Here is a 72,089-nt window from a genome sequence, read left to right on the forward strand (position 1 = left end):
AGCCCTCCATTCTAGGAGAACAGCAGTAACAGGAAAATCCTCCAACAGACAAAGAAACCTTTGATGAACAAGAGAGAGTGGACGGGCTGCAGGCTGAGGTTGAGGCGCTAGAAAAACAGCTACAGGAGGAGTCACAGGAAGCAGAGGAAATATAGTCTCTAAAGCAATAGGTACAAGAAAAGGAAGCCCAACTAGCCTACATGGCCAGCTGGGCAGTAGAGGCCTTGCAGTGTAGGCAACCTGCCAAGTCATATGCCTTATACCTTAAAGATCAATGGTTGCAGTTCCAGATTAACACCTTGGCCCAAAGGGGCACCATTCCATTTCAAAATTACCATCAATTCATGACTTTGTGTGACAGTAGCTCAGCAGAAGATAAGGCGAAGTTATCCGAATTCTATTTACACAACTTGGCTCTTCCAAACATGACTCTTTGCAATGCCAATGCTACATTGGGAGATGTGCAACTTATGGCCATGGCCTCTTGGTTAAATCATGAGGAAGAGAGGGCAGCAGAGATTCAGGATATTATGAACATGGAGCTAAGTGAACCACTCATGATCAGGGCAGAACCAAAGGATACGTCAGCTTTAATATATGACCATCATCACCTAGCCAACAACCCTCAGGTTTTACCAGATTACATTGAACGAAAATCTCAAGCCATTGCTCACTTTGAGGACATGGAAAGACTGTTGGGGGATAACTGCATTCATGCTTGCACAAGGAGGTGGAACACACTACCCGACAATTTGAAAATAACAGAATACCACTCCCCAACCAGGATGAGGGAGGCCTTGGCAAGGGTACCCCTCTATAAACAGTCAATGCAAAATCTGCAGGCCAACTTGATCGGCCTAAAGTTCAGTCCTCCCTTGCTTTTAGGATTGCTGGAAGGAGTCAAAGAAGAAGAAGAACACAGGCAGTGGGAGGATGTAGAAAGAAAAGCAGGATTTCATGACCGAGAACAAGACATCACCTCAGAGGCCTGGGATGTGAGAAAGGCAATCAAAGCAATCAAAGATGATGAGCTGGATTAGATGCTCAGAGGATGAGCAACCCATTTAGCAGGGGGGTGAGGATGAGGCCCAAAAATGGGTAACTTATTGGGCTCATTTTGCCTATTGTTCTCCATTAATCCACCATTCTTCATAGTTTATGTATGCTTTTGAAGTATGTTTATGTTAATTGAATGAATGAGAATAGTCACTTGACCATGAAGGCTAATACGTGTTTGTTGCAGATTTTTGGGCAACTTTTGGACGAAGGTCAAGCATTTATTGGCCATTTGATAGCCAAATATGAGGGGACAAGGCTGAGGATATGTAGGAAGCATGTCTCCTGCACTAAATGGCCCCTTCCTCGATTTCTCCACCATCAGCTCAGAGTTCAACATCCCACCAAAGTTGATTTCGAAGGGCAGCCAAGCAGCTTTTGTAAAGTGGCTGAGTACTTGCAGTTTTGAGCAGCCAAGCCCCTTGAATTAAGGAGGACTGTTGGAGGTCCTCGTAGTGCATAAGTAGGAAGGCTTCCAGCCTTCGTAGTTTACTTGTTGAACATTTTTGTTTCGCACTATAGTGTTGCTTTGTTTCTCAACCCATTTTGGAGCTTCTGTTGTAACACATTTTCGACATGGTTGTTTTTTGAGTAATGGAAACCAGTTTCATGTTGCATCAGTTCTGAGCTTCTTTTTAGGAGAATGTAGCTCTTGGGGTTGGGCCCAACCCAAGCGTCAGGGCCTCCTCTGTGTACTGTTATATGTTTTTTGTTGTCTTCATAAAATAATTTCTGCTAGTAGATTAGAATCTTGCTTGGTTATCTAGGTCATTTTTGATGATTGAAAGAGCTTTTTGTGGTTCAGAGTGATTTGATAGGTTGACAACAGAAAATATCTTCGAAAAAGGCCATCAAGCAACCCTGGATCTCACCTCTCCCTCCTCGAGATCATGAGCTGAGACCCAAGTGCCCTTGCTGCCACAAAAACACTATTTTTGCTTCTTCATGCAATTGCTAATGTTAGTTTCTCAATTGAAAAATTGGATACCATATGTGATTACATGCTTAGATTCATTCTTGCATGGTTTTCATAAGTCATTTTACATAATTTTCTACCAGTGAATTTATGTTCATCATGGGTGCTGCTTCCTAGGTCAAATTAAGTTAAAATAGCTAGATATTTGGTTTGCATGGTCTTTGTTTGGTCAGTTTCAAGAAGTAGGTGAAGAACACCTGTGATACCTCCCTGCCTACCCTTCCGCCATCAGTGCAACCTGTTCCATCCCCTAACTCAGATTCTTGCCCTTCGTTTGCCACATTTTCTCACTTTGACCTAATTTCCATATTTTTGTGCAACATTGCTCTATCCATCCTTGAACAAATCCAACCATCCTTATCACTTCTCAACATCATTTTCCAGGTTCTAAACCTCTTCACACCCTCATCCAACCTCCATATCCACTTCTCCACCTTTCTTCCACCTTCAACCCTCCAAAATCTCCTTTCAGAACATCCTGTAGAACCCCTGCAGACTTCCTGTAGAAGATCACGAGAGCGGTTTTTCGAGATCCGATCACGGTGAAATTCTTTGGAAGGGTGTTAGGTACCCTTAGGCCCTCTTCTCACATTCCCAACCTTCTACAAGTGCCCTCACCATTTCCTTCCATCAATCAACCTCTGCACAGTCAAAACAGTTAAGCACATGCATAATAATTCTACAAGATTACTCAAAAATACAAAAATACATTCCTTTTCAGATTTCGCTACAAGAGTAGCTTAGTCACATGCATTCTACAAGTCAATGGCATCCATTTCCATTGCTTTCATCTCTTTTCTTGCACTGATAGGGTTAGTCTGTAAAACTAGGGTTTGCATTCCTTTTCCACTTTCAGCTTATTTCTGCAAGTAGACTAGCTTCCTTTGAGTTAGCTTTCATCCATCACCATTAAAAGCTTCTTCTAAGAGCTCATAGAAGTTGGCTTAAGCTCGTAGCGGACTTGTGCCAGCTGATCCAGTGACAGCCTGCAGCAAGAGCTAGTACTTGTGCATATAGCACATTCGCTTCCAAGTTTGTTACGAACTACCGAGTTGATAAAAGTAAAGAAGGGAGTCCCAAGAGTTGCAACATTATTGCTGCAATACTGGAGCCCACCACTACCTACGACATAATGTAATAAATGTAGTCTTCTTCTTCTAAATTTCCCAGAACCAGGAATCCATTCAAAATATTGATTACCAGCCTCTAAATTAGAGAATTAGGCCTTATTTCCAAACTCTCGAGATTCAAGGTGTTGGATCTCCTTTCTGATCTCCGGAGGAATCGAATCAAACAAGGTTACCACTAAATTCCATCCAAATAGACATATGGTTTGAGAAATAGATCTACTGCTGTTGCCTCCCCTATGACTTGCCATTCTATGAGGACATGGCATAGTCACTCAGAGGTGCACAAGAACGGGACTAGGTTGACTGATGCCAACACTAACCCCAAGACTTAAAAACAGACTCAGAGAGAGATAATTTGGTGAGCTCCCAAATAGGACTATGTTATCCCCAAAACCCACAAAGCAAAGTACTAGAAAACACCCAAACCAGTTGAATCCATTATAATACGCAAACCAAAATGAAGTTTTAATTGCATGTGATAGGAAAGAAATGCGAGTAATGACAATGGACTTTAAATTATATAATCTGAGAACCTTTTTGAGCCAATATTATTTAACCCTGTAAAGGAAATTTGAGACAACAAGGGAACCCACACAATAAAATAACTGAGCATCCTTACTAACATACCAAATTTTGTTAACAAACTGAATGAAAATAAATTGATGGTGAAAATATGACACAAACAAATAAGCCAAATAACACAAAAGCAAATAATTATCCACTATAGACCAAAATTTGCCACTGGGCACCAACACTAAAACATGTGGCCCAAAATTAAGCACATTGAGCCATAAATTACCCCATTGCACCATCAAAAATCCATGGTAGAGAATACTATTAAAACCAAATTGAAAAATTCCCTAGATACCAAACCCCATATACCAAAACTAGACAGTTGAAAGAGATACCTAGAAAGTCTGTGCCTTGCAACCTCGATGAAGGAAGCACAACAACAAACTCGAAGGTAGGCCCTAAGGTTGTGCTATGCAAAAAGAGGGTGAAAAATATTGACCTCTTTTAAAAATTCTAAAGCCTTTAAAACAGTAATAACTTAAGATCATGATTCCCTACTTTGGCTACGTGTAGCACAATTTACTAAAAGATGGCTTCCAAAGCACCCAACACATAGTGTTGAACATCATATGATAAAGAAAAGAACAAAGACCATAAAACCTTTTAACATCTCTGAAGAATGCAATATATGCTCACCTACCTACAATAAATCAGACCCATTTATAATGACCATAGGAGGAGAAATTCCATGAGGTTAAGATACTGTTAGTCTTCTAATGAAGGAAAAATATAGGACAAGTGTTAACTGTGGCACACTTGTTAAGGAAGACATTCCTTCTGTGTTGCAGCGAACCATAAATGAGTTCAGATCGTGCATCCTTCTCTCCCATGGTTAAGCACATCAAAGTCATTATGCCAACCCAGTCTGATACTGTATGAAATACATTAGAGATGGTGAACAAAAGAAAGAACTTATAATGTCCATCTCATATTACCCTTGCGTATTGATGATAAAAAGTCAATGATTATTGATGTTCCATCCTCATAATACTATGCTTCCACATATGGAGCTCATGCTAACACATGTCAGCACCATCACACATTCCAACTGGCATTGATTATGGACTCGTTCCCACCCACATAGGGGATCTTCCTCCATAGAGATTTTTGTCCTTCTCAAGTAGTACCATTATTCCTTGGTTCTCCTCATCCCAATCAGAAATTGGCCATGAAATGTCCATACCCAATCCTGCAAAACAACAACCCATGTTTGCTAGGTAGTCTGCCACTCCATTTCTTTCTCATTTTGTGTGTTTGACTAGGGTATACTCAAATCTCTTCAACAACTCTGCAATATTGGCCACTACATCTTCTAATCTCCAGCTGTGGATTATTTTGGAGGCTTGTTGGCCATTTAATAGTCGACAAATGCATTGAATTCCTAGTAGTGAGTCCCAATGCACTTGGATTAACTTAAAACCTTGATGGGTTGTAATATTGAATCCTCTCTCTCTGTAAATAAGAATTTGGCTAAGTTGTTGGTTGCAATCCCACAATCTATAGCAAAATTTTTAAAGGGGCTAACTTATTATCTAAAAAATTCACCCCAAAGCCTGTGGGTCCCAAGTTCTCCTTGGATGCACCATCAAAACTTAATTTTATAAAATTTATTGGGGGAATCCAATAAAAATGATCCATTTCTAAGGAATGATCGAAATTTTCGCAAGGGGGAGATGGAATCATCTTACTATCCCAATTGAAGTTCCAAAGGATTATTTTTTACTATTTCATCATCATCCCAATCCATTGATGGCCATGTGGCTGATAATATAGTCTCCCGTAAATTGGAAAAAATAATTTCTCTCATCAAACCTGAATTTTTCTCCTTATGTCTATAAACTCAATTATTTCGTTCATTCCATAAGTTCCATAAGATGAGTTCGAAAATTAAATTCCAAGCTCTATTAATAATTGTGTATAGGACCATTGATTGAATCCAGAATTCATATCCTGAAAATGTGAGACAGGACGAGCAAAAATCTTTATTAAAAGTTCCCATACTTGTATTGCAAAATTACATGAAAAAAATATATGCTTCACCGATTCCTTTACTCCATGATAAAGAAAACAAAGGCAAGTCCCTTAAAATCCTCTCCTAAAATTTGTATCCTAAGTTAAGAGACGCTTCCAGGCTATTAAGCATAAAAAGGAAGAAATTTATGGCCACCAAAAACTTGACCATATCCACTTCCATATATGCTTTTTCTCAAAATATTGATGTCCTACTTCAATTTGATACACTTTTCTAATTGTGAGATGACCGTTTTGACCTGTCCCTCGACAAAGTACATCTACTCCATTTAAGTAATTAATCTTTCTTTCACAAACCTCTTGATCAAGCTTGTCGCATGGGAGTATGTGAGAGGATGGAGGCCAGTTAGTCTATTGTTTCCATACCCTCCAAAATGGTGCTTCACTCTGTCACTTCAAATAATCCTTTACTTTAGTCATGCCTAGGTTTTCAAAATAGGTTTTGATCCCATGCAATTCATTTTTTCCATCTAGTCTTGGCATATGTTGCTAGGCTTTGTCCTAAAAATTGGTGTTCTCACAAGATTTCACATCCCAGAAACGAAATATTTGCATCATTTCTTTACTCTCCTTAGTCTAATTCCATATGCTTCATCCAGTAATAGACCTAATATTCTGCAATTTGTCCTCTAGAGTAGAGAAGTGGGCATATTTACAATGCTATACTTGTATCCATAATTGATCTCCTCCTTTAACCCATGACGACCATAATTTTGCTCCAAAAACAATGCTCATAATATTTGGATCTCTAAGACCTAAACCACCTGAAGATATCAATAAAATGAGTTTCTCCCAGCCAAATAGTGTCCATCTCTTTGCTCTATCAGAACCTTTCAAGAAAAATTCTCACAAACCTATTCTTACCTTGCCTCTTATAGATTTAGGTAGTGGAATAGTTGTGATATGATACACTGGAATATCGTGTAGTACTGATTTAGTCAAGCCCAACCTACCTGCAAAATTTACTACTCGAAAAGTCCAGTTTTAAATTTTGTTCGACAATTTAGCTAGTACCTCCTTCAAACAAGAAATTCGTCTTAGCTATAGGACTAATGGTACTCTCAGATATGTGACTAGGAGGTGGCCCCTTTTAAATTCAAATACACTAGTCAAATGATAAAACCATTTGGACCGAGGTATCTCATTTCCCATAAAACACAAGCATTCTTGATAAAAGTTAGAGGTAAAACCATCCAGAACCAATGCTTTGTTTTTTGGCAAAACCATGACTATCATTTCCACTTCGTCGAAAGAAATCAGTTGTATCAAAGCTATATTCTGCTCCTTAGAGATAATTCGTAGTATCCCTGTTAGTAATTGATCTACTTGGGCCTGTCTTTGAAAGGAAGTTCTTGATAATATATTCCATTTATATTGTACTAATTTTGCCTCTATCTCTAAGTGTAGTATTTTTCAATCACCATCTCTACCTAAGATGGATAGAATTATATTATTATTCCTTTCTTGAAACATTGATTTATGGAAAAACTTATTGTTTCAATCTCCCACATTTAGTTGTTATACCCTAGATTTTTTTTGCCATAATAATTATTCTTGGTTGTGTCGATGTTCAAGTTGATGTAGTGTAGGTCCTTCCTCCAAAACCAGGTCCATATTTCACCCCTCTATGATCATTGTTGTTGTAGTTCATGCATCTTTTATTCCAGCCTCAGTTTCTCTTCAAAAATACTTCTTAAATGTCATTTATTCCAAATTTTAATTTTAATTTTTAATGCTTGCAGCCTTAGTTGAAAATAATACATTCTATTATGACCCTTCATCAAACCTTTCTTCCACCAAACTTTAACTTTCTTTATGAAATCTCGATTCTAGAACCAAAAAAGTTCTAGGCGAAATGGTTAATTTTTTCGAGTTTCTTTTAAATATATTTCTAGCCTGAGAGGCCAATGGTCTGACCCTAGACAAGGGAAAATAGTGGTCTGACATTCAAAATTATTGTATTGAATGTATGTCAGGTTCCTTCAAGGATTGTTTGTGTTTTTGGTTTTCTGGCCAAACAAAGCCTTCACATAATGTTCATGTTTCTCCTCCGACAGTTTCGCCATATCTCTCTCCACCCATTCATTGAGAAGGTTCACTAGAATGCTTTCTTCCTTGGACAAAGAATCATAATTTTGTCTTGTCAACTAAGCAACCTCTTGAATGTTTGGTAGGTCGATAACATTGATTTTCTCACTAACCCCCTCTGCATCCTATGGAGTCTCCCTCTTCGTAGGTTACTTGACTTTCTTCACATACTAGGTTTGTCCCATCATTTATGCATCATTTTGTGTTTCCTCTTTTTGATACTCTTTCGCCATTGCTAGGGCTTTGAAAGCATTTTTCCTAGGGAGTATTTGTTGATTTGCGGTAGTGTGTGGCTTGGAGTTTCTTTTGTGGGAGATTACTTTAGTGAAACCTTCATTCCCCATTGATCCCACGCTATTTGGTTCCTTATTCTAACTTGGGTAGTCTCTAAAAAGGTCACCATGTTCGTGGTAGAGATGACACCGAAAAGGAACATGCTCATAATCAATTGGTTGGGACTAGATTTCTCCTTGGTAATTCAGATTGATCAAGTCTAACAAGGGTTGAGAAATATTCATATATATGCATAGATGAGCATATGACATATTATATCCCTGTTTAGTTACTTTTGAGACTTTTACAAAATGACTTAGTACATTGCCAATCCCCTCTAGTATTTCTGGGATCCAGAATTCAATTGGTAGGGAGTACAATCTTATCCAAAGAAGTGAAAACATGAATTCTTCTTTATCAGGGTGAAGCATTCTTCTGAGTGCCAAATATACAAGCCCACATTATTGTAGAAATAAGCCTCCCCTTCAAAAATTCAAGCTTTGCCTTCCAAGTTGAAAAAAATTACTGTGTGAAAAAACGTTTGGGTCCTAATATGATATCAATTTCACCCATGGATTGTCATTTCTTTAGTATCCAACACTCCATTTTTCTTTATGTAGGCCAACCTCCTATAAATTTACAAATAAATGCATTTTTCTTTATAAATAAATGCATTTTTCTTTATGTAGGCCAACCTCCTATAAATTTACAAATAAATGCATGATCTTTCAGTGTTTTACCACCATCCTCCAGGCATTGAGGTGGGATTACAAAAGTCGGGTTTTGAAGAGCTTTTGTAACTAGCCATTTTGCTCTTAAAATCAACATTTCTAAAAAAAAAAATGGTTGTCTTCTCTCCCTTAGCCAATCTCGTCGTAGATCCATATACAATATTCTTGAAAAAAAGGGAGGGGAACTAATCCCCTTTTCGAAAACTCATAGCAGATGAGAGACGCTGTAAAACACTAGATACCAGAAAAATAGTGTTGCAGATTGGAGCACATTCCAATCATGCCATAGAAACTTCAAGTCCGATATTCGTGTTCTTCTACAAATAATGTCAGACTTAAAAAACAACCACATACCAAAACCCTTCACGAAATAAAATGGTAAAACTATCATTCTAGAAGTTTAGAGAAAACGGTCGATAAATGACATCCAAATATCTTCTTATCTATTCAGAGTGCATGAATTCCCTTTTCTCTTTTTTAATTATTGCATTCTCGAGGGCTCGATTTATTTTTCCACGTATTGCTTTGTTGAGTATTAGGGCGTCCAGACACTCAAAAGTGTGGATTAAAACCAGTCATTAACATGTTAGGTTAATCTATTTCTCCTGCACTACAACTAAGTAAATACACTGCCAAAAAATTAATGTTCGTGATAGGACAATTCTACGGATCTTGAAGGTTGTGCGGCCATATGCTAGAGAAGCCACTTCGGCCAAACTCGAGCTCCCATCTTGGCAGGATCTCGGATTTCTATAGCGAATTTCCCCCCCTGTACAGCCTGCCCTTCTGATCTGCTTCATCTCTCCATTCTCCTTCCCATGTGACTGTGGCTTTACCACCTCAAACTCATCTGCTCTTCTTAGAACTTTGCATACAGAAAGAGAAGAAGACGAAAAATTGTCTTGCACTTGTGTGAATTTATTCCCATTGACTTCTGATGTTGATCCGCTGATGTTATTTTGGCATAGGGCCTGGTGGTGGTGGTAATGGCAGCAGTGTCCCCGGAGCAGGTTTGTGGGGGAGAAGGAAAACGATGGCGATGAGGATGGGTTTGCTTCTGCGTGATCCACCAATAGGTCGTCAAATCCATACTCCACTTCCGGCAAATGAGGGCAAATCAACTTCAACATATTCAAGTTGTTGCTCATTCTCGTGCTTACACATCCTGCAACATTAATCGTGGGCTCGCGCCAATCAAAAGTTCCTGCAGCATTAATCCTAGGCTCGCACCAATCACAATAGCGTTCAGATTCAGATCCAGATCCAGAATGACTATTTTCCATTGGCAGGCATGTGGTGGTGGGCGAAGAAGAGGCTCTAACATAATTTATATAAAAATTTCATTTGCGACAAGTCCAGTCCAATTTGGCAATTTCCATTAAAAATTCTCCCATACATCTTCCGTTATTATATACATAATAAAATATGCATTCTCTAGTCAAACTGTTGTCACTCTCACATCATCAGCATCTCCACGTAGTCATTAGCCATTGCCATTTTAATGCAAGATGCATTTTAATTACATGACTATGACGCGGGCAAGTCAGAGGTTGCATTCTTAATCTTAAAGAGGGTGTTTTAACGCGGTCTAGTTAATTAGGAAAATTTTAAAAATTATAAAATGGGTTGACTACCATCATCCAATTTTATTTTGTTGAATGAATAATTATTTAAATAACAATTTTTACTGTTTAAGTTATAATTTTTATTATTTAAATAGATTTATTTTCATTCAATTTTTGATAGACATTGGAATTTAGTGTTTCTATAAACTTTGTTTCCCACAATTTGAATACCACTTATTTCACACTATTATAAATGTGAATACTATTTAGGTTATAATTTTTAGTATTTAAATCATTTTTATTTTGACCTAATTTTGTATTAAAAGAATATTGTAGATTTTGTGTTAAATCATTTGAATATTATTTATTTCATAGAATCAATTTAAATTTATTTCAACTTTAGATCTATTAAGTATAAAGAGGGATCAAATTTCTTTCTATTTTAAAAGAGGTTTCTATATTCAGAGTTGAGATGAATCTAGGTTGGTTTAATTTTTCTTTTAAATAGGCTATATTCCACATGAATACCATGGGCCATTTTTTATTTATTTTTATTTTGTTATTTTTATTTTTATTTGTATTTTTTATTTTATTTTGACAGGGTTAAAATGTTTACATTATATTAATTTTTTATTTAATTTATTAATTTATTTTTTATTTTTTATTTTATCTAATTTGACTTAGTCAAAATGCTAAACATTACATTACAATATCTCTACCACACTAACTTGGAGACACAATAATTTTTAAAAAATTATGTTCATGTTTATTTTGGAATAGAGCTTCTAAATTGTACTAGCGTGACTAACCATAAGTCTAACCCCAAGACTTAAAAACATACTCAAAGAACGATAAGTTGGAGAGCTCCCAAATAGGACTATGTCATCTTCAAAACCCATAGAAAAAAGTATTGGAAAACACCCAAACTAGTTGAATCTGTTGCAATACGAAAATCCAAACGATGTTAATTATTCCTCAAAATATGAAGAGAAATCAACTTTGAACTGCAATGGCCATTGATAGGCTTCAATTGCATGTGATAGGAAAGAGGTGTGGCTAAAGACAATGGACTTTAAAGTGTATAATCCTAGGACCTTTTTGAGCCATTATTTTTTAACCCCATAAAGATAATTTGAGACAACAAGATTACCCACGCAATACAATTACTAAGCATCCTTACTTATAGGTCAAATTTTATTACCGAACTAAATGAAAAGAAATTGGTGGCGATAATACGACACAAACAGATGATCCACATAACACAAAGGAAGAGAATTATCAACTACATATTAGACTTTGCTACTAGGCACCAACATTAAAACATGTGGCCCAAAATTAAGCACATTAAGTCATAAAACACCCATTTGCACCATTAGAAAGCCATGGTAGAGAATACTATTAAAACTAGACTGAAAAATTCCCTGGATACCAAACCCCATATACCAAAACCGGACAGTTGAAAGAGACACCTGGAAAGTCCAACACCGAAGAAGGAAGCACAATTAGCAACTCGAAGACAAACCGTGAGGCTGCGCTATGTAGGAAGATGATGAAAAACATTGACCTCTTTCAAAACTTTGAAAGGTTTTTAAACAATAATACCTTAAAACCCTGATTCCCTCCTTTGGGTAAGTGTAACTGACTTTACTAAGAGATGGCTTCCAAAGTACCCAACACACAATATTGAACATCACTTGATAAACTAAATCACAATGACCATAAAACCTTTAAACATCTTTAAATAATGCAATGTACGCTCACCTACCTATAAATGATCCAACCCATTTATAACGAATACAAGAGGAGAAATGTCATGAGGTCAAGATAGTGTTAATCTTCTAGTGAAGGACAAAAATAGGATAGGTGTTAATTGTGGCACACTTGTTAAGGAATACATTTATTATGTGTTGTGGCAAGCCATAAATGAGCTGAGAGCATGCATCCTTGTCTCCCATGGTTAAGTTCATCAGGGTCATTATGCCAACCCCACCTAATATTGTATGAAACACACCAAAGATGAAGAACGAAAGAAACAACTTGTAATTCCCCTATCCTAATATCCTCGTGTATTGATGAGAAAGCATAGCCGATTGTTGATATTTCATCCTCATAATAATACGCTTTCACGTATGGAGCTCATGATGACATATGTCAACACTATCACACATTCTAACTGGCATTGATTATGGACTTGTTCCCACCCCCATTGGGGATCTTCCTCCATAGAGTTTTTTTCCCTTCTCAAGTAGTATCATTAGTGCTTGGTTCTCCTCATCCCATTTGGAAATTGGCCACGACCTAACCATATCCAATCCTACAAAATGATAACCCATGTTTGCTAAGTAGTCTTCCACTCCATTTCCTGCTTGTTTTGTGTGTTCGACCAAGATATACTCAAATCTCTTCAAAAACTCTACAATATTGGCCACTACATCTTCTAACCTCCAACTGTGGATTATATTGGAGGTTGGTTGGTCATTTAATAGTCTATGAATGCATTGAATTTCTAGTAGTGAGACCCCATGTACTTGGATTAACTTAAAATCTTGAGGGGTGGAAATCTATAGTCCTCTCTCTGTAGCTAAGAATTCAGCTAGGTTATTGGTTGCAATGCCGCAATATACAAAAAAATAATAAAGGTGCTAATTTATTATCTCTAAAAATCTCCCCAAAGCCCACAAGTCCCAGGTTCTTCTTGGATGCATTATTAAAACTTAATTTATAAAAGTTATTGGGGGAATCCAATAATAATGATCCATCGCTAAGGAATGGTCTAAATTGGCCTGAGTAGGGGACAAAATCATCTTACCATCCAAATTCAAATTCCAGAGGATGATTGTTTCTATTTCATCAACTTCCCAATCCATTGATGACCATGTAGATGATAATGTAATCTCCTGTAATTTGGAAAAAATAATTTCTCTCATCAAAACTTATTTTTTCTCCTTTTCTCTAAACATTCAATTATTTCGTTCCTTCCATAAGTTTCGTAAGATGAATCTGAAAATTAAATTCCAAGATCTATTAACAATTGTGTTCTTGAACTATGTAGTGGATCATTGATTCACTACAGAATTCACACCCTGAAAATGTGAGACAGGACGAGCAAAAAACCTTATTAAAAGTTGTCATACCTGTACTGAAAAATTACATGAAAAAATGATATGTTCCACTGATTCCTCTACTTCGTGACAAAAGAAAAAGGGAATTCCCTTAAAATCCTCTCTTACAAATATTATCCCAAGTTAAGAGACTCTTCCAGGCTATTGAGCATAAGAAAGAAGAAAACTTCAACCACCAAAAACTCAACCATATCCACTTCCATATATTCTCTTTCTGCAAAGATTGATGTCTTACTGTACTTCGATACACTTCACTAACTGTGAAGCGACCATGTTATCATTTCCCCCAACGTAGTACATCTACTCCATTTGAGTAATGAATCCTTCTTTCACAAACCTCTTTATCAGGATTGTCCCATGGGAGTGTGTGAGGGGATGGAAGCTAGTCAATCTGTTATTTCCATACCCTCCAAAATGGCACTTCACTATGTTGATTCCAATAATCCTTTACTTTAGTCATACCTAGGTTTCCAAATAGGTTTTGATCCCATGCAATTCATTTTTTCCATATAGTCTTGGCATTTGTTGCCAAGATTCGTCCCAAAATTTGACATTCTCACCAAATTTCACATCCCAAAAAGTAAATGTTTGCACTATTTCTCTACTCTCCTTAGTCCAATTTCATAGGCTTGATCAAGTAATATACCTAATATTCTATAGTTTGTCGTCCTACAGAGACAATTGGGCATATTTACGATGCTAGATTTCTATCCATAACTGTTGAACAACTAATATTTTGGATTAGAAATCCTATGTAAATATTGTAATAGCTAAATAAACAAAATTGGAAGACATAGTGATAATGGGAGATGAAACCCAATAGTCTCTCTCTCCATGTACATATCTATGTTCTATCTTAATGCAATAACAACAAAATCATTTCGAGTTACTCCTGGCCTGGCATGGTATTAAATTCAGCTCCCATATTAGCTTTTCCTCCCTTGTAACTCCATTCTACCATTTCTACAGTCTACCAAATTCCTTCCATCCTCATCCTTGAAGTAATTCTCTCTCCCTGGTGAGTATGAACATCAACTCTGCATTTTTTTGTGTTACTGTGTTTGAATACCGAGATTGAAGTTGGAGATATGTTCGACTCACAATACTCTTACCACAATTTGTAGTCATTGGCATCTCTAACCCATCCACACACAGGTCCATGACCTAGAATGCAGTGATCTAAGAGAACACACCTGTAATCTCCCTCTGGTTTAATAGGAATGAAACAGTGTGGAATTTTCTAGGAGATGATTTGGTTGGTGTGACCAGTTTCAGCACCGCCTCAATATTACCTCGACAGAACGATTTCAACTATTTGTATGTGAATGTCCTGGTATATGTGTTGTGCCTGAATGGATTTTAAAACACTATGAATGTTTTTGACAAGTCTTTGAAGGTTGTATTTCATGTTGCATTATTGTTTTATATACGGAAGTTTTTTTACATGACAACATATATTATGGTGGTCGAATTTCTTAATGCCTTTATAATACCTCCATTGAAGTTTTTATAACACTGGAATATATAAAATACATATGGTATAAAGTCACATGGTAATATGAAGTGTGTATGGTGTAATGGGAAGTGAGTAAGTTGAGTCAATTATGATGACCTTTTATTCATAACTCTTTATATTATGGGCCCAAAATATTTACGAAGTGATTGTAGTGTGGGATGTATCATTCGATCCCCTTTATATGGTAATGAAACTATATGGAGGTATATTTGAGAGCCTATATTTTTAATTGATAATTTTGAAGTCATGACAAGTGATCTTTATTGCAAAGGCCTCAAGTTTTTGTTGCAACTATTGTAACTATCTTGGGCACATATTATATTATATGATGCATTCACTCATTTCTATTTTGGGAGTAGTTCTCTCTGGAAAAGAGAACTAGCATGAGTGGTCCCGGAAGATAAAACACACCTTGATCTTTAATGAGATGTGGAAAGGGGTTTTTGAAGGAGAAGGAGACAATGCAATAGGAAAACCAACTTTAGATAAGGAGCTTTCCATTTGGAGAAATAAGAACAACAAGGCCTATGCCTTGATTGCAACATTCGTAAATGAAGAGGTGACTCACCATATTTCTCCATTATCAAATTCTTTGAAAGCCTTAAATAAGATGAAGGAATTTTATGACTCACACTCTGAAGTTGAAGTTGTTCAATTGATGGTTAAATTGTTAAATCTTGAGTTAAAAAATGATGACCCTCTTACCTTAGAATTAGAATTAATATCCATTATGCATGACATAAAAGCCACTAGTGTTGAAATAGATATTGTTCTCATATTGCTGTCTAGGAAATCCTCTCTTCGGACAGAGACGATCCATCTAGCCCAATGAGTGGGACTAGCAACCTACGTGACAATATACTAGACACTTTCATAAGTTACAATCGAAATAGGAGAAGAGGAAGATGGCCTACCTCTTTCTAATGCTATAATGTCCTCCTTTGTTGAAGACCTCAAATCACTTGCACCATGGGCTCGGTACTACTGCTCACAGCGTTTAAATGCTAGCACAAGAGATCAAGACACAACAAAGCATACAAATACAAATAGCATAATCGAAAGTAACCTACTTAACACATCAAGGAGCATTAAGATAAATGATGCATTAACATACACATTTATGGAAAATGAACCATCATTTGTATATATTAATAGAATAAAGGAGGAAGCATACAACCAAGCCTCGATGTCAAAAAGCTCTCCTTGAGTGAATTTCCAAGTCTAAGCTCAATCTCTCCAAGCACTCCTTCTCCAAGCCAAATGAGTAGCATGTAGGCACAATCTCAGCATAAGGGTGCAAATAGCCAAAGACCAACCATTTGCGAATGGGAGAGGATGAATATATAGGCAAGGAAAGGGAGTTAGGATCTCTCCAAAGATAGGAGAAGGACCTCATCTTAAGGAGGTATCTCATAGGGATAAGACCAAAGGGCCAAGTTGAGAGAACTCGACGTCATCCACGCTGAACAGCCTCCAGCTTGTCATTCTAGAAGCCTCTAGATCACGAAGTTTCTTGTCCTCTTTGGGAAAATTTCCTTTCAGGGATCATCGTGGGTATCAAAGACAAAATCGTGCTAGCATCACGAGGCTAGTATCGTGTAACTAGCGACCAGCATGGGTTCCCGGTGTTAGGGGAGTGATGATGCTAAAATTAGGGTTTTAGAGCCCTTTCTTCAAGGGAAGCTTTAAGTAATTTTTCCATCACTATTTTAGGGAGGATTTGAACTGCATATTTCGATGAGTCCACTGGATGATGGTCATGTTTTGGGCCCTTTGGGGTATGTCACAGGGAAGTGTGGGAGGTGTGACAAAATAATGTGTCACAGATGCCCCCTAATGCATGAAGGCAAAACAGGGAGTGATGGCTGAGATGCTTTACGAGCTTTTTCAAGGACAAGAACAAACACTCTTAGGAGACCTGCAAATCAAGGACACATATACATATACATATATGATATAAAAACATGAATCCATGGTATGGACGCAACCATCTGAATAATAAGGACTATGAAAGAGATCCACGACATGGGCGCAACCATCCGAATGAGAAGGATCCTCTGTAAATCTAAGATCCAAGGTATGGACACGACCACCTAATATAGAAGGATCATCATAAATGTAAAGTCCCACAGTATGGTCACAACCATCCATATAGAGGAAACATGTGTATAATCATGAACAATACATAACTCGACACAACCTGAGTCATATCAGACTAAACTCAGGGTCTTGCGCTCCATCCCAAATCAATCAAATTATGCATTCTAACATGCGAATGAATGTTTCGAAGTCGAACATGATAGAAATCCACCTGATTACCATCCAATGATGTGGATCATTAACAAGCATAAGAAAAACCACCAATAATGATAATGGCCCTTAAGGTACAACAATACAATCCGTGAATGTGAAAAATTAAACTGAAGTCGAATACTCAGGGAATCATCCGATCGAAGGCCAATGATGAAAACATGGCATCAAATACAAAGAACTTTCCATTAAGGCATGCAAGTTCTAAGGTACTGAAAGAGAGTCTCTATGTCATCTTCCCAGACAATGAGTTGAAGTCAACAAGAAGTGACCCATCGAAGGAGGGCCATGATGAGTCCCCCATGATCGACATGAAACGAGGAATAAAGTGGAATGTAATCAATAGGATCCAGGACATAAGACCAAGGTTCATGATGACGAAATGGAATAGTCTTATGAGAGCAAAAATGGATCACCCAAACCTGGAAGGACAAGTGACTGAGCGAGGATATCCCAAACTCGACACGAGAAACATATGAGTGTCATGTCCAAGGGTGACATGTTTCCTATACAAGGGATGCTTCACTTTCATTTTCCCCATTATTTCTAGCTAGTACCCCAATTATTTTTTATCACAAGCTTGAAGGGGATAGCATATGCTCATCATATAACTTCCTTCTTCAAATGAATACATCCTAGTAAGTTTTCTGAGTCTTACGAAGGAGGAACTCAGTGTCATCATGGTGATGAGTCTTTCCTCATAAAAATTTTAATGATATCGATGGAAGAATAATTTGGTATCCTATTCATATTTAGAGAGTTTGAAAAAGAGACGAAAAAAAAAATCCATCATGTCCCTTTTTCGTAATTTGTCCCTCGAACATGAAAAGTAGAAAACAATATTCTAGAGAACCTCTTTACCATGTCGACCAAGGTGTATATTTTTCATAAATAGTCAATTCAATCCGAAAAAGGGGTAAACATATACTAAGACGATGTCAATTCATTTAATTTATTGAGTTCGAAAAGACAAGTACTCGACGATATTTTCATGTTTCGAGAGTCAGAAAAGAGCTTAAAGATGACTTTGAGGGGGTTCCTTTTTCATTTATTTTTAACGAGTCCGAAAAAGAGATAAAATATAACTCATTGAATGAGACAAGAATGATCATTGTATCCACCAAAAAGTATCTGTAACTGCACAAAGATAACCACACATCACTGGTATCAAGGAAAATAATAAAATATTGGCAAAAATGAGTTTAAAACTTATTAATAGGCTAAAAGTAAAAACATTTTTACCATTTCACTCAGAGTAAATTTGAGACTAAATTTTTACCCCATTTTCTTCGATATTTCAAGCGATCAGTGTGGGAGGTCCAAGGCATCATTTCATGAGCCGTCATCTGCAAGTAAGAGATCTACCTTTTCTCTTGCGTTTCATTGTGTTTTCATTCTTTTTCATCGAGTTTTTTCTTGCTAGAGGGAAGGATTTCATTTTTTTATAACAGGGGTGATCATCACGGTTTTCTCATCGAACTCATGATGGTCGCCCCTGAGCCGAAAGGCCCTTGTGATGACCTCACGGGTTTAATAAAAATAGATGCGATGGCCACGAGGTAGAAATTTTGAAGAAAATATTCCTCTTAGGGCGAAATTTTTGAGTTTTTATACATGGGAAAGAATTTATTGATGTTTAATGGTTGTTTTGCAAGATATTTTGACAACATGGTCACCGAATGGAAGGAAAGAGGCCATGAGGCAAAATATGACCAAGCTTCACAAGATTTGGAATGCATGAATGCTTTGAGGAACTATGAGCTACCTAAATTCTTCTGAACCTGTTGATGCCTCGAAAATCGTTGCAACAACATCGGGGATAACCACCCAGTCCGGACCTTAAAGGCAGGTCCTTTTCCGTTTGGTGTGGTGGGTCCGACTGGAAATAATGGTACTAGTTTCCCAATGATTGGTAAATAAGATGGATAAATGGTTGATTCTCTGATATCTAATGATAATGGATGAATGATTTAATCTAAAAGTAAAATTATAAACAACTATCCTATCCCGGGAAATTTCTGCTTTTAGTGTAACTTTTGATGGTCTTCATTCACAAACAGGCATATAGATGACTCTATTGGTAAACAAAGATATTTATTCATATGATAATTACTAAATTCAAATAGTTGAACAAAGCAATCAAGCAAGCATTATTACACTATCCTTCATATATATCATAGACATAACTATGATTGAAAGAATAACAGTCCTTAGATATTCAATAGTGAAAAGTACAAGGATTGATTTTAAAACACATACAAATATCCAATGATAGCAAGATTAAACAAATGTTGATTCACATAAAAGAATGACACAAGAGCATAGATAATAGTACCATATGTTATTTGGGTCACTCCCGATATCAATCACATTCAAATTCCTTCTTCTAACTTAGAAACACTTCCACAAAAGGCAATAGTGCACATGTCATCAAAGCTTTCTTCGATAAAATTCAGAATGCTGGCCTAGTCTTCATAAAAAATAGATCAGAAGCACAATAGTGTGACTTACTGATTTGAGTTTATACAAAAACTGAGGACCCTTTCTAAATGCATGAAAGGGCCTATAAATACTAATTAAGCTAACTAATTACAAAATAAAAATGCTATTAATTGGTACAACTAAATTATGAATATCTCCTCAAAATCAGCTTGTTCTTAGTCGGCAGCATGATTCATTGTTTCGGATGATCTCCCTTCGGTTTGAGCTGACAGATAGCTAGCATCGGTTGCAATTCTGGAGGGCGACTTAGACGAGACTGCAGTTGGGCTGAATATGTGGCATCATGGATCTCAGGAATCATGCAACTGATGGCATCAGTTAAACATTTGAGTGCAACCCTCTGACTGTATGGTTTAATTAAGAAAAACCAAAAGGCATCCCAAGTTAAACTTTGGATGCCAGCGATTAGTCTTCCATTCTTCTCCAATTCTTGATTGCATGTTTGTTCCAAGGCTTTCGCTGATGTCAGTTTACCTGGAGACCACTGTGAAATCATGTTAGACAGATAAAGAGTGTCATTGATTAACTCAATTACATTATTGGTAGATAATCGGCATCTTGAGGTCTCTCTCTCTGCTTTCATCAATTGTGACTGCCATTCTAGGAAAAGGATGTCTTTGTGTGACTCTAGAATTTTGGGCAGATTCGCGGCTTCTCCTTCATTGGTGTCTTGCCAAGCAAGAAAGCTGGTTAAGGTCTCATCGGCCTGTTCTAAATCCTGTCTGGCATTGACTGATTTATCAATTATTGATGTAGTAATCTCACAAAGAGGCTCAACCAGAGAAATGTTATTACACAGCAGTTTTAGCTGTGTAATCAATGCCTTATTTATTTGTAGAGCTTCGGTTCTGAACTCTGCTAATTGAGGAAGACTCTTGAACTTTTCTACTTCTTGTGACAATTGAGCGATTTGCTCATCCTTGGTCTTGCTCATTTGTTCATTCATCACCTTCAATCTGGACAATGCTTCACACAATTCCTTTTGTTTTTGTACCGCGCTCAAGTCTATCCTCTGCTTCTCTTTGAGCAATTTCTCATTTAATTGATTGTTTGTCTGTCGTTGTATTGATAGTTGTTGTTCTAACTGTTCTATTTTTCGCTGTGCTTCGGACACCTGTGACTGCAATGAAACAATTGTTTGATCTCTTTCCTTAAGTAGATTGCTTACTTCCGAGGCTTTATCCATGGTGGTTGCCGAATAAGCTCCGACATACTGAGAAAGTTTTGTAAGGTCATCGGAAGGGTTAAATTCCTCCTTCCACACCACGTTAGCCATCTCTGTTTGATCTGGTAAAAGAGAAGATTGATCAAGTCTCCTCCTTTTCCTCTGTCTTTTCACCACAACCCTGTGTTTGGGACTGTAAAAGACATCTAATGGTGGTATGTCTTCTATTTGCAAAACAATCTGCTCGGATGGATCTTTAGGAATTATTTCTGCATCTTTGCTGATGGATAGGTCGCTAGTCCCTTCAATTGGAACTGTAGTTGTTGTTGTTTGTTGACCGAATGTTTCCTGAGATGTGCCGAATCCTTGTGAAGTCTCAGGATTGCTTATAATAGAGTCAAATTGTTGCCACTCTTTGAGGAGTTTGGGATCAATTTGAGCCTCTAGATCGATAATTTCATTGTCCTGTTTCTTCTTTTTCTCCTGCTCTGTTTCTTGTTCTGGCTCTTTCCCTTTTTCAAGAATTTTCTCTGTAGCAGGAGGTTTGTCAATAATCTTCTGTTCAGGCTCACATGATTTAGTTGTTGGCGTAGTAGCCAATAAGTCCAGAGGCAGAGTTTGCAACCTCTGTTCTCTGAGCCTACTGAATTCTACCAGTCCTTCATCATTATATTTCATCTTGGCCAATATTTTCACCTGAGACAATGATTCTGCTGAAGAAAACAGGTCATCAAATTCATCTTTTTCATGATCGAACTTTGTAAGTTTGGTTTGTTCAAGCACATTATAGGCAACCTTCCGTGGATCGAATTGCCTATTAGGGATGGTTGCAAGATTGAGCATATTTATTTTTCCTGTCTCTTTGTCCGCATGTTTGTAATCATGTAGAGTATAAACACCACATCTCAAAGGAAATATAGGCCAAGACTGCTTTTTAGAAGTCCTAAGAGTTTTGGATGTTCTTGCTGTTGTTAGTTGGTAAGCTAACTCTCGCGCCAACAGCTTATCAGGTACATACAATGGAAGGACATGGGGTGTTGTGAGGCTACCATACAACCTTATATATGTGAACTTGCCTTCCCCGAACCAATTCCCCACAGAGATCAGGTCAATCTCTGCCTCCTCAGAAATCCTTTGGGCAGGCTTATCAAAAATGGCATAATAGATGGGTAACATGAAACCATTACAGATCTGATACAAGTGGTCTTTATAATGCGCCTTCCATAACATATAATGATAAATGTGGATTGGCTTAGGGTCCTGTGGCATCCATCTCCACCCATGTACCGGGTATTCGGAATTAAAGCAAAGAATATGCATAACATAAGCACTGTAATAGAAAGGGGGAACGCTCATGGTGGTTTTGCTTGAATTGAATATAAAATCAAGAATTTCATAGGCTAATTTATCGGACAATATATTTTCCCAATCCATGACATAGCTAGTAATAGCCGCTTCCATTAAAGGAACCATTTTGATAGTAAACTTTGCTGAATCATGCATTCCCCATATCCTACACATCATTGCCCTAGCGTAACAGTAAGGAGATGACAAGGAATCCACGATGTACTTACCTGATGATTCATGTTTGTGCTTTGCAGGATTCTGTCTCCATTGCCTAATCGGGGTTGATTCCGTCTCATTCTCCGCTGCGAATTTCTCCAGAAAAGCTTTTTTGTATTTCTTTTCAGGTTCGGGCAAATGATACATCTTGCTTAAGTCATCAAGCTGAAATGAACCAAAAATTCTTCCGTCAACTGTGCAAAACGTTCTATTTGAAACTGGAATTTGTTCAACCACCCATCTGACTACATCAGTGTATGGAAGAATTTTCTCCCGAGTTGCTATCCTGTGCAAAAATGAGTTGGCTAAATCTTTCAGGGAGGCTTCTGATTTATTAGTTGAGCCGGCAGTAGCTTCTTCTAACACTTCCTCAGGTTCTTCTGCTTCAATTAAATTATAGATGCTTTCCCAGCTTGTATTTCCAAGACCAAGACATGTAGTGTTTGAAATTAGGGCCTTTTTACTTGGTCCTGGGTCGCTGGTGGGTTGGACTGTTACTGTAGGGGCCGCTACTGCTGCGGATCTCTTGGATTTCTTTCCCATTTGCTTAAAACTTGTTATTTCGACAGAATTTTGCACAAGAAATAAAACCAACGTGATATAGGGAAATAGGTAGCATGAACCAATATGAAAGAGTTATATCTATTAGCGAATAATCAAAGATTATGGTGAAACTGCCACAGGTAGAATCTAAGTGGAAAATCTCGGCATAACTGCTTCATTAATTGGCCGCTTCACATGTCAATCATGATAAGGGAGCTTTTAAATATCCATCATAACGTTTATATGGTGAATGATCGATTCAAGGGGGCTTAGATTTTTGGCGGATAATCGCATTTGATGATTGGTGACGTGGGCGGGAAGGTTTTAATAAGAGTCCAAAATATCGTTCAATCACCAAAGGTGGTATAATGCATGCCAATCTTTAATATGCTTCGAAACATGCGCCTTGATTTAATGTATCGCAATTGAGAAATGGCTCAGGTCACATTACTTATGCTATTGCGAAATCGCTAATCGCCGATGGCGATATGCCTTATCGCATCGGAAGATTTGAAGGTGTCACAGTTAATGCATTAGTTGCTACGGTCGATTGCCAATAGCGATACCTTTTATCGCATCGGAGGAATGGGAGAGGTGATTTTCATATATACGATGTGTTTTGCCTTTCCCTGATATTCGATAGCGATTTCCCTTTTCGGATCGGAGTGATTCAATTGGTCTTTCATATATGTTTTTCTTATTATTGCGATATGCGAATTTGAGACCGCTTCATTGTAATAATAAAAAGCTTTGATTATTTAAAAGACCTATTTTTATTGTTGTTCAAAAAGGTTTATTTTAGAATATATCGTTTCCATTGGACCTTTTGGTGAGGTTTTCTCTAATAATCAGTTAATACCAAGTTATTCACACATCTATGTTTAAAAGGGACCCATTTCAAATTATGATTTTAAAGAAAAATTTTAAGAAATAGGGGGTTGTTGTACAACACAACAATTGGCGATTCACTAGGAGAAACAGTTATCTATGAGAAATGTTAAGATATTTAAACTTTCTTAATCTGAAAATCTTATCTGAGCAAAAAATTCTAATATAACTAGGTAATCATAAATTCTGAATGTAATGATAACTATTTCTACTATTTTCTTCTTGTGTTTCAATTAAATACATTCTATGTTTTAAACTAGCCTTAATTGGTTGATAATGATAAAACAAAAACTTTTCCAACTTAGCTTTATAATGACTCCTCTGTCATAGGTAGAGCCTCTGCTGCCAGCAAACGTCCATAGTCTCGACAGGGATACCTTTTAACCATTTGATCGTTCATTATTCCATCCATTTCAGAGTATAATTAAAAAGAATGAATCCAAAAATATGTCTTCATATTTTTGTATCATTTTTTCCTTTTTTCTTATTTTGTAAGATAAAAAGCCATTGTCCTGGTTTGATGGCCATCTGTTTGACAATGCCATTCACTGGTTGTAATTTAACTGAACAAGCTGGCTTGTGATGAGACCCCTTGTCTTATTATTATAAGCCATTACCTTGTTTTGATATGCAGTATTGGTAATGTCAGTTGAACTATTTCCCTATGATCATGGTAAGCAGGCTTGTGTTAAGACCTCTTATCTTTTATATCATACATATTTTAGAATTACACTCTGAGTAATTATAAACTTTGATGCATGGGATGAACAATTTTCTCCTTAAGAGAAGTTGGATGACAAGATAAGAGTTGAAGATGTTAAGATTGAATCGGTTTCTATTTTGTATTGATAACCGTTTTTAGGCTTCTTACAAACATTAAAATGACTTACAGTAATTCTGAATCTTGAGAATATTTCACAAAAATAAAATGGGGTTTCAGAATCTAATTTAACTAATTTCCTAGAAAGTCTCCTTTCGTTTAAGGCTTCCATCTTTAAAAGCAAATATCATAACTATTTCTTTTGAGAAATTTTTTCAATATAGCAAAAGACCAATGGAAAGCTTCTTACAACTTTATTTTCTAAAATCGTAAAAAGTATAAGCTATATACAGAAATTTTGCTGAAAACTGAATATTTACAAAGGGAGAAGGGGTTACCTCCTCAATTGAATAATTTTTTCAAGATAAGGCCGTTAATAGGAAGAGAGTCTTTCATCCCTGATAGATCTTGAAATATGAAAGTAGAAGGGCCTATCTTCTCATTGATTTGAAATGGTCCGAGCCACATTTTCTGGAACTTAGTGTGTTTTCCTTTATCTTCATGGGCTTTGTCCCATTTCAAAACTAGATCACCAACTTGTAATTGTTTTGAACCGGTTGAAGTTGTATCAAAAGATGATTTGATAATTTGCTGGTGTTTTGCATATATAATCCTGGCTTTTTCTCTTTCTTCTTCTAATTTTAAAATTTGGTCATGTCTTAGTTGAATAGAAGATGAGGGACTTTCTTCAATAAATTGCACTAAAGTTAGAGATGGAAGTACTAGATTTGCTGGTATGACAGCTTCCTTTCCATATACTAGATTAAATGGAGAAGTGCCTATGGAGACCTTTTGTGTTATTCTATCAGCCCATAGCACAAATACCAAATATTTATGCCAGTTTTTATAATTCTGCTGAATAGTTCTCTTAATAATTCTAATAAGGTTTTTATTGGTGGATTCTGCCAAACCATTACCCTGGGGGTAGTAATTTGCAGAATACTTCAATTTAAATCCCCTTTTGATTGCAAACTCAAACATAGAATTTCCAAAGAAATAAGATGCATTATCAAAAACAAGAGCGATTGGGACACCAAACCTGGTAATAATGAATTGGTCTATGAATTCCATGATTGCCTCAGAGTTCGTTGTCTTCAAAGGAATTGCTTCAACCCACTTAGTAAAGTAATCAGTGGGAGTAAGGATATACTTATGCTGTTTGGAACAATGGGGAGTGATTTCTCCAATGACGTCCAATCCCTATTGCTCAAAAGGTTGCTCAATGTTGACTGGTTGCAAAGGGAAAGCTGGTTTTCTTTGTCTTCCACTGGATGTTTGACAACTTTGGCATTTCTTTACATATTCATGAGTATCCCTGAACAATGTGGGCCAATAATACCCAGCGTGAATGATTTTGTGAGCTGTTGTGTCAGCTCCAAAATGTCCTCTTGCTGGTCCATCATGTAGTTCATGCAAAACTTTTTGTGCTTCAGGTTTTTCTAGGCATCTTAATAAAATTGAATCATAATTTCACCTAAACAATACATCATCTACAATTGTGAAGTTTTTCGCTTTTAATCTAATGGCACGTTTGTTTTTATAGGAGAGATTAGAAGGAGCGTACCCATTTTTTAAATGGAAAATTAGGTCTGCATATTGCGATTCAGGATCTGTGATACTTATCTGATTGATTTCTTCAGTATCCTTTGTACTTCCAGGTTCTTGAATGTTGGATGCTCCTGCTAACAATCTGCAAAAACCTTGGCCTTTGACAATCTTTGTTGGCTTGATTTGCAAGTCGTATTCTTGTAATGCTGTGACCCAATTTACTCTCTTTTCTCCTAATTCCCTTTGAACTAGTAATTGTCTTACTGCTAAAAAAGGAACTATAACTTTTGTGTGAGCTTTCAAGAGGAAGGGCCTGTAGTGTTTAATGGCTTTATACACAGCGAAGGCTTGTTTTTCAACTTCCGAATAGTTTAGTTCAGCACCTTGAAGATTTGAGCTATAAAACGAAATTGGTGCTTCCAAGTTTTGATCATTAATTTGAGTCAACACTAATGCATAAGACGAAGCGGATGCGAGGGTATATAGTATAAAATGACTTGAAAAATTGGGAGTGCTTAAAGCAAGGGCATTAATTATTGATTGTTTAATGGAATCAAATGTCTCTTTTTCTGCAGGTCTCCATTTAAACACCGAATTTTTCTTAATCATCATTTGCAATGGTAAAATAATCTAGGAAAAATCTGGAACAAACCTTTTGACAAAGTTAATTTGACCCAAAAATGTCTGCATGGATTTTTTATTATGAGGGAATGGAATTTCAGAAATCTCTTTAATTCTATCTGGATCAATATAGATACCATCCTTTGAAACAATGAAGCCTAAAAGCTTTCCTTGATTAAGAGCAAAAAAGGACTTCTTTGGATTAAGAGAGATACCATACCTTCTACAATGTTCAAAGATTTGTTTTAAATCATGTAAATGATTAGACCTTTTCTTGGAAAATACAGTAATATCATCTAAATAGACAACTACTGATTTATTGAGCAATCCTTTGAATGCTATGTCCATGGCTCTCTGAAATGTAGCTCCTGCATTAATAAGTCCAAAAGGCATTTTTTGGTAAGCATAAGTTCCCCACTTAGTTTTGAAGGTAGTTTTAAGCATGTCAGCAGGATGAACCAGAATTTGGTTATATCCTGAAAAACCGTCTCAAAAGGACATTAGTTCAGAACCAGCTACCGAATGTAGTGTCTGCTCCATGGTAGGTAAAGGGAAGTTATCCTTTTGGCTTGCCTTATTAAGGTTTATGAAATCGATGCAAATCCTGATATCGCCACTTTTCTTTCTAACATGCACTATGTTGGATACCCAATTTGAATGTCTAACATGAAAAATTATCTTAGTCTTCAAGAGTTTATTTAATTCAGCCTTTATTTGACTCTCTAGGTTAGGATGAATCTTCCTTAGCTTCTGTTGCACTGGTTTTTGTTCAGAAAGCATTGGAATAGTATGTTGAATGATTGATGCATCGTATGTTTTCAAATCATCATATTTCCAAGCGAAGACATATTCATTTTTTGTTAACAGTCTAATGAATGCTATTCTTTCTTCTAAAGAAAGTCCTAGTCCCAAATTGATGTTTTGAGGGTTTTCTTCAGTACCTAGGTTATCAATTCAAATCTTAAAGTGGAACTTTGGAGTTTTGAATTGGTCACTTGTTTAAACCTATCTTTAATATCATAAATATCTTCAAGCTTGACCACTGGTTTTGGTATTGATTTTTCCTCTTGCTTTTCTTTCATTTGAAGGTCATGATCACTTTCATCAATGATTTGGTCATCGTAGGACTTGTCAGAAGTCAAGAAGTTTAAAATATCTTCATCATGATTGAACACTCGCCAATTGGTGACATTATCGGGAATTGATGGTCTAAAAATTAACTCTACTGAAAATCTATCTGGGTTGTAATCTTCGGATGGAAGGAGTTTGGAGGCAACATTAGCTAGTAGGTCTGCTGCTGAATTTTGAGACCTAGGGATGGGAGAAATGTTGAATGCTAAAAATTGAGATATGAGTTCCTGGACCAAAGACTGATAGTGTTTGAGATGACTAGAAAGGCAATGAATTGAATTTCTAACCTGTTTAATAACAATTTCTGAATCACCAAACACCTTCAAGTATTGAACCTTGAGACCAATTGCTTTGTAGAGTCCTTGAACTAAGGCCTCATACTCAGCTGTGTTATTTGTGCATTCAAATTCCAATCTGCATGATAACATAGTTTTTTCTCCCTTAGGACTAACTAAAATACATCCTGCTCCTGCACCTTCACTAGATTTAGACCCGTCAAAATATAATGACCAAAATAAAGAATTATCAACAATTTTATTTACAGTTTCCTCAGCAGTATTAACACATCTAGACCTATCTGTTTATGAAACGTTTTCGATCTGATATGTGAAATTATTAACCGGGAAAGGAGACAGTTGGGCCGTGAAATTGCCAAAGAATGATTCAGATGAATAGTTCCCCAAAATATTATTATTAAGTGCTATTGGTTGATTTTCTTGTTCAAACTCAGTAACAGTATGGGTCATGTGTTTCTCTCGATCGATCTTGATCTAATTTGGTTTTCCTTTATAGGGTAACCACATATGGGACCAATCGGCAGAAATATAACCATGGAGTTTTTCAGACCAATCTCTACTTAAAATCAACCCATAGAATTCAGGTATATCAGCGATTAAAATATCGATTCTTTGAACCACTCTAGGATCGGCTGATAACATGATAGTCACTGAGTTGATTTCCCCTAAAACCTGGACCTTAGTTCTATCCAACTATACAATATGAATTGCAGACTTTTGGGGTTCAATGTTCAGTTTTGAGCAAACTGAAGCTACCATTATATTAGAGGAAGCCCCTGAGTCGATCAAACAGTTGTGTAGATTTCTATTATAGATCTCATAGGTTAAGAGGAAAGGAGGAGTATGAGAATTTGATCTATCCCCAATTAAGACCGCATCAGTAGCTTCCACTCTACCAAGAGGTGGTTGGCCTGAATCATTAGTAGCTTTGGACAACACAACATTAAGAAGGGGTGAAGAAGGCACGGCATTTAGCTCCTTGAGAAGTAATTTATGTTGTTGCTTGAGTTTGCTAAGTTCAAACATGGTAATATTTGCCTTAGTTTTCTTCATATCTTCTATAATATTGTAGTCCATAGAATCTGTAACTACCAATGTCTTAGATGTTGAAGGTAGATTTGAAGATGATGGCTGATTTTGGGATGGTATTGGTACAGCTTTCTTTGTGGGAACTTTTTCTTTGGTAGTAGTGGTACCTGCATTCCTTTTCTTCGAAGTTGCCTGAAGAGGTTCAGGAGTACCTTTACTTCTGGTAGTCACAGGAAACGCTTCTTGTTCGCTTTCTGTATCGGAGTTGGGTAAAATAAAATCCCACATCCCATGGAATTCAACAGTCTCTTCTTCTTCAGGTTCTATATATGACAAGATTGCTTCATCTTCTTCTTCCTCTTCGGGATCTGAGTCTGCGTTGGATATAGTATTTGGTGGTTTTGATTCAGGTTTCTTAAAATTTCTAAATGGCCTTTTTGTTGAAGTTTCAGCTACTTGATTCTTGATTTCGACCATTTCATTTGACATAGTCTTGAGGACTTTTTGTAAACCTTCCATATCATATGGATCTTTAGGGGTTTTCTTCTTTGAATCATATTTGAAAGAAACTTTTTTGGATTTTCTATCTTCAAGAGCAGCCTTCTTTTCTAAAGCAATAATGTGTTTCTCTACAGCAAGTGCCTCTTTCATGTTTTCAGCTAAAGTTGGTTTTGCAGCCCTGTCTATGAAAATGGCTATATTTGAAGGTAAGGCTGTTATATACCATTTGCTTCTGATTTTCTCACTTGGTTTAGAGGCGGTTGGAATCTTATTCAAGATTTTATTAAATCGTGAGTTGAATTCCTTGATAGGTTCTTTAGATTCTATCTTAATATTCGAGAGATCATTAATTAATGTTGCTAAAGATCTATCATCGCCATACTTAGTAAGAAATTGTTCTTGGAAAATGTTCCAACTAGTGATGGATCTAGAGGGCAGGGAAAAATACCAAGATCCCGCTGATCCTTGTAAGGTATAAGGGAAAATCCTAACGAAAACATCTTCCTCTGTCACTCCTTTTAAATTAACTGATAACATGAAATTATTAATATATTCTTTGGCTTGTGTTCCAACATCTAGATTAAATTTCGGTAACCATTTTTCAGGAGAATCAGGTAATGGGTGTAATGGTGCAGGCATGGTGACCGCACCAGGACTATTCCATGGATTCTGAGCCATTGAAAAACTAATAGCAGATGATATTGCTGATGAAATTCCAGATGTTTGGGAAGGAGTTGATATTGAGGATTGAATAGGTTGGGATGTTGAAGTTGCTGATCCCTATTGAACAACAATATGTAATGGAGGAGTGGATGGCTGACTTCGCACTGGAGAAGATGAGATGGAGGATGATGATGAGAAAGTTTCACTGTCAGATCCTTCAGTATTCTTTTTTTCCCTTTTCCTTTTGGGTAAAGGCAACTCAGTGGTTTCAATACCGAGCTTTCTGCTTTGAACTCTGGTGAGAGGGTGAGGTAGATTAAATTGTGAAGTCTCACTGCCTTGAGATACCTCATATTTCTGTGGTGATATCAAAAAGCCTTGAAGTTTATTGATGAGAGACTGAACTTCAGGGGACTCAGGACTTAATCGTTCTGAAGTATGGTGGGTTTGAGTAGTGGTGGTTGACTCCTCTTCTTCTCGTTTGAATACTGGGGTTCCAGTATGCAAACGAGAGGTCCGAGGTGAGGTGGAGGGAGACTTACTCTCAAAATGGGTTATAGGTTTGGATTTGCTCGCCATTCACAGTTCATGCCCTCCTTCTAGTGCCAAAAATGTTGATGCCTCGAAAATCGCTGCAACAACATCGGGGATAACCACCCGGTCCGGACCTTAAAGGTAGCTCCTTTTCCATTTGGTGTGGTGGCTCCGACTGGAAATAATGGGACCAGTTTCCCAATGATTGGTAAATAATATGGATAAATGGTTGATTCTCTGATATCTAATGATAATGGATGAATGATTTAATCTAAAAGTAAAATTATAAACAACTATCCTATCCCGGGAAATTTCTGCTTTTAGTGTAACTTTTGATGGTCTTCATTCACAAATAGGCATATAGATGACTCTATTGGTAAACAAAGATATTTATTCATATGATAATTACTAAATTCAAATAGTTGAACAAAGCAATCAAGCAAGCATTATTACACCATCCTTCATATATATCACAGACATAAATATGATTGAAAGAATAACAGTCCTTAGACATTCAATAGTGAAAAGTACAAGGATTGCTGTTAAAACACATACATATATCCAATGATAGCAAGATTAAACAAATGCCGATTCACATAAAAGAATGACACAAGATCATAGATAATAGTACCATATGTTATTTGGGTCACTCCCGATATCATTCGCATTCAAATTCCTTCTTCTAACTTAGAAACACTTCCACAAAAGGAAATAGTGCACATGTCATCAAAGCTTTCTTCGATAAAATTCAGAATGCTGACCCAGTCTTCATAAAAAATAGATCAGAAGCACAATAGCGTGACTTACTGATTTGAGTTTATACAAAAACTGAGGACCCTTTCTAAATGCATGAAAGGACCTATAAATACTAATTAAGCTAACTAATTACAAAATAAAAATGCTATTAATTGGTACAACTAAATTATGAATATCTCCTCAAAATCGGCTTGTTCTCAGTCGGCAGTATGATTCATTGTTTTGGATGATCTCCCTTCGTCTTGAGCTGGCAGATAGCTAGCATCGGTTGCAATTCTGGAGGGCGACTTAGACGAGAATGTAGTTGGGCTGAATATGTGGCATCATGTATCTCGGGAATCATGCAACTGATGGCATCAATTAAACATTTGAGTGCAGCCCTCTGACTGTATGGTTTAATTAAGAAAAACCAAAAGGCATCCCAAGTTAAACTTTGGATACCAGCGATTGGTCTTCCATTCTTCTCCAATTCTTGATTGCATGTTTGTTCCAAGGCTTTGGCTGACGTCAATTTACCTGGAGACCACTGTGAAATCATGTTAGACAGATAAAGAGTGTCACAATTGATTAACTCAATTACATTATTGGTAGATAATCAGCATCTTGAGGTCTCTCTCTCTGCTTTCATCAATTGTGACTGCCATTCTAGGAAAAGGATGTCTTTGTGTGACTCTAGAATTTTGGGCAGATTCGCGGCTTGTCCTTCGCTGGTGTCTTGCCAAGCAAGAAAGCTAGTTAAGGTCTCATTGGCATGTTCTAAATCCTGTCTGGCATCGACTGATTTATCAATTATTGATGTAGTAATCTCGAAAAGAGGCTCAACCAGAGAAATGTTATGACATAGCAGTTTTAGATGTGTAATCAATGCCTTATTGATTTGTAGAGCTTCGGTTCTGAACTCTGCTAATTGAGGAAGACTCTTGAACTTTTCTACTTCTTGTGACAATTGAGCGATTTGCTCATCCTTGGTCTTGCTCATTTTTTCATTCATCGCCTTCAATCTAGACAATACTTCACACAATTCCTTTTGTTTCTGTACTGCGCTCAAGTCTATCCTCTGCTTCTCTTTGAGGAATTGCTCATTTAATTGATTGTTTGTTTGTCGTTGTATTGATAGTTGCTATTCTAACTATTCTATTTTTCGCTGTGCTTCGGACACCTGTGACTGCAATGAAACAATTGTTTGATCTCTTTCCTTAAGTAGATTGCTTACTTCCAAGGGTTTATCCATGGTGGCTGCCGAATAAGCTCCAACATACTAAGAAAGTTTTGTAAGGTCATTAGAAGGGTTAAATTCCTCCTTCCACACCACGGTAGCCATCTCCGTTTGATCTGATAAAAGAGAAGATTGATCGAGTCTCCTCCTTTTCCTCTATCCTTTCACCACAGCCCTGTGTTTGGGACTGTAAAAGACATCTAATGGTGGTATGTCTTTTATTTGCAAAACAATCTGATCGGATGGATCTTTAGGAATTATTTCTGCATCTTTGCTAATGGATAGGACGTTGGGCCCTTCAATTGGAACCATAGTTGTTGTTGTTTGTTGACCAACTGTTACTTGAGGTGTGCCAAATCCTTGTGAAGTCTCGGGATTGCTTATAATAGAGTCAAATTGTTGCCACTCTTTGAGGAGTTTGGGACCAATTTGTGCCTCTAGATCGATAATTTCATTTTCCTGTTTTTTCTTTTTCTCCTACTCTGTTTCTTGTTCTGGCTCTTTCCCCTTTTTAGGAATTTTCTCTGTAGCAGGAGGTTTGTCAATAATCTTCTGTTCAGGCTCGCTTGATTTAGTTGTTGGTGTAGTAGCCAATAAGTCCAGAGGCAGAGTTTGCAACCTCTATTCTCTGAGCCTATTGAATTCTACTAGTCCTTCATCATTATATTTCATTTTGACGAATGTTTTCACTTGAGACAATGATTCTGCTGAAAAAAAACAGGTCGTCAAATTCAACTTTTTCATGATTGAACTTTGTAAGTTTGGCTTGTTCAAGCACATTATAGGCAACCTTCCGTGGATCAAATTGCTTGTTAGGGATGGTTGCAAGATTGAGCATATTTATTTTTCCTGTCTCCTTCTCCGCATGTTTGTAATCATGTAGAGTATAAACACCACATCTCAAAGGAAATATAGGCCAAGACTGCTTTTTAGAAGTCCTAAGAGTTTTGGATTTTCCTGTTGTTGTTAGTTGGTAAGCTAACTCTCGCGCCAACAGCTTATCAGGTACATACAATGGAAGGACATGGGGTCTTGTGAGGCTACCATACACCCTGATATATGTGAACTTGTCTTCCCTGAACCAATTCCCCATAGAGGTCAGGTCAATCTCTGCCTCCTCGGAAATCCTTCGGGCAGGCTTATCAAAAATGGCATAATAAATGGGTAACATGAAACCATTACAGATCTGATACAAGTGGTCTTTATAATGCACCTTCCATAACATCTGATGATAAATGTTGATTGGCTTAGGGTCCTGTGGCGTCCATATCCACCCATGTACCGGGTATTCAGAATTAAAGCAAAGCATATCCATAACATAAGCACTGTAATAGAAAGGGGGAACGGTCCTGGTGGTTTTGCGTGAATTGAATCTAAAATCAAGAATTGCAGAGGCTAATTTATCGGACAATATATTCGCCCAATCCATGACATAACTAGTAACAGTTGCTTCCATTAAAGGAACCATTTCGATAGTAAAATTTGTTGAATCATGCATTCCCCATATCCTACACATCATTGCCCCAGCGTAATAGTAAGGAGATGACAAGGAATCCACATAGTACTTACCCGATGATTCATGTTTGTGCTTTGTGGGATTCTGTCTCCATTGCCTAATTGGGGATGATTCCATCTCGTTCTCCTCTGCGAATTTCTCCAGAAAAGCTTTGTTGTATTTCTTTTCAGGTTCGGGCAAATGATACATCTTCCTTAAGTCATCAGGCTGAAATGAACCGAAAATTCTTCCATCAACCGTGCAAAACGTTCTATTTTAAACTGGAATTTGTTCAACCACCCATCTGACTACATCAGTGTATGGAAGAATTTTCGCCCGAGCTGCTTTCTTGTGCAAAAATGAGTCGACTAAATCTTTCAGGGAGGCTTCTAATTTAGTAGTTGAGCCGGAAGTAGCTTCTTCCAACACTTCCTCAGGTTCTTCTGCTTCAATTAAATTATAGATGCTTTCCCAACTTGTATTTCCAAGACCGAGACATGTAGTGTCTAAAATTAGGCCCTTTTTACTTGGTCCTGGGTCGCTGGTGGGCTGGACTATTACTGTAAGGGCCGCTGCTGCTGCGGATCTCTTGTATTTCTTTCCCATTTGCTTAAAACTTGTTATTTCGACGGAATTCTGCACAAGAAATAAAACCAGCGTGATACAGGGAAATAGGTAGCATGAACCAAAATGAAAGAGTTATATCTATTAGCGAATAATCAAAGATTGTGGTGAAACTGCCACAGGTAGAATCTAAGTGGAAAATCGCGGCATCACTGCTTCATTAATTGGCTGTTTCACCTGTCAATCATGATAAGGGAGCTTTTAAATATCCATCATAACGTTTATATGGTGAATGATCGATTCAAGCTTGGCTTAGATTTTTGGCGGATAAACGCATTTGATGATTGGTGACGTGAGCGGGAAGGTTTTAATAAGAGTCCAAAATATTGTTCAATCACCAAAGGTGGTATAATGCATGCCAATCTTTAATATGCTTCGAAACACGCACCTTGATTTAATGTATCGCAATCGGGAAAGGGCTCGGGTCACATTACTTATGCTATTGCGAAATCTTCGATCGCCGATGGCGATACGCCTTATCGCATCGGAAGATTTGAAGATGTCACAGTTAATGCATTAGTTGCTATGGCAGATTGCCGATAGCGATACATTTTATCGCATCGGAGGAATGGGAGAGGTGCTTTTCATATATACGATTTGTTTTGCCTTTCCCTGATATTCGATAGCGATTTCCCTTTTCGGATCAGAGTGATTCAATGGGTCTTTCATATATGTTTTTCTTATTATTACGATATGCGAATTTGCGATCACTTCATCGTAATAATAAAAATCTTTGATTAATTAAAAGACCTATTTTTATTGTTGTTCAAAAAGGTTTATTTTAGAATATATCATTTCCATTGGACCTTTTAGTGAGGGTTTCTCTAATAATGAGTTAATACCAATTTATTCACACATCTATGTTTAGAAGGGACCCATTTCAAATTATGATTTTAAAGGAAAATTTTAAGAAATGGGGGGTTGTTGTACAACACAACAGAACCATAGGACTCAGAGCCCAAAACAAGCTGCTACAATACATGATTAGTTTATGGGATAGTGATCGGTAAATACTCATTAGTGGAGACTATGAACTAGCGCTGAAGTAGCATACATATACTTAATTACTGGATTGTCTAGAAGAGGGGAAAGGGTTCAACTGTTCGGATCTCATCCTGGAGGTGAGAGCACGAGTGCTCTAATAAAGAGACATTGCCCGTGTGCAGAAACAACTATGAGCGGGAAGGTGAAGATAATGATTGTCCACAATCTTCCCTTGAGGACGATTCTACACACCATGGCTTGTATATCTGGGTCATATGCTTTACACGAGATTTGAAAATCTCAATTCCAGAATGCGGCAGACTACCTTACTCCAACAATATTCAACTAGTGTGATGGGTTGTTGTCCAATATGAAGAGGCAACTGACCAAAGGTAAGCGGGGAAACTTGAAGCAATTCAGCTTCAGTTCGATCTTGGTCACTTTCTTTCTGGAGCAAGTGCCCCTATTTTGGTATTAGTGGACAGAGGTACCAGATCCTACTCCACAATATCTGAGGCTGGTCAGATGGAGTGAACTCATGCCTCGTGGAGGAGGAGGCCAACAGATGCATTTCCCTCCGCAGTTTTTTAGTTGGTTGCATTGCCAACTGATCATTATGGATGACTACGCCTATGTAGACACATATTTCAAATGGATTCTGGAGCTACCTCTGCGACTAGGTGAATAGTGGACTGATGCAGGTAAAGCTTGTTTTTGGATTTTTCAAGTTTTATGAATTGTTTTATTAAAGTGAATCTGAGATTTAACTTGTGATAAATGTGTAGATGTTGGACTAGAAAGGCCTCCTGGTATGTCACTAATAACACAACAAGTATCACATCATATAGAAGATGCTACCCATGAGGCAGGAGCAGATCCCATGGTGGAGATGGAACGCAATCTAGAAGTGATCGACCATGGGATTCTAGAATATGTGACTATAGACGACATGCCAATGTGATACCAGAGGCATACAATCGGACTATCTGCGAGACTACGTTGATTATTAGGCTGAGTTTTTACAACGATCTCATGTTATCGCGAGCATCATGCAAGCGAATAGCCTTTCTAGTTGTTATTTTCACTGTTGTAGGCTTTGAAATCCATGTGTCTCGGAACACTTTATTTTTTGAGATTTTGATGAAGAAAACTATGACAAACGCGATATATATGTATATAGACACACACACACACATACACATGCATATTTTATTTTCTCCTTATGTGTTCATGTATCATGATGATATGATCATTTTTACAAATTACTTAAATGTCTATCAAGAACATAATTTTCTAATGCATCTGTTAATGTATTCGAGTTACGTGGAATATGTTGATATGTGATAAAATAAAAATTTCTTTCCAATAATCGAACATGTAGATACATACGCAGAATTTGTGGATTTCTTACTGAGTAATGGTTATTTAGTTGTAACAAAACGAGTTGTGAATCTAGTTTAACAACTAAATTTCTAATGCCAAGAGAAATTGCTTCTGATAATATTTCAATGACTGCACTGTATTCATCAATATTATCGATTGTCCGTCCTAGGCAAATACGTTGTAAATTGATCAACTCACCATCAAAGGCAAAGAATGCCCAAGCTATAGAAGACAAGTTATGTGTGCTATTACAAGCACCATCAGAAAAACCAACGTAATGGTTTGACAACATTTGCAAACTGAGTAGAACACAAGCTAAGTATAAAAACATCTCTACAAAGCCAACAATCACACCAAAAAATCAAAATCGCACACCAATGAATTCACACACTAATGTACAAAAGTAATATTTACATAGATGACCACGCGTAAAAAGTTCAGATGGAGTCCATTTTCGAACTCTAGTAATCGATCAACAGATAATAAAACCGAAGTTTCACCATTGACATGACATGTAAGAATCAACTTGGCCAAATAATGGAATAACATGCATAAATGGTTATGCTCCCATGCCCCACGAGCGAGTGAGGATTACAAGTCATATGATGAATATGTCATTGCAATAATGGGAAAATGCTAAAAACTCGATGAAAAAATCTCATGAAAGGAGGAAATAAAATCTTAAGCTCATGACGAGGAAAAGATGCCCCCAGTTGAAATATTTTGACAACTTCATGATGAACTGAAATGTCAACAAGAAAGGTTGCAGTAATATTTCCCATATTACCTTCAAACAAGACTTCGTGCACCAAAATAGGTGTTTGAAGTGCATGCGTTGGGTTATGAGAAACAAAAGCTTCAATACACGAAGGAATCTCAGTTAGGCTTGGAAGAAATGAAGAACGATGATGGATATGATTCCAAGGAGTTTCTTCAAGAGACATAACCTCAACAATACTCTTGTCGGTGGGGAATGTCTCGTTCAAAGGATCTGGGGAATCCCAAGAACCAAGCCAAGGAGATTGTGCATAGGTATGCAGTATCATACTGAAAACAACATGAATTTTTTAAGTAGTCCCTGAAGTCGTGACAATTTCATGATAAACTCGTTCCAACAGACTTAGCAGCATGGAATCACCAAATGAATCAATTTGATATAGAGAAGCAATAATCCATGGATTTGTAGAGACAGAGATCACATTGATTGAGGTGACATGCGAAGGTGGGAGAGAAAAATTTCCCATTAAAGCATAATCTTTAAAAATACCTGCTACCATGCTCTCATATGGAATTTTGGCATTTCCCACATATGGACGTTTTCATTCGAGGAACCAGAAGAGAAAAAAGATAATTGGTCAATGGTGAAAATTATTCCTTCATAAGGAAAATGGAGCACCCGGAACAAATAGGAAACCACACAAAACATGGCATGGGTCTAGCTTTGCCCAAGTAGAGGGTTGTAATTCAGACTTTTGTCTACAACTTCCACTTCTAGCTTGACAGTCTTCCCTTCCAAAGTGATACGCAAACTTGTGAGAATACCATAAGGATGGGAGCCTCTACCATAAAACACCTCCAAGGTGTTCAAGGACTGGTTAAGGCGTGGAGATCCAATGGCTTTCCAACATGAAATAGACATGATGCAGGTGGAAGAGCCTTCATCAATGATAGTTTGATGGATCGTCATTCCTTTTATAATAATTTGAATCAGAAAAGTAATATGATGAGGAAGACAAGGAACATGGTTTTCGAGATTGAAATTAATCAAACTGGAATCAATAGGATCAATGGATCTTATAGCAGACAACAGTGATTTCTGTTGCGTTGGATATGTTTGGAGAACTTCCACAGCAGACATCACCAAAGGCACTTGAGCTAGATCTTCGACTATACTGTAATTCTTGGAAGCTCTAGTGTTTGGATTATATGATGATTTCTGAAGCACACCTTTGGGAGGTGGTCAGAGAATGGATTCATTATTAGGTAGGTCAATATGAAGAGGACCTGAACTGGGTGGAGTAGAACTAGAAGGTATGTAAGTGGCTTCTTTCTCCACCAACTGCTTTTGAGGGGTTTGATAATCTTTCGATCAAGTGGCGACGGAGATAGGCAATGAACCCATCATAATGAAAACTTGAGAACCAGATGAGGCAGAGGATTGTGGTTGGTCTACCAACTGATTCTGCTGAGATGGAAATGGATCTTTCAAAAAAACCAGAGTCTCTTTCAATAAATGACTAACTTCAACACGTCGGGGACAATCCTTGGTATAATGGTCTTCCTCAGAAATGAGGCAAGGATATTTTGGTTTTCGTTTTGAGGAATCATTAGAATATGACATGGGAGGATCCTGTTTTGGGGTATTAGATTTTGCTTTTCCTTTAACCTATTTCTTACCTTTCAAGGCTTTATCTGCCATGGTAGACTAGATGGCATGGACCTCAAAGGTTTTACCAGGATTTGACAGATTTTCCGAAGGATGATTAGAACGAGTATTAGAAATGGATTTTTGCTTCGAATAAGCTTTAGTGGAAGTTGGAGACACTCATCCAATTTTACCATCAACAGGTGGTACATCAGGAGACTTTGAAGATGTCGGATCCGAAGATGGTCTTGGAGCATCAGGCAACATTTCATATAGGATGCCATATTGGGAATAGACTATGTCTAAATATTGGTCATGGGAAATAGCTTGCCCTCAGTAACACATCCACCCATTGCTATATCTTTATCAATTTTGTTAATGAATGATTTGGTGAACCATTCAGTTAACAACTCATCAGGAATTTCGAATTTAATGAGGTGACGTTAATGTGTCCATTCATGGATGTGATTGTAAATACGGTTCACAGTATCTTGCTTAAGAGATGTGAGAAAATGAGTACTAATTTCATAACTAACTAGCAATTGGAAGTGGGTAAGGAAGGAAAAACCCAAAGAGTTAAAGTTTGCATAGGTACTCTGAGGCAACTCGACATACCATTTTGCGACCACACCTTCCAAGGTTCGCTGAAAGAGGCAGAGATGAATAGAACTGTCAACGTAAGAATTGGAAGAACACCATAAGTGATATGTCATCACATGGGCTTGAGGGTCCTATTTAGGTTTTCCTTCGAACTTAGAGAAATCACTCAAAATTTTAGTAGGAACTAGAGGCCAGTAATGTGAATGAAGAATGGGATCATTAGTAAGCCTCGAGACATCAAGGAACTCCAATGTAGCTAAAAATGGAAATTGTAGATTAAAAGGCATGCAAGGCCTTTAAGGAGGCCCAACCTGTGGGTTCCAAAGTTATTGGTCAGGATTATTCCCCCAAAGCGGAGGATTTTGACCATAAGGGATTTGATTATGCCCCCACTAAGGGGTACCTTGACCATAAGGTAGATTATGGCCAGGGTAGGGTTGATATTGACCTACCATAGACCGTTGATAAGCATTATATGAGACATATGGATTGTAAGGCTGTTGCACCTTTTGACCCTGGATGTGAAGTGATTGGCCCTGCTATTGCAGGGGTTGACCTTGTGTTTGCAAGCTTTGACCTTGTTGATATGCAAGTTGAGCTTGCTATTGCAGTGGTTGACCTTGTTGCTGCAAAGGTTGGCCTTGTGGATACAAGGGTTGAGTGGGTTGTTGAACAAACTGCATTTGTTGTTGCAAAGGCTATTGATAGTGCTACAAAAGTTGCCCCTACTGCTGCAAAGGTTTCCCCTGCTTCTTGAAAGGTTTCCCTTGCTACTGTAATGGTTATTGGATAGTTCCTTGAGGGATACGATGTGGGTATTGGTAATTTCCGAATGGGATTTGACCATATGCAGGAGGAATAGCAGATTGACAAGCTTGCACATGAGGTCCTACTTATGGAATATAGGGTGGATTTTGCAGTGCTTGTGAGCCATATGGAACATAAGATTGTTGGAGTGGTATCTAGGCCATGTAAGGTTGTTGATATTGGATATCACCTACCCCAGATGGACCAAAAGGGTTAGTAATACCACCAGGATAAGGTTGATTGGCTCCAAACATGTGAGGTTGTGATCCACTCACATGGGTTCCACCTGACACAAGAGGAATGTTTGGATTCCCCCCCCCCCCACATTGTGAATAAGGCTGTGGTACATTTTGTCCACTTGAGGGATGGATTTAGGAACTTACGGACGCATGAACCGAAACAGTAGGTTCTACCAGAATGGAAGGTTGAAACAATGATAGAGGTTGTGACAAAATCATTAGTTGAATGGGAACTGACGTAGAAACAATTTGCACAGGTATCTGAGAGGTCATGTTCGGAATAAATAGACCAGAAGTAGGCATAGCATTTGACGACCAAATAGGATTTTTGGAAAAAGAGGAAGCATTGGGAATTCCTGAAGCTAATTGAGCCAATCTTGAATAACCATGTGGAAGCATAGGCCTACTAGTTTCATGAAGTGTTTGAGATGGGTCTATTCCTGTAAAAGAAAGCATTCTAGAGGAAAGTCATAATCTTGTTCTTCATCAACATGAGGAGTGTGAGTAACCGAAAATTCCGAAGGACCTTGAGGAGAGGTTGGAATCTCACCTTCTAAATCCATGGGTGGAAACAGTTGGTGAGGAGAAATCTAAGATGTATGAGGAGATAACCTCAAAGGAACACTAGTTCGATCGTAAGGACTGTAAGGACATTGAGGCGATATCACAAAAGGATCAAATAATGAATTCGGAGGATATAATACAAACCTCTATGGACTCTCATGGGTTTCTGTATCAGTCTCTCGAGGTGATAAAGGGTCTGAAGGTGGTGGACGAGAAGCGAGGGGTTGGATGCTTGGGACAATCCCAAGTTCAAAGCCTCGAGCTTCAAGTGAATGTGGAAGTTTCGGATGGAATCCTTGTGAAGACCCATCAATATCAGACAACGAAGGGGAACTGTGGGGTGAACTCAATGGTTCAGCCACGATGAATTTCTCTCAAGACCAGAAGAAGAAGAGATGATTCATTGAGGGTTGATTAAAATTAAATTTGCAAGGAATTTCTCAATATGGGGTCAAGAAGAAACTGCATGGGTTTGACATGTTATCATTGGCTGTTAATTTTATGACACGAAACAACAAATAAATAAAAATGGGTAATACTAGGCGAGAGCGTTTACCAAGTAACTGTGAACTGTTATATACACCTTAGCCAAAACCAAGGACTTGATGTACAAAGACCGATCTCCACGAATTTTGTGTTCGGTGTTTCATGTTTACAAGGAGGCTGATTCGGTTATCTGTGGCTAAAGGATAGAAACCTAATGGGGTCTACCAATATATACACGACGGTACGAGGAGCATAAGTCTGTATTAGCGTTGTCTAATGCAGAACTGTTTTATGAGAGCATCCATATATAGTTATCATACTGAAGTGCCTTCGATATACCCGAAGGTACTAAAGAACCTTCCATATACTTCCATACTGGGACAGGATTTCACCCCCGTGATACACTGCAAGTAGTTGACAACAGCTGTTATGTTTAAAGACACTGGAACAATTATCTAGCTTAGACCTCTAGATATTTGTGTTAAGTGACAAATGCTCCATAGGCTAATTGAGGTAAATTTTAAGTTTATCTTGGATTAAGTTTCAATTTGATGGCTCAACAATGTCACATGTTCCTATAATGCAACTCAATGATGAAAATGACATTTTTTCATTCAATGAAGGCTAAAATAACGAAGGAAGAGAGACAACCAAATAATGCATCAAATAAGAAAAATGCATCAAAACACAATTCTTTCCCATGAAAAATGTAAAAATGAAATCTAATCTTTCATTTCACTAAATGCAATCATATTAGAAATGAAAATCAGTTTCCTTTCACTAAGATGCACTAATGATTTTTCTTTCATTTTGATTCAATCAATGCAAACCAATGCCATGAGCAAAGGAAAAATGAAATCAACTCAACTCAATGAAAATTTCTTTCACTTTATGGTTTTGAATGCAAGAAATGTCTCAAAAATGCTTAACTAACAAAATATTTCACTTTTTCTTTCCAAAACATAAGAATAAGGACAAGTACTCTCTTTCAGTCCAACCAAAGAAAATAATTTGTAATCTATGCTTGACAATGGAACTAAAGAAATCTTCAAATCATCAGCATGACTCGACACTAATGAAAACAACTTCACATCAATGAACCAAAAGAAACATGAAAAATATGTCTTGATTGTAGGAAGACTCTTGAACGGGAGCAATCAATCTTAGAGAGGTCAAACAAACAATGAGTGGAGGGTGACCTAGAGGCCCTGGAAACCCTAGAAAGCAATCAATCTTCAAACACACATTAACGAAGTCAAGAGACAATTCCAGTCACACAAGCATAACAAACAAGACAAATACACTGTAGACACACAGGAAAATCATTGACAGAGGGAAAAAAGACTGAAAACAAGAAGAAAACCTAGTTTTTCTTTATCCTCTGGGATCAGTGCACCTGTTATAGGGAAAAGAGAGATGCAAGGGTAATTAGCGCAACTGTAATTAAAAAATTAGTGACAACAACACAACTGTTAAAGCTAAACCCACGATGGGCGAGAAAAATAGGGAAAAATGAAAAATCTTCAAGACCAGAACAAATTGTATCCTCAAGCAATAACTAGTGACTACAAGTAGCTAGTAAAGAAGAAAAGAAGCCAAGAAACTAATGGTTGGTCAAACTCGTCAAAGAATCTAATTGAAGGAATGGATGGAAAGGGTCATAGCTTCCCTAGTGGAGTCACCATTTTGTTTTCTAGGAAATCCTCTCTACGGACACAGATGATCCCTCTACGCCAAAGAGTAGGACTAGCAACCTACATGAATATATACTAGAAAATTTCCTAAGTTGCAATCAAAATAGGGGAAGAGGAAGATGGCCTACCTTGTTTTAATGCTATAATTTCCTCCTTTTTTAAAGACCTCGAATCACTTTCTCCACGCACTCGGTTCTACTATTCAAAGAATTTAAATGCCTTCACAAGAGATCAATACATAACAAAGCATACAAGTACAAATAGCATAATCGAAAGTAACATACTTAACAGATCAAGGAGAATTAATATAAATGATGCATTAACATACACATTTATGGAAAATGAACCAGCATTTCTATATATTAATAGAATAAACCGAGAAGCATACAACCAAGCATTTATGTCAATAAGCTCTCCTTGAGTGAATTTCCAAGTCCTACCTCAAGCTCTCCAAGCACTCCTTCTCCAAGCCAAATGAGTAGCATGTAGGTACAATCTCAGCATAAGGGTGCAAATAGCCAAACACCAACCATTTGGGAATGGGAGAGGATAAATATATAGGCAAGGAAAGGGAGTTAGGATGTCTCCAAATATAGGAGAAGGCCCTCATCTCAATGAGGTGGCTCATAGGGATAAGACCAAAGGGCCAAGTTGAGAGAACTGGACCTCATCCATGTTGAACAACCTCCAACTCATCGTTCTGGAAGCCTATAGATCACGAAGCTTCTTGTCCTCTTTAGGAAAATTTTATTTTAGGGATAATCATAGGTATCAAATCCAAAAGCGCGTTAGCATAGCGAGGCTAGTATAGTTGAACTAGCGACCAACATGGGTTCCCAGTGTTAGGGGAGTGATGATGCTAAAATTAGGGTTTTAGAGCACTTTCTTCAGGGGAATCTTTAAGGCATTTTTCCATCACTATTTTAGGGAGTATATGAGCTGCATATCTGGATGAGTACATTACATGATGGTCATGTTTGGGGCACTTCAAGTCATGTTACAAGGAAGTGTAGGAGATGTGAAAAAATATTGTGTAACACATATCTTATGTCAAGGCACTATATCACACCTATTCACATTATCTTGAGTCATTGGAAGAAAGTGGCAACCTTAAGGAGATTACCTTTGAATCCCTTGAGAATAAATTTGCTAAAAGAGAGAACGATTTTGGGAAGAAGGAAACTCCTCAGCCTTTTGAAGGAGTTGTATGCCTTGCACAAAAATAGAAGAATCATGCAGAAGATTCTTCTAGAGGAAGAGGTGGTCGAAGAGGGAGAGGAAGGAAGAATTTTAGAGGTAAGGGGGGGAACTTTTCCAAGGAGAAAGGTCTGCTTTTCATTGCATATATAGCAATAGAGATGGACACGATTCTTCCACATGTGAGCTGCCTTGGGACATAATTGAGTAGGAAAGGAATGAAGGAAAAGGTAAAACAACTGAAAAATTGAAAGTTAAAGCACTCAAGTCTGCTCATTTAGTTGTGGCACATTGTAACATTGGAGTAAATAAAGACGTATTCAATGCTTCACCTGCTTCATGGAAAGATGTTGGGTTCTTTTTATTCAGGAGAAAATTTCCACATCACTTTTAAAAGATATTTCTTGGAATAATTTACTGATAATGTTGATGGAGTAGTATACTCTGCAGAGAAGTCAAAACTCAAGCCATCAGGGCTTCGAACCATCTAGATCAAACTGCCTAATCTTCTAGACTTTCTTCTACATGATGTTCTATACCTTGAAGCTAAGGAGGAACTTGTTGTCTTTGGTCCACATCCGCCAGCAAGGACACTCCATTCACATATCTAATGTAAAGGTTGAGGTCAGAAAAGAATCATATCACTCACTTGCCATGACTGGGATAGAAGAAGAAAGACTTCTGAAGTTGCAAGGAACATTTGATCATGCACAAAACTTTTCATACAGTTTTCACTATGATGAAGGTACATTTCCATTAATTCTTTTATGGCATGACAGATTTGGACACCTAAACTATGACAACCATCATTTTTTGGAAAAAATGGTGTTACTGGTTTTCCTACTATTCCTAGGAAACTTAAGCAATGTGATGCTTGTATCTTAGGAAAGCACAACAAATAGTCTTTTCATGATTCTCATTCTAGACCACATAGAAAACTTGAACTCATTCATTCCGATTTGTGTGGTCCAATGTTTGTTCCTTCTGCAAATGGTAATAAATATATGATGAAATTTGTTGATGACCACACTAGAATGTGTTGGGTTTATTTATTGAAGAACAAATTTGAAGTTTTTGAAACATTCAAGAACTTTCATGCATGGATTGAAAATGATGCATAGTCTCATATTGGATATATTCATACTCATAATGGAAGAAAATATACATCAAATGATTTTGAAAACTATATTTTCCAACATGGGATCAAACATCAAACAATCGTGCCTTATAATCCCCAATAGAATGGAGTAGCTGAAAGAATGGACAAGACAATCTTAAATGTGGTATGTTCCATGATGTTTTTCAAAAATGTTAAGTTTATGTTTTGGGATGATGTGGTTCCATGTGTTGTGTATATAAAGAATATGTGTCCATCTAATGCAATAAAAAATAACACTCCATATGAAATGTGGTTTGGCCACATTCCTTCGGTGAGGCATCTCAGAGTTTTTGGTTCCACTTGTTATGCCTTGATACCCAAGGAACATATAAACAAGCTTGGTGCAAGGAGTCAAAAATGTATCTTCTTAGAGTACTCAAATACCTCCAAAGCGTACCATCTTTATGGAAAAGTGAATAAAAAGTTTATAATATCTAGAGATGTGATCTTTCTTGAATCTTCCAAGACTAACAGTGTTGTTGAGAAACAACTTGATCGCTTGGATAGACTCATAACTGCAAAGTATTTTCAAGAGTTTGATAATGACATTCCACATCTTGAAAGGGGGATTCATATATCACTCTCTCCCCTGTATAAAGCTTCAACCATTGATGACACTTTGAGTGATTGTGATTGATAGAATTGGGAGACAAAATCTTGATTAAGTCCCATTTCAGTCAACTAAGCAACTTGGGCCATCTCAGAAAGGTCGTCCAAAATGGGTGACAAAGATACTTGAAATTTTTCGTCCTGATGAGGTTGGAAAGACAGATACAAGAAGCTAAACCATATAAAATGGAGGTGATGTATATGATTCTGATTCATTTATTGCTATGGATATTTCTTATGATTGTGAATTGAATTTGTCTACATATTTCAAACCAACTTCCTTCAAAGAAGTTTCTTCTCATGATGAATGGAAAGAAGCCATGCAGAAAGAAAATGATGCTTTGATAAATAATGGAACCTAGAAGTTGGTTGATCCTCCATTAGGAACCAACCCAATATGCCGCAAGTGGGTCTTCAAAAAAAAGTATAAATCAGATGGCTTACTTGAAAATCACAAATCCAAGCTTGTGGAAAAAGGTTTTACACAACAAGAAGGGGTCGATTATGAGGAAAATTTTTCCCCCACAGAAAAATGGGCCACCATCCAGACACTCTTTGCCTTGGAAACTCAGAACGGTTGGAAAGTCCATCAAATGGATGTAAAACAACTTTCTTGAATGGAGATTTGAAAGAGAATGTTCTTATGTCCCAACTAGAAGGATTTGTAGTGAAGGCTTAGGAACATAAAGTATGCAAGTTTCTAAAATCCTTGTATGACCTCAAGCAAGCACCACAAGCTTGGTACGAGAAGTTAACTAAGAATCTTACGAAACTCAATTTCAGACATTATGATCTTGATGATGGAAATTTGCTTTTCAAGAAAATTGGAAAAAAAATTGTATATCTTGTGGTGTATATAGATGATCTTCTAATGACAAGGAACAATGAGAGTTACATTGCATCCATATAGAAAGAACTAAGGAAAGTTTTTTGAAATGACAAATTTGGGCTATGTTCACTAATATCGTGGTATTGAAGTAACCCAACATCTAAATTTTATATTCCTCTCTCAAAAGAAGTACATTGGAGATATCTTGAACAAGTTTGGCATGGATCAGTGCAATCCTTTAACCACTCCAATGGAACAAAAATTAAAGCTCACATCCACTGAAGGAAAAGAATTTGAGGATGCAACAAAGTACAAACAGCTCGTAGGAAGTCTCAACTACCTAACTACTACAAGACCAAACATTTAATTTGTTCTTGGAATCCTCTTTAGTTTTATGAAAAAGCATTGTGAGGGTCATTGGTCTGCTGCAAAAAGATTTCTAAAGTACTTGAAGGGAACTCAAGAATTTGGACTCAATTATACACAGGTGGGTGACTTCAGCTTAATTGGATACTTTGATTCAGATTTTGATGGAGATAAAAAACTAAAGTATCTACTTCAGGTAATGTTATGAGTCTTGGATCAGGAGTTGTCTCCTAGAGGTCACACAAAAAATTAGTTTCACCAGATTCCACAATTGAGGCAGAATATGTGGCAGCAGCTGAAGCAACGAAGGAAATTATGTGGCTTAGGAAAATTTTGGAAGATTTGCAGGAGAAACAAATGCATTCAACTCCTCTTTTGATTGACAACACTTTTGCAATAAAGTTGGAAATAAGCTAAAGTTCCATGACCGAATGAAGCATATCAATACAAAATACCATCTGATTCAACATCTTGTTGAGGCCAAAACAATTCATCGATGACATTTTTCCACAAATGAGCAGATTGTAGACATCTTCACCAAAGTGCTTGGAAGGGAAAAGTTTGAAATATTTAGAATGATTCTTGAACTCATCAATATCCCTTCAAATTAAGTGGGTCCGTGTTGAACACCTAATATTTGGGATTAGGTATCCTATGTAAATATTGTAAATAGCTCAATAAATGGAATTGGAAGACGAAGAGACATTGCGAGATGAAACCCAATAGTCTCCCTCTCCATGTATATATCTATGTTCTATCTTAATGCAATAGCAAAAAATTCATTCAGAGTTACTCTTGTCCTGACAATCACTGGTCTCCTCTTTTAACCCACTGGCACCATAATTTTTCTCCAAACACAATGCTCATAATGTCTAGATCGTTAAGCCCTAAATCACGTGAAGATTTCGGTAAAATGAGTTTCTCATAGCCAACTAGCATTGATCTCTTTTCTCTATCAAAACCTTTCCACAAGAATTCTCACCAAATTCTTCTAATCTTTCCTTTGATAACTTTAGGGAGTGTCATAGATGCCATATAATACAATGGAATACCTTGTAGTACCAATTTAGTCAAGACCAACCTACCTGTGAAATTTACTGCTAAAAAAGCCTAGTTTTTAATTTTATACTAAAATTTAGCTAGTACCTCCTTTAGACAAGCAATTCGCCTTGGGTATAGGGCTAATGGTACTCCTATGTATGTAATTGGGAGGTGGCCCATTTTAAGTTCTAATACATGAGTCAAATGATTAGCGATAATTTCTTTACAGTTGAAAAATAAGACCATGTTTTTTTTCCTTATTGATCATAGTGCCAGAAGCTTCAAGAAAGACTTGCATGATTTTATACAAACTTATGACTTCGCGTAATGAGGGTAAACCAAATAGACATACATAAACAACTAATTATTGATGCATTAATTATAGATCCTATCTAAAAATTTGAGTCCTTTGATAATACCTTTACAACATGATTGCTCTAAGAATCTTCCCAGACCTTCCATTGCCAAGATAAAAAGAAAATGAGATAGAGGATCACCTTTCCTTAAACCCGCTATTGACCTAAATGTTGAAGGTGGTGAGCCATTGATTATTATGGAAGAGAAAGGGGATGATATGAGATAAAAAATCCATGAAATCCTTTGCCAAGAAAAACCAAAAGAATCTAGAGCCTTAAGTAAGTAATCCCAACTAAGACGGTCGTAGGCGTTCGATAAATCTAATTTAATGAACACACTAGTATTATTCTTAACTTTTATGGAGTGGATAATTTCTTGTGTTATAAGAATACCATCCATAATCTGCCTACCTTCCATAAAGCCCATTTTCTCTGGACAAATGAGACTAGAGTGTAGGGGTTTTAAACATTTGACTATAATCGTGGATATGATTTTGTAAATTACATTACATAAAGAAATGGATCTAAAGTTGTTGGGATCCTCTTAATGACCATGTTTAGGCACCACTGTAATGAAAGTTTCATTTAGACTTCTCCATAATGATTGGGTTTATTTCGATTCTTCCACTAGCTCATATATTTTCTTGCCCATAAAATACCAGCATGCTTGATAAAAGTTGGAGGTAAAACCATGCGGACCTTGTGCTTTGTTTTTTGGCAAACCCATGACTATCATTTCCACTTCTTGAAAAGAAATCGGTTGCATCAAGGCTATATGATGCTCCTTATAAATAATTTGTGGTATCCCTTAGCTTTTAGTAACTGCCTTATTTGGGCTTGTCTTTGAAAGTAAATTACTGATAATATATTCTTGTTATAATGTACTAATTTTGCCTCTATCTCTAAGTGTAGGATTTCGTGATCACTTTCTTCCACCAAGATGGAGAGAATTCTATTATTATGCCTTTGTTGCAACATTGAGTTATGGAAAAACTTAGTGTGTCGTTCTCCCATATTTAACCATTGTACCCTAGATTTTTGTTTCCATAATAATTCTTCTTCTTGGCACCAATGTTCAAGTTGATGTAGTGTAAGCCCTTCCTCCACAATTAGGTCCATAGTTTGCCCCTCTAGGATCATTCGTTGTTGCAATTCTTGAATGTTTCGTTCCAACCTCAGTTTCTCTTCAAAAAAATTTCCAAAATGTTGTTTATTCCAAATTTCAATTTTTCTTTTTAATGTTTGCGACTTCAATTGAAACTAATGCATTCTATTATGACCCTTCATTAAACCTTTCTTCCATTAAACTTTAACTTTCTCTATGAAATATGAATCTTGCAACCAAAACATTTCCACACAAAATGGTCACTCTTTTGGAGTTTCTTTTAAATCTATTTCGAGTCTGAGTGGCCAGTGATTCGACCCTAGACAAGGCAAAATAATAGCCTATATAAATATGTCCATGTGAAGAAATGCCTTCGTTATAAGAAATTGGTCTAAGTGACTAGCTATCTAATTACATTCACCCCTTCTGTTGTTCTAGGCAAAAGTTCCATTGACCGTGGGGATATCTACTAACACCAATTGCTCAATGAGGCTATTAAAATTCTTGATACTGGTTCAAGTCTGCTAAGCCCCCATTTTTTCTCTGATGTTGACCTTATGATATTAAAATCTCCCCATAAAATCTATAATTAGTAAGGAAAACACCACCTATGATACAAAATTTGACGTAAAATTCTCAACTTTTCTATTCATACTCGGGATCCATAAACCGTTGTTAAAGAAATTGTCTTTAATACCTAGATATTTGAAGAGGCCAGTTAAAACTCTTGAGCTTGCCATCCAATATTGAAAAACAATCTTGTCTGGGTTCCATAATATAGTCAATCCCCCGAAGCTACCTTGAGCATTCAGTGCCATGAATTGGAAACCCTTCCAATAAAAATCATTTTTTTTCCATTTTATCAAAAAATAACTTGGGTTCCTGTAAAAATAGAATTGATGACTTTCCTTTTTTAATATGATCCCGTACATATATATGCTTTCCTTTGTTATTAAGGTCTCTAAGATTCTATGTGAGTACTTTCATTGAGAAGGTTTTGGGACAACAAGAAAGTAATATAGTAGCACCATAGCTTGGCCAAAGTTCACTACAACATCTCCCACCTCTTGCAAAGAGTCCTTTCTAGTTTTTCTCCCCTTTTGTTTTTGCCTCTTTAACCAATTCTCTAACTAGAATACCTTTACCTTTCTCCCGAAATTCCTTTATGGAATGCATGCCAAGTTCCTTCAAGGATTGTTTATGTTTTTGGGTTTTCCAGCCAAACAGAGTCTTCACATAATGTTCACATTCCTACTCTAACAAATTTGCGACATCTCTCTCTGCCAATTCATTGAGAAGGTCCACCAGAACACTTTCTTCCTTGGACAAAGAATTGTAATTTTGTCTTGTCAATCAAGAAACTTCCTCAAGGTATGGTAGGTCAATAACATCGTTTTCTCACTAACCCCCTCTGCATCCTCTGGAGTCTTCCTCTTCGCAGGTGGATTCATTTCCTTCACATACTGGGTTTGTTCCATCATTTGTACATCATTTGGTGTTTCGTCTTTTCGATCCTCTTTTGTCATTGTTAGGGCTTCGAACACATTTTTCCTTGGGAGTATATGCTGATTTGTTGTAGTATGTGGTCTAGAGTTTCTTCATTCCTCACCGATCCCACACTATCTTTTTCCTTCTTCTGACTTGGGCAGTCTCTAAAAAGTTGACCATGTTCATGGCAGAGACAACAATGAAAAGGAACATGCTCATAATCAATTGGTTGGGACCAAATTTCTCCTTGGTAATTTAGATTGATCGAGTCCATCAAGGTTTGAGAAATATTCATATATATGCATATACGAGCATATGACATATCCATCCCCATTTAGCTACTTTTGAGACTTTTACAAAACAACCTAGTACATTACCAATCCCCTCTAGTATTTATGGAATGGAGAATTCAACTCGTAAGGAGTACAATTTTATCTAAACAAGTGCAAACATGAATTCTTCTTTATCACGGTTGAAACATTCTTCCCAGTGATGAATATGTAGGCCCACATTATTGTAGAAATAAGGCATCCCTTCAAAAATTCAAGCTTTGTCTTCCAAGTTGGAAAAAAATTTTGTGAAAAAACCCTTGGGTACTAATCTGAGATCAATTTCACCCTTAAGTGACCATTTCTTTAGTATCCAATGCTCTCGTTCACTTTCACCCATCAATTGCCATTTCTTAGTATCCAATGCTCCACTTCTCTTTATGTAGGCCAACCTCCTATAAATTTATAAATAAATGCATGATTTTTCAATGTTTTAAGATGATCCTCCAAGCATTGAAGTGGGATTACAAAAGTTGAGTTTTGAAAAGTTTTAGGTATACATCTGCCTTGGAGAGTAACTTGTCATTTTGCTCTTAAAATTCCTAAAATCAGCATTTCTGAGGAATTTTCTTTAGTCTTCTCTCCCTTAGCCAATCTCGTCATAAATCCATATACAATATTCCTGAAACAGAGGGAGGGGAACTAATCCCCTTTCAGAAAACTCATAGTAGCTGAGAGACGCTATAAAACCGTAGATACCAGAAAAATAGGGTTGGAGATTGGGTCGTGTTCAAATCGTGCCAGAGAAACTTCAAGTCCGATATTTGTGTTCTTCTAGAAATAATGTCAGATTTAAAAAGACAACCACATACGAAAAACCTTGACGAAATAAAAGAGTAAAACGATCATTCGAGAAGTTCAGAGAAAACGGTTGATAAATGACATCCAATTATCTTCTTATCTATTCAAAGTGCATGAATTTCTTTTTTGATGTATTGCATTCTCGAGGACTGGATTTCTTTTTCCACGTATTGCTTTCTCGAGTATTAGGGCGTCTGGACACTCAAAAGTGTTGATTAAAACCAGTCATTAACATGTTAATTGTGTTAATCCATTTCTACCGCACTACAGCTAATTAAATACTCTGCTGAAGACTTAATTAACATGTTAATTGTGTTAATCCATTTCTCCTGCACTACAGCTAAGTAAATACTCTGCTGAAGATTTAATGTTTGTGAAAGGACAATTCTAAATCATATCAAATGCGAACTACCCTAAATTGCATCTAGCAATCCATCTGGTAAATTTTAACTCTAATAGTTTTTGAAAAAATAATTAATCATTGAACAATAACTCGTAAAATTTAACTCTAATAGTTTTTGAAAAATTAATTAATCACTGAACAATAAGTACAATGGCATTGTAAACTGCATTTGCACCACCGGCATAATTTTGGGAGAGAATGAAATGCGCATTTTTATTCACTTGCACCCAAATTCCCATTTTATTTCTTAATTTCATGGCTCCTCCGACTACACCTTCCCTCTGTTTGAAATGCGCATTTTTATTCACTTGCACCCAAATTCCCATTTTATTTCTTAATTTCATGGCTCCTCCGACTACACGTTCCCTCTGTTTACTCTCTTCCTCTTGTGCGTTATCTGACCTACGGTTGATCCATTTTCTGCATCTGAAGCGAACGTGAGAGGGAAGTTGACCAGAGCCCTGGCTCCCCGGATCTTGAAGGCGGCGCGGTCATATGCGAGAGCAGCCTCTTCGGCGGTGCTGAAAGTGCCCAGCCAAACTCGAGCTCCCTTCTTGGCGGGATCTCGGATTTCTGCAGCGAATTTCCCCCACGGTCTCTGCTTGACTCCTCGGTAGGGCCTGGCCCTTTTGGTCTGCTTCATCTCTCCATTCTCCTCCCCTTGTGACTGTGGCTTTACCACCTCAAACTCCTCTGCTCCTCTTACAACTGTGCATACAGAAGGAGATGAAGAAGAAAAACAGTCTTGCACTTGTGTAAAATCATTCTCATTGATTTCTGATGTTGATCCGCTGCTGTTATTTTGGCATGAGACCCTGGTGGTGGTAATGGCAGCAGTGTCCTGGTTATAATCGCCGCTAACACTGAGCAGGTTTGTGGGGAAGAAGGAAAACGATGGCGATGAGGATGGGTTTGCTCCTGCGTGATCGACCTCTAGGTCATCAAATTCATCCTCCACTTCCAGCAAATGACGGCGAATCAACTTCAACATATTCAAGTTGTTGCTCATTCTCGTGCTTACACTTCCTGCAACAGTAATCGTGGGCTCGTGCCAATCAAAAGTTCCTGCAACATTAATCGTGGGCTCGCGCAAATCACAATAGCGTTCAGATTCAGATCCAGATCCAGAATGACTATTTTCCATTGGCAGGCATGTGGTGGTGGGCGAAGAAGAGGCTCTAACATAATTTATATACAAATTCCATTTGTGGTAAGTCCAGTCCAATATGGCAACTTCCACTAAAAGATTCGCGGAGACATCTCCCATTATTGTTTACATGATATAAAAAATATACATTCTCGAGTCAAACTGCCGTCACACTCACATCATCAGCATCTCCACGTCATCATTATCCGTTTCCATTTTAATGCACTGCGCATTTTAATTACATGACTGATAGGCGGTCAAGTCATATATATGTATTATGTGGGAGATTGATAACGCAAAAGTTCCAGAGTTTGCATCCTTAATATTAAGAGGGTGTTTTAAGACAGTCTAGTTAATTAGGAACGTTAAGAAAATTATAAAATCTGTTGACTGTCCATCATTCAATTTCATTTTGTTGAAGGCATATCTGTTTAAATAATATTTTTCATTATTTAAATTATAATTTTAGTATTTAAAAAAATATATTTTCATTCAACTCTTGATTAGAAAAAGACATTGTTGTTTAGTGTTTCGAGAAACTTTGTATTCAGCAATTTGAATACTATTCATTTCACAGGGTTATAAATTTGAAAAATATTTAAGTTTCAACTCCATTTTTTATTTTTAAATAATTTTTTTATTCAATTTTTTTTGTTAAAAGGAAAACAGGGTAGATTTTCTAATAGTACTTTTAGAAACTTTGTTTTCGATAATTTGAATATTATTGATTTCACAATATTATAAATAAAATAATGGTGTATATTTAATTTTAATAGAGTTTTAAAATTTTTAATTTAATTATTAATAATTAGGTACATGATAAATATATGATTTCTATAAAATATTTTTAGTAGTGTATATATATGAAAGGTTGATATTTATTTCTAAAGTAGTTATATATTTTTCATTACTTTAATTAAATTTATTAATTAAAAAAATATTATATGAACAAGTGTCATATGAAATGACTTATATTTTTTTTTGCATGTGGTATTGTATAAAAGCCTATTTACACATTAAGAATCTTCATGATAAAGTAGGAGCAAATCTTCATGGTTAATAATTATGTTATATGCTTTTTAAAAATATATATAAGTTTACCTGAAATATGGGGATGCAACGCGAGGAGAATGAAGGGGTGGGGGGGAGGTTAGGGAAGGCGTGACGCCAACCCCCCACTCACTCCCAAGACCATTAAGGAGTAGTGGAGGGTGTGTGGCCTACTCCACCCCTCCATGCACCATACATGTGAAGGCCTCACTTGTTTTAATGATGCATAAAATCTTTATTTCCCCTTTCTCAATCCTTTTATGCATTAGCATGCTTATGAATTCTATGAGTTACATCTAAGGGCCACAGGGGAGATTTTCAGGGACACTTGAGAGCTTAGGTTTAAGTATCATTGTTGGTAAACGTTGGAAAGTGTGGAAGCCCGTAGTGGGAGTTATTGGTTGAGAAAGGCAAGCTAACATTTTTTTGCTATATAATCCTCTTAAAAACATAACCTTTCTATATTTGGAAGCACAACAATATGATTCTTGCTCCTAGGAAGGTATAAAATATAAGAATGCTCGCTTAAAGAGAGCTTATGTCCATTGCACAACTCGTAGCTCTGATTGGTGTAATTCAAAGGACTAATGTTTAGATGTTGATCTGCAGTAGGGTGCTTTCATTTCCTCCAGGATTCAAGTTGAGGTAACCCTAAGCTCCTAGCTTTTCCTACTCTACTTCCTTGTTTTCGTTGGTTTTCAAGTGTTGTTGGGTCTTTTTTTCCTATCCTTGATAATGCTTTTTCATATTCAGTCTGGTTTCCCCCTTAAAGCTTGGTTTCTTCTGAATTTATTCTATTATCTTGGTTTGCATGCCTCTCGCTCTCTCTCCTATTATTTTCCTTCTGGTGGTTCAGGTCTTGACATGTTGGCATCGCTCTATTCTTTTTTATCCACACTGCAGGTGTCGAGGAATTTTTATATGTAATCCGCTTTTGTGGAAAAGGGAGTCCTTTAGTACTCGTTTATAGTTGGAATTCTATGTTCATGCCCAAGGAATTTGTTTGGCCTGGGTTACGGAGGAATTACATCTGTGATCTACTTGGGGTCTGTAAGGTTTGGTGGATAATATGGTTCATCATGCCACACTAGCATGGACGTAGTTGACAAGGTGTCGGGGAGCATGGTCAGACTAGTAGGTCTCATTCTAAGGGTTAAGCTGAGGAGGCAGACATTGCTTACCAAGAAACAACCTCTCGAAGCACTCCGACTGAAATTCAATGACATGAAAGACCTATATGCAGGGAGAAGCAGAGCTTTTCGAATTTTGATCTTTTGGATGATTTTTCTCATTTGCTCCGATACCCTAGAAACCTATTGTGTTTTGATTTTTTTGTTGTTTTAGTCATCTAGACATCTTTTGTTTTGGGTAGTGCAGTTTTTTTGATGTAAAAACTTTGGCAGATCACATACCCACCAACAAATCTAGTCAGCGTGAGGTTGGTATAATTTTGGCAAAACTAATGATCACGTGTGATAAATTAAGTGTTTTGATGCTTATTATAGATTGATGCCTATCCACGTTTATGAGCTATTTAATTTATGTGATTACTCTAGTATTATATATAACTTCTATTTGCAAATAATATAAAGATAAATATTATATTAAAAATAATCTGTCTATAAAAAAATATGGGACTTTTAGAATTTCTATTTAACTTATTGAATTACTTTATTTTATATTACGGAAATAATATTCTTTCTTTTAATTCAAAAGTTTATTTTTTAAATTAATCAATTTGATTAAGCTAATAATATTGTAAATAGATGATACATTATTGATAATATTGTAAAGAGATGATACAATGTTGATGAAGTTTTTAATGAAGTGATAGATGAGACAATGTTGATGAAGTTTTTAATGAAGTGATGTCTATAAAAAAATATGGGACTTTTAGAATTTCTATTTAACTTATTGAATTACTTTATTTTATATTACTGAAATAATATTCTTTCTTTTAATTCAAAAGTTTATTTTTTAAATTAATCAATTTGATTAAGCTAATAATATTGTAAATAGATGATACATTATTGATAATATTGTAAAGAGATGATACAATGTTGATGAAGTTTTTAATGAAGTGATACCTATATCGATATGTTTGACAAATTAAAATATTGGATTTTTGGCTATATTTATTTTTTAGTAATTGTAGATACAAAAATTAGGTATTTTCTAAATAAGATCAATATCATGACATTAAAGAAATTTTAGGATAAAAAATGAGTTTCAAAACAAAAACTATGCTATCAACATCAAATTTAATTTGACTAATAAAATTTAAAATAATAATGTCAATCGTAATAGTAAATAATTTAAAAAAATAATAATAATAATCATAATAATATTTTTTTAAATATATTTTCATTTTTTTATAAATTAAATAAAATTTTCAAAATAAATTTTATAAATATAATATTAAATTTATATCCCACAAATATCCACTAAAAATACTAATATTTTTTTAAATATATTTTCATTTTTTTATAAATTAAATAAAATTTTCAAAATAAATTTTATAAATATAATATTAAATTTATATCCCACAAATATCCACTAAAAATACTTTTGGTAAATACTTAATAAAAAAAATTAAAAATTCATGAAAACTATCCACACATTTTACACTATTTTACATGACGCTTATTGCAAAGACATCATGTGCACACTTTAGTCATATTTTAACTTTTTACTGCTGATTACTTTTGTTTGGACGATCATTATGTCTCATAAAATATTGTTCATTTCGATTACTTCTTTCTATTCGTTGACTTCCATCATCGTCATGCTAATTATTAAAAGGTTTAATTTGACCTTTATATTTTTGTCTTGCATGTGCCTCTTTCTTTTGAAGTTTCAGTGTATGCGTTTCTTACTTTTGAGTGAGTAAAAAGAATTTGTTTCCATAATTGTTTATCTCACTGTGGTCATGTTGGGCTCACTAATAGAATCAAAAGTTTGTTGCTTCAATACTTCAGTAATTTTCAGTGTTTCCAAAAAGACTTTGATGAAAATAATGAAAATCGTTGATCAATATTGAAGTTATACAATTTTTGTGCATCTTTAGATTCACATTTCATTATTTGCTGGTTAATATTTTTTCATATACTCCAAAACATCTCCCAATTACTAACTTATTTTCAAGAAAATTTATTTTAGAAGAAGATTTATTTGAGGATCAACACACTTACACTTGATTAACAAAAAAAATTTTGAAAATTTGTCAAAGTGTTCCAACTATGGGTTGGAATTTCAATGAGCATATTGATTTGATTGCTTTCAAAAGACCTTAAAAGTGCAAGTCCATTATTCCCCTTCAATTACGAGGTTTAATAAAAACTTTAGAAACATTATCACTCATACATATACATTTCTACAACTAATTATAAAGTAATGTGTTTTTGCTTATAATAATTCCAACACTTCTAGCTCCCTTGAATTATGAGGTTTTAAACATTATCACCAATACATATACATTTCTATAACTTATTATAAATTAATGTGTTTTTACTTATATTAACTCCAATGCTTCTAATGTGGTTTTTCTTATATTAACTCCAATGCTTCTAGCTTTTGTATCCATCTAATTTTCATAATCCATTATATAGATCTATCAAATTAACATAACATAATTTATATAGAATTTTCATTTTTCATTTTTGATAAGTCTAGTCGAATTTTCAATTGGCATTTGCAGGATGTCGTATCTAACATAAATGATATTATCCCCCATTTCCACTACATTATTCTCCACCATACCCACAAGGAAGGGAAGAAGGTGGGGGATGAGTTGGTGAATTGGGTGTCTAGGGAATCCCATCTCACACTAGATACCACGTGGTTAGGGCTCTTAGAAAGGGACAACATAGACACAATTAAGTATTTGATACAAAACAATGGGGCCACATTTTCAACAATCCCCATGAGGGTGCTATCACCAAGCCACACCTTGACAACAAGCATGATTAACATGTTGAGGAGGAGAATGGCATAATGTTTGGTGACATTTATTATCTATGCAATGCTTGCCACACGTTTGATGGGAATCACCGTGTGGCTCTTGCTAGAACCCATGCCTTCGACTTACCATACCTAGTCGTGTCGCTACAAATGTGATTATTGGGTAGGTGTTATGGAGCAATACAAGAGTGTTTGGTTTTACAGTCTCTCATAGCGAGGAGTTATGGCAACCTCCATATAGGATCCATCATAGCAATCTACTGGGATCCCTAACATCGTATTCTTCACACCTATTCATGAGAGCATGATGCCCAAATGGTTGGAAGGTATTGAAGATTGGGTCATGCTTTCCAAATGTCTATTTGGCGATCTAGTACTCATCACAGGCTCTCCTCACGTATTGGTCACTTGAGCTTTATAGTTGCATGAGGTTCTCTTCTTAGTGGCTAATTAGTTATGATAATTGTGGTGGAAAAACACATCTTTTAAGTTTAGGCGAAATTTGCTATCTCTGCTACACTTATCCCTCTTCAATCACTTGCCTCCATTCTTATGATTACTCTATGTTTATGGTAGATGATGATTCAGATCAATTAATCATTTTGTGGAATGTTCTTATTAGTTCTGTCACATCGAGGCTAGGTCAATGTTCTTCATCTTGTTCCTCCATAACAATAGCACGGGGATGTCCTTCGAATTAGTGGCAATATTGTTACCTTAATTGCTACAAAGTTCTAAACCCATTGATGTATCCTTCAACTTCCCTATCCTGCTATGCAGAGTTTGGTATCTAGGCTCCTTTTCCATCCAATTCTAAAAGGGTGACTTGGGTGTTGTCTCTTGTTGCACCTCCTTCCCTGATCGTTTGGCACGACCTTAACTGTCCAATTCTAGTGCCACTTTCTACCCGGGGTTTCTACTTTGGGGCTTGGCCTCTGTTGGGTACCCACTGGATTTATCCAAAGCTGCCGCAAAACCACGCTACTCAATTCCTCTACTGTTTACATTTTCTCTACTGCTTGGGGTAATACCTTATTTCCTTTTGCTCGGGTTCTCTCACCTTCTCTCACAAGCCTCTGTAGTCAATACTTTTTTTCTACTCTTGGTCACCCAATTATTGTGGTTCTAGGGGGCACCTCCCGTTTCATGGCTCATTGATAGCATCAACTTAGTTGGAGGGGTGGGTGGTCAACCCCATCTTCATCATCATGCAAACTCTTTCGATGGGAGTAAGTGGTGAACTTCTTGATTCCTTCCCTCCAGAAGTTAGATGAGAGATCCTACTATTAGAGTCGAAAGAGTTTGGAAGGAAATCTAATTTCTCAGATTCTAAACTCTCTAGACATAGATGCAATTGGGTTTCAGGTCAAGGCTGGTTCAAGAAACACAACCTCCATTTTCTTTACTCCATCAGTGTACACCAAAAACTTGACATCCTTATACGCATGGTTTTAAGGGACAAACAAGTCAATAATTATCGTTCGTTTGCAGGACAAGAAGATATCTAACAAATCCTAAGGAATCTTCGCTTTAGACTCATAGATATTGACATCAGGCTGGCTAGAGTGGAGAAATATGTTATCTCTACATCAGACGCTAAATCAGTGGAGGGCCATGTGGAGGACCCTGAGGATTCAACACTTATAAAAGACGTGCCTTTAGCTGTACCACCCTTGATCACTCCCTCTCCTCAACAATAGCCATTTCCTTCCTCACTGGTCCTCATCTCTGACTAACATAATTGCATCGGTCTCATCCTGCAAATGGCGTGAAGGCATTGTTACGGTGGTTTACCTCCTCTTGCACTCTTGGATTTTATTCTCCTAAGTCACAATGGCACTTGGCTCTCATTCTAAACGTACTCCTCACATAGTTTTACTGATGTTTTCACTTGTTTCTTTAATTTCATAGTTTCTTTATCTCCTTTTATTTTTTTTGGGAGATTAGTCATCTCACATGTAACACTTGTTTCTTTAATTTCATAGTTTCTTTATCTCCTTTTTTTTTTTTGTTAGTTTGTTTTCGAGATTAGTCATGTCACATGTAACAGTTTATAGTATATAAGATTGCCTTAATCTTTTTAAACAATGATACGAAGTGTTCACATGTTTTTTCACTGACCAGTAAGGATAGTGAAACTCGATTTTATACAGTCTTCGGTTACTTTAATAACATAACTATGCCTTTAAGATGAAACACAAAACTGTTGAATAGATTTTGTCTCCACTTCAAAACTAGTTGTGTTTTGGTAAGCCAGAACTTATTTATAATACATATCAATGTAATCTGTTTCTATTATTATAATAGTAAGTTATCTACAGAAATTTACGAAAAATAAATAGTCGAGTCCAATTTGGCAATTTCCATTAAAATATTTTCCCCATACCTCTCCTATTATTGTATGCATAATAAAATATATTCTCCTGTCAAACTGCCGTCACTCTCACATCATCAGCATCTCTACGTCATCATTGTCCGTCTGGCATTTTAATGCAAGACGCATTTTAATTACAAGACTCATGGATTATTGGGGCCATTTATAACACAAAAATTCAATCTGATGTCAGAGGTTGCGTTCTTAATCTTAAGAGGGTGTTTTTAAAGAATCTAATTAATTAGGATAAAAAAAAAATGTGTTGACCACCCATCATTCAATTCATGATTATTTAAATAATAATTTTTCTCATTTAAATTAAAATTTGTTGTATTTAAAAATATATTTTGATTCAATTTTTTATCTAAAAAGAGACATTACTATTTAGTGTTTTTAGAAATTTTGTTTTGAACCATTTTGAATGATTATTTAAATAATAATTTTTCTCATTTAATACATAAGAGTGAAAGGAGCTCTACTTGAATGGTTCATGAGGCACAATATTTGTTAATGTTTTGCAAATGGGGTAGCAAGCTAAATGGGTTTGATTGTGTGGAAAACTCCACAACTAAGCACACTTGAGCCAGAGGTGATCTGGGATGGGTGACTTCCCGAGAAGTCCTGATTACTGGGTGCAAGCCCCAGAAGTGATGATTGATGCTATGTGATTCCTTTCACTAGTTTCAATCCCACTTCTTCACCCCTGTGAGCATCACCTGATGCAATGAGTGCTAAGTGGACTATTCAAAAATCATGAGAAATTAGTCATTTACGACTACCTCTCATGGAAATGGTCATAGATGAATGACTTTCTTCACACAGTTGAATCCCAAAAAAATGATATCCAATATATTTTGATTCAATTTTTTTATCTAAAAAAGAGACATCACTATTTAGTGTTTTTAGAAACATTGTTTCGAACCATTTGAATACCATTTATTTCACATTATTATAAATTTGAATAATATCTCAGTTAGAATTTTTAGTATTTAAATAATGTATTTTTTTATTCAAATTTTTATTAAAATTTAAAATTTTTCTTTTTAATTGCTAAGATATTATTTATTTCACATTATTATATATAAAATAATTAAAAAAATATTATATGCATGTTTAATTTGAATAGGATTTTTAGAATTTTTATTTAATTATTAATAATTAAATAGGTGATAGAGATTTAATCTTCATAAAATATTTACAAGGGATTGGTATTTATCTCCAAAGTAGTTATGTCTTCAATGAATGTCTTTATGGACTAATCATATCATTAGGATTTGGTGGGTCTTTCTGGATTAACCACATCATTAGGATTTGGTGAATGTTTCGAACCAATTAATGTGGTTCATTGTGAGGACAAGGTGAAAGAATCAATCAATCTTAAGGAATAAATAACATGGATGTATCATTTCTCAAAGTTAGTTGTTGGCATCTAACCATTAGTAAATCAGTTAATAAGGTAAATAAATTAATATTTTAAAGTGGTTGTTAAGAGTTAATGATTAAAATATTATATATTTAAAAACTATTTTTTTAATATATAATTAGCCCTAATTATATATTAAAAAAATAGCTTTTAAATATATAATATTTTAATCAATAACTCTTAATAACCACTTTTAAAATATTACTTTATTTACCTTATTAACCGATTTACCAACAGCTAGATTTCAATAGCTAACTCTAAGCAACGATGCAACCGTCTTATTTATTCCTTAAGATTGATTGATTTTTTCACCTTGTCCTGAGGATGAATCACATTAGTTGGTTCAAAACGTCGACCAAATCCTAATGATGTGATTAATCCGGAAGGATATTCATTTACAATATGGATCACATAAGTATTAGATCTAACATAGTTATGTCTTTTTCTTCCTTTTAATTAAATTTATTAATTAAAATTTTTCAATATGAATAAGTGTCATATGAAATGAGTTATAGTTTTTTTGCATTTGGTATTGATAAATCATGGTACTAGCTCATGGTATTGCAACAAAGGCTATTTACATATTGACAAGATTCATGATAAAATAAGAGTAAATCTTCATGGTTTTTTTTTCTAAATAAGATTAATCTATTAACATAAAAGGAGTAAAATTACAGCGTGACCGTAGTCAAAAACACTGCCCTGAAGAAGGGCATAGTTGTCAAGATAAGCATAGAAGGAGACTGCTCAACGTCAGGGAACTCAGTCTTGAACCAGTTATCAGAACCCATGGAGGGGAACAAGTTATGACCTTCTTGAAATTGCAGATTTAAAGAAATTCAGAAATAAACAAAAATTCCACATAGATGTTTGAACATAAACATGCCCAGTTGTATGGGCCGTAGGGTATGAATGAAAGCAAGGCAACAGTGAGAAAAATAATCATCTGGAGGCTCTTCAACTATACGGCACCAACCGGAATCAAGCAGATCCCTAGCAAGAGCAGCTTCAGATTCGGATGACCAGGATCAACCGGCGCCATCACAACAGCCTCAGCACTACGAGCTTGACCATCCGGAACCTGCAAAGACACACTGCCAATCCCCATCTGGAGGTTCGAAGTCGGAGCAGTGACAGAGCCAGGGCCCTCCGGATGAGAGTTGGACTCCCCCTCCTGGGCTTCCTCATGGAAGACTACCGAAACGTGAGCAGTAATCCTTGGGCAGTTCAGAGAGCAGTTGAAGGTGAAGAGCATAGAGCCAGATGAGGGAGAAGGCACAGGATAGTGGCTGGAGGCAAGAAGATGCCCTCTCCCACTGTGGGTGTGACGGTAGTGGCTGACAGAGAAATCACTGGAAAGGGAAGATGAATCGGAGGAAGGGCTGGAAGGCGCACGCCAAGGTTGGCACCTATGGGACTGCATTCTATGGTAGCGACAAGGCATAGGGGAGACAGAAGGAGCGAGTGAAAAGTGAGGCTGGGCAGCTGCAATGACAGGGCCAGAGCAAATCAAAAGAACGACAAAGTGAAGGCTAGAGGCCCAAGAGTTAAACCAAGGGATTAATGGAGGTGATTCCGCATAAAGACCAGAGAAAAGCTTCAGAGTAGCCTCCCCTTTCAAGCTATGAGAGGCAGCAGAGAATATGGGGCCAACACCATACAGACAGAAACCATAGCTGAGGCCAGAAATCATATAGTAATGCGAATGAATCGACGAAGGCGGCTCCACAACAAGCTCATGGCTGAGCCTTAAATTATAATCCCCCTTCACGCATCGAGAAGCACCCGCCATTACTGTTGCATTGAAGAGAGCTGAGGTCTGAGGCAAGCCAGAGCGTGCGAAGGCATTAACGAGAGCGTCGGATAGGATGGGAGATCCAGAGCCACTTGAAATATAGAAAGTGAACACTGCGCTTCTCAAATGTCGAGATCCTCCGTTCATAAACCATTTATCCATTCTGTACTAGGTAGGCAGGTGTCGTTCCACCTCGCGCCACCCCTATCTCATCAGATTTAAGGCTCGCCAGTAAGTCTTCATGGTTAAGAATCTTAATTTCTTTTTAAAAAAGTATATATGTTTAACTTATATATTATTTCTTCTGATTACTAATAATAACAATGTTGATTTTACCCCGATGGTGGGGATGGAGCTTAGGAAAAGTTGGGGGAGGGAGGGAGAGGTGGAAACCACCCCCCTGAATCCGAAGACCACTGGGGGGAGGGTTTGTGGCCTTCCCCCCTTCATGTACCATACCTACAAAGGCCTTGCCTATTTTAATGATGCATCAAATCTTTATTTCCCCTCCCTCGATCCTTGTGTGGGGTAACATGCTTATGAATTATGTGAGTTATGTCCAAGGGCTATAGGGGATATTTTCAAGAATCCCTGAGTGCTTCAGTTTAAGTCTCATTTCTGGTAAATGCTAGAAAGTGTGGAATTTTGCAGTGGGAATTATTACTTGGGAAAGGCAAGCCAATATTTTTTTGTCAAATAATCCTCTTAAAAGAGGAACCATTCTATATTTAGAACAACAAGTATATGATTCTTTCTTCTCGGAAGGCCGGAAATATAGAAATTATGGCTTGAAGAGAGCTTATGTCCATCACATGGCTCCTAGATTTGATTTGTGTAATTTAAAGGAATAATGCATGGATGTTGGTCTATGATAGGGTGCTTCCATTTCCTCCAAGATGCAAGTTGAGGTAACCCTAAGATCGTAGATTTTATACTCTAGTTTCTTATTTTGGTTAGTTTCTAGGTGGTGTTGGGTCTTTTGATCCTATCCCTGATAAATTATGTGGATATTCAATATGATTTCCTCCTTAAATCTTGGTTACTTCTGAATTTATTCAATTCTCTTGGGTTTCATTCCTTTGATCCCTCTCACCTATTATTTTTCTTCTTGCGGTACTAGTCTTGGTATGTTGGCATCTCTTTTTTCCTTTTTATTCCCACTACAGGTGTTGAGAAAATTTTATATGTACTCTGGTTTTATGGAAATGGGGGATGTTTAGTCCCCGTTTATAGTCAGAATTATATATTCATGCTTAAGGAATTTGTTCAGCTTGGGATATAGGGAATTGCACCCAGAGACTACTTGGGGTCTATAAGATTTGGTGGATAGTATGGTTCATCATGCCACACTAGCATGGGCATAGTCAACAAGGTGCTAGGGAGGATTTTAAGACTAGTAGGCCTCACTCTGAGGGTTACGCCCAGGTGGTGATCATTCCTTACCAAGAAGCAACCTCTCTAAGCACTCGGGATGAAATTCAATGACTTGAAAGTACTATATGCATGGAGAGGCATACCTTTTCGAATTTTGAGCTATTGGATGAATTTTCTCATTTGCTTCCGTACCCTGGGTAGACTAGGGGTAGGAAAAGTTAGTATGTGCATATGGTTACTCTCCAATGGTAGCTCAAGTCATTAATATGAAATTTCTCAAGGAGAAGCATGATGATAGAAATGAAATCATCTCTTTTCTTAATGATCTACAAAGGAAGCGATGGGAATGCAAGACATCCTTGATTACTTGGATGCTTGTTTGATATAAATGGAGTAGCACATACAATGAAAATTCATGATTAAAATACCACAGGAATTAGACTAGAAAGCCCTGCTTGGGTGACCTCATTTGAATATTAAATGGAAACCTTTTATGTTCTAATTCTTCTGTTGTTTTTGTCTTCTGGACATCTTTTGTTTTGGGTAGTCAGTCGAATTTGTTTAATGTAAAATATTTTGGCAAGCCACATACTGGCCAACAAATCTAGTCAATATAAGGTTGGTACAATTTTGTGAAAACTGATAATATTGATTTAATATTTCTCCTAATGGAAAAATTTGAACTTACAAAAAAATATAACAATGCTTATTTTGAATAATGTTATAAGTTAGTTAATTCCTATAACATTTTTAATTTTAACAACTTAATATATATGATAAATTAAGTGTTTTGATGGTTATTATAGATTGATATCTATCCACATTTATAAACTATTTAATTTATATGGTTACTCTAGTATTATATATAACTTTTATTCACCAATAATATAAGAATAAGTATTTTATTTAAAATAATTTATCTATAAAAAATATCTAACTTCTAGAATATATATATATATATATATATATATATATATATATATATATATATATATATATCGAGTTGTGAGTGATCCTCTAGGCTTGATCTGTGGCTTGAGTGATCCAAATAGAAAATGGCATCAACCCATGGTATTTATCCACCCATGGTATTGTAAGTGACATCCACCCATGGTATTCATTCACCCATGGAATTGACCCGTGGTATTGTAACTGAAAAATATTATAAGTAACAAGTCACATTTTTTAAAAGGAAAGTTTGTCCGCCACAATGTAGCTCTTACAATTATTCTCCGTTTTAATAAAAAAAATATTTGTGGTTTTCTTTATTGGTCATTCTCCTCTTTTTTATATAGAAAGTTAATTTTTCAAATCTTGGGGGTCTCCCCCCGCAAGATCCATTTCAATATTTTAGATCTCGAGGGCCTCCCCCCAAGATCCGGATCAGTGGTATTAGAGCAAGTTATGATTCCATGGGAATGAGGGTTTTATCCATATTTGAGTTTCAAATTTTGTAGCAATATTCAACAAACTTCAGACATGTTCTATGTCCTCCATAGAGCATTTTCTTGGGCCAAGAGGGAAGACTTTTTCTTTTTTCATTTTTTTTTGTGCAAGAGTGTTCTGGGGCGACGAGTTTGCAGATCAGATCTGAAATTTTTGGTGCAAAATTTACAAAAATAAATAACATATATGGATTTCTTGCGAAAAAAAATTTCAAATACAAAAAAAAACAATCAGTCGAATCGGAGTTCGTATGAGGGAGATATCGTTGATTCAAAATCAGCTATGTTGCAGAAATGTTTTTGACAGAAATTCATGGACGGAAGATATCTTATCTATTTTTGCAATTTTGGTGCCGAATTTCAGAAAATTGATTTTAGATCTAAGCTCCTCTTGAAAAATTGGTCAATTTTAGAAAAAAATGGGTCGAATCGGAGTTCATATGTGGGAGATATCGTCGATTTAAAATCAGCTATTTTCTCAGAATTTCTGTGATGGTGGAAAAGTTGCACCGCAAATATGAGATTCTAAAGTGTCGAGATAAAGATTTCCAATACATGAGAAATGTAAAATGTTCCTTCTGTTTCCAAAAAAAGGTTATAATAAATATTCTGAGTTATATAGACCTAGTTATGTCCATTTTATTTCTGGAGTAACATTCAGAGTAGCTTCCCTTTGAAGACGTGCCCTCCCACCTCACTTTAGTAGGCACCTGCTTCACATTCTTTAGTTTCAAAATAAAAGCATTCGACTTGGGTTCTTTGGAGACGTGCCCTCCCACCCCAGGCTATGTAGGCACCTGCTATTTCATCAACAATCAACATCACGGTTATGGGTCAACCACATAAAATCCTTGTCATCGAAGTCCATTTGCTAGGCTGCACACTGCTAGCATCACAGTTGGTCACAAGCATTACAAGGTATCTCTATCCTCAAACCTTCATTTGTCATGGTTATGGGTCATCCACAAACCCACGCTTCATCAAAGTCCATTTGCTAGGTCGCAAACTGCCAGTATCATAGTTGGCCACAAGCATTACAGGGTATCTCTATCATCGGATTTTCGTTCATCATGGTTACAAGTTAACCACATAAAACCCTTCTCTTTAGTGACTCTTCATATTTAACAAAGGCTTCGCAGGAGGGGACTTCATGCAATGGGGATCATTACTTCTTAAGGAGGGAGGAATGATCTGAATAGAAAATGGCATCAACCCATGGTATTCATCCACCCATGGCATTTACCCATGGTATTGTAAGTGGCATCCATCAATGGTATTGTAAGTGACATCCACCCATGGTATTCATTCACCCACAGTATTTGCCCATGGTATTGTGACATCCACCCATGGTATTCATTCACCCATGGAATTGACCCATGGTATTGTGACATCCACCCATGGTATTCATTCACCCATGGAATTGACCCGTGGTATTTTAACTGAAAAATACTATAAGTAACAAGTTGCATTTTGTAAAAGGATAGTTTGTCTGCCACAATGTAGCTCTTACAGTTATTCTCTGTTTTAATAAAAAATTTCTTTGTGGTTTTCTTTACTGGGCATTCTCCTCTTTTTCTTCTAGCAAGTTAATTTTTCAAATCTTGGGGGACTCCCCCAAAAGATCCATTTCAATCTTTTAGATCTTTGGGGCCTCACCCCAAGATCTGAATCATTGAGGATCTGCGACCCAGCGATACCTAAGTCGTCAAAGTTGCCCAAGGATCACACCCTAATCGGGCCACAACAACCCTTAGCTAACTGGATTTTTTAACATGTCTCCTCCCCTTAACACATGTTACAACCATAGCCCATGAGATTTGATCCTGAGTCACCTTGCCGATACGGTTCATCCTCAATAGGTTGTGCTAGGTTGTGCTAGTGAGACGTGTCAACTTATATACTTTTTATTTAACTTATAGAATTACTTTATTTTATATTATATAAATAATATATATTTTTTAATTCAAAAGGTTAACTTTAAAATGTTAAGTTTATTTTTTAAATTAGTTAATTTGAGTAAGCAAAGAATATTGTAACGAGATGATACATTGTTGATAAAAATTTTAATGAAGTGATACTTGATGTGTATATATTTTGACATAAAATTAAAATTTTGGAATTTTGGCTATATTTATTTCTTAGTAATTGTAAGTCAATAAAGTAGATGTTTTCTAACTAACACCAATATCATGTAAACATTAAAGAAAATTTGAGGTAAAAAATGAATTTCAAACAAAAATTATGTTTTCAATATCATATTTAATTAGACCAACAAAATTTAAGATAATCATATCTAACATAATAGTAAATAGTTTTGGAAAGAAAAAAGAAATTTATGTTTTTTAATTATATTTTAAACCTTTTTTTAAGATTAATTCAAAATTTCAATATAAACATTTGATGCACATGGTATTAAATTTATATCCAAAAAGTGTCCACTTTACATACTTTTGTTAAATCCGGAGTAGAAAAAGCTAGAAATTCATGGAAATTATCCACACATTTTACACTCTTTTAAGCAACACTTATTGCAAAGACATCTTGTGCACATCACTTGAGTCATATTTTCACTTTTTCATACTGATTAGTTTTGTTTGGAGGATCATTATGTCTCATAAAATATTGTACATTTCGATTATTTCTTTTTATTTGTTGACTTCTACCATGGTCATGACAATTATTAATAGGTTTAAATTTTTTTCCAGTTACTAAATCATTTTTCTTTTCTTCATTTAAAATGGTGTTGCATATGCTTCTTTCTCTTGAAGTTTAATTGTATGTGACTCTTCCTTTTGAATTTTTTTCTTATTCTTCAGTCAGTAAAAATAAATTCTTTTCACTAATTATTTATTTCACTAAAGGTATGGCTATGTTTGGCTCATTGAGAGAAAAAAAGATGTTACTTCAATTTTTTATAATAATTTTTAGTTTTCCCAAAAAAATATTAATAAAAAATAAAAATAAAAATGATTATTATTAAAAATCATACAAATTTTTTACATCTTTAAATCCACATTTTATTATTTCCTCTTAATATTTTTTAAAAGATTTATTTCAAGATCAATAAACTTTGACTCTAGTTGATTATTAAATATTTTTTTTTGATGTTTGTCATGCATCTCAAAGTATTAGTTGCAGTTTCAATGAGTATATAGATTTCACTGGTTTCAGACGATGATGCAGGAGCATCCAGCTCCGAGGAGACAGAAGGTGGTTGACTGTCTCATGGAGAGGACAAGAACAAGCAAAGAACACATGCATAGCTGGACAGGTTATCAAACTTGTCATTTGTTTTACTTTTCTTTATTATTTGTTTTATTTCCCAGAAGGTCGTTAGAGACCATAGAAATTGCAAAACTGTGAATTGTTTTAGTTTAGGAATTAATTAACAGTAAATTAGCATTTTAGTGAAAGAAACTGGTTGACAGTTGTAATAATTCTGGTTAGACA

This window comes from Pinus tabuliformis, chromosome 6 (assembly GCF_031772625.1).
Source record: "Pinus tabuliformis cultivar Carrire ecotype Pingquan chromosome 6, CPIR1, whole genome shotgun sequence".
Classification (NCBI taxonomy): Eukaryota; Viridiplantae; Streptophyta; class Pinopsida; order Pinales; family Pinaceae; genus Pinus; species Pinus tabuliformis.